We start from the raw sequence: 72,089 nt of genomic DNA on the forward strand, positions 1-72,089 counted from the left end.
TGACAACAGGACCCATTTCCTCCCAGGACTAGGTCCCTGACAGTTGGAAAGCTGGTGGGCTGGTTGTTTGAGCATCAGAGGGAGGCTGGGCAGTGTTAAGGGAATATATGCACAGAACATTAGGTGCAAGAGGCTGTGTCCAGTGAGCACTCTCCATCCCAGTCAATGCCAGCACAGCAGGAGGCACTGCTAGATGAATGGAGTCCACCCTTTAAGCCAAAAGGACCTCACAAAGCATGATCTTTCCGACACAGACATGGGGTGTTCACAGAAACTGTGACCTTCCACTTTTAAGAGCATGGGCCCGCAACACTAGAGGTGGAGGAGTGGCCCTCTTCCTGGAGGGTGGGAGAAAACTGTCACACCTACTAAAGACAGAGGTGAGCCACATCCTTCTGTTCCAGAATTTGAACCCAAATCTTTGCCCACAGTCATGAGATAGAAACCAAGAGTCTTGGGTTCTACCCCTTCACCCCACCACTCGAAGGCATTTAACTCTACCCCACTCCCACATTTGGAGTCTTGGGCCACGTGTAGATGAAATGAGAGCCATGTGCGCACAATACTTTAAAGGAGTCTAAATGCTTTTGCACCGACCACTTTAATGGTGTCAGTGTTTGCATGCCTCAGCAGCATATTGCACATTACTTCCAACCTCTGTAGGAAATTTGGCGGCATTATGCGCCTTATATGACTTGGGGTGCAGCAAACTAAAACTCCTTCTAAGAGAACAAACTCCTTCTAGGAGTTTGTTTGCTGCCCCTACAGCTGTTGAGTAAAGCACCAGGCTCCGTGCAGTGCAGGGGCTCTTCAGGAAGCCCTGCAGGCAGCCTGGCAGCAGCCTGGGAAGGCAGGGTCTGCCCAAGAAAAGCAGGGATCCTGATCTTTCCCCTCTCCCCCAACTAGCCTGCCTGCCTGCCTGCCTGAGCTGCACAGGGGCCAGAGAGGCAGGTAAGTCAGTGGGGTGTGTGCATGACACAGGGCTTTAATCAGCCCTAAATTGAAGCAGTGTTTTTTAAAACCCACCACTTCAATTTCCTCTACACATGCCCTTGGCTCCAGTTCTAAACCATCCAATCTTCACTTCTCACCTTCAGTGCTCCGGAAGACCCAGGAGTCCTGATTCCCAGTGTTACACTCTATGCATGTCCTGGGTCTCTGTTCCTGTGCTCCTTAGTAGTCAGTGAGATGGCAATGGGTGTTTGCTTTCCCTTCCAGTATCCCCCCAGGACCATTGCTGTAGGAATACCAGACTCTGCACATGCAAAGGACAGTCCTTAGACATATGGCTCAACTCATCAAGCACCCGCTTCGACCTTTGCAAGTGCAATGCCTCAATATGCTGTATGGCCTACACCTTCTCAAAGAAGATTCCACTGAACTATACCAATGACTTCCAAGGACAGGCAATTATGAAGCAAGGGACATTCCATGCTCCAGAAGTCAGCAAAGGGGACCACGGTTCCTACAGGTTCTTCAATATAGATCACAACACCTGTTTGCTGAAGGTTGACATTGAACTGTCAGGTAAGTTCTTTCTGAGGTCTTCTCCCTGTCACTGAACAATTGTCAGGATGGGCTGAATTTCCACCTGCAGTTGAATATGAAAAACCTACCTCTCACACAACAAACACAGAGCTCTTAACCTAAAATGAAAAGATGCAGGGGACTGGTCATCTCACACTGCAGCTCACTCCAGCTGGGCATCCCCACCCAAAGGGCAGCCAACACCACACAGACGAGCTAGAGAAAATTTTCCTCACAATGTGGGCTGCTGCCCCAGACATTTGTACATCTCCCCAGCCTCCAGTCTGAAACAAGGGGAACAAAATCCACCCTTTGTTTAACAATGTCAGCTCTGCTGCGCAGGAAAAACCTTGGGGTGAGGGGGAGATGAAGATGGGTCCCCATGTCCAGGCACTGACTCTGAAGCATAAGGAGGACAATGTAGATTTGTGACAAGAGTTTTGTTACTCTTGGCTACTCAGAGTTATGAAGCTGAGATCTAGAGGCTCATCTATGTCTTTCCCTGGAGTGGAAGGGGCCAGTGCAGTGCGTGGAGCCTATGAGAAGCTCCATCCCTCTCCCTAATGCTGGTTTCATGTGCTTAATTCTTCCACAAGGCTAGACAGTCAGCAGTGATGGGGTGGGCAGAGCCCAAGATGGAGGCAAGGCCTGAAAAATTCTCACCTCTTTCTTCCCTTGTACCCATGGCTGACAATGCTTCATCTCCTGCACCAAGGTGGGATCAATAAGGCTAGACATATGGTCACTCTATCACTCATGCAGCTGGCCCCAGGTCTCTGCAGTGGGGACTGCTCAGTGCAGGGTTCTCCATTACAGAGTTCACAGTTTGGACCTGGGAACTTGGAGGGATGTTCTTCCAGTGAAGCCTTGAAGTCCTCTGGGTGGAGATAGGCCTGGCTCTTCCCTGCAAGGCAACTCTCACCCTCTCTCTCCCTCCACAGGAGCTGCAGCCTGGCCTTTGTGCACTATGCTACTGCTGTTGCTGGGCTTGGTGACTTCAATTGTTCTCTGATGGGAGATGGAAGGGACCTTGTGCCACCTTGAATGGCAACTGAGTGGTGCAGGCAGGGCTGGGATGGCTCTGTAGCTTGTTTCCAACCTCATAGCCAACCTTTGAAAAGTGTTATCACCAGAAATGCTGAGTACATCTTCCGTTGACGGACACCTCCCCTGTGGGTCTATCTGTGACAGTCTGAACTATTGTTTTGGAATATTTCTGCATTTAATATGTGTGTGCTGTGAGTGGAAGGGATTTACAACATCGTCTGCTTGAATTATGGTGAGTTTCTTGTATTATCTTATACCCTGGTGAAGAATCAGATACTGTCGCCCAGAGCTAGACCTGGGAGTGAAGGTGGGGCAGTGTGGGGAGTGCAAAGTCTTCCCCTGCTGCCCACAGTGGAGACAGTTAGGCACCTTGGGGGTGCTGCTGCAGATGGTGACTCAGTCACCAGGCACCTGCCAGGTAGAGACAGAAATACCCCACCCTTACTCCAGCACAGCCTGGGCACCAGAGGGAGCAGAATAGCCCATGGATTACTTTAGCTCTTTTCCTAGTGACATGGGGACAGATCTGATTCTCACTGCTCTTCACACTGGGTTCTGAATTCAACCATTTACAGTGGATTCGTACACACTGGGCTCTCTTTCTCTCTTTCTCCTTGCTAAGGCTGATCTTGGTGCTGCCCAGAGGCACAGCTGAGAATTGCACAAGTCCAGAGACAGTCCTGGGTTCACCCCAACCCCCTAAGCTGCCCCCTGTGTTATCATGAACACACTAGGCTTGATCCTGGGTCAGCAAGGCTGGAAATCCATTGTCTCCCACGCAGGCCCAATGGTATGATCATGGGGTGCTGTGAAGGCATTTACTGAGGGCACTTGGTTGGGAGGATAGAGAGAGAAACATAAGGCCCTTGCTCTGGGCTGCCCTCACAACCAGGCATGGCAGTAACCAGGTTTCCACTGGCAGGGACTAGGCTGGGGCACACAGGGGCCCACAGACCCATGGAGGAGATGCAACCTGCTGAGTTGTGCTGCATCAGGTCCAGGCAGGTGCTGTCCTCAGCTGTCAATGTGTCTCTGCTCCCAGATCTGTTGCTCTTGGGGATCTTTCCCTGACACCCTGCAGGGGCAGGCTAGAAGATGGCTGTGGCCTGGCATTCAAAGCAGAATAGGAAGAGTGGGGGTCTGAGCACATGTCTGAGAAACAGCTCCCTGGGACAACCCAAAGTGTCAGACACTCATAGTGGGGTTGACCCCTCTTGGTCCCATAGAACCTAGTAAGAAATTTGGTAAGAAACCTTGTGCCTTGTATTTGCTGTAGTGCCTTTCCTTCCATTCAGGTGCTGAATTAATCAGTGCTGTGCTGCTGAGGATCTCTCGGTTGTCTCATCAATCTCCTCCTCATTGCAGAACTCCACCTGCGCAGGGGTGAATTCAGCAAGGTCTAGGGCTCTTGTACACATGACAGGGGTTTTATTCTATGCCCCCTAAATGAAAACAGTTTGTTTTATTTTTTTGCTGTCAGTATGTACAAGTGACGGCTCTTAAATCTTATAATTCTCAGTGCACTATTCACGGTAAATTAATTCAGGGGGCGCTGCATAACAATCCACCTCATTGATCTCTCCAGTACAAATTACAGCAGGGAGCACTGTCAAACTGCTAATTCCTGCTACAGACTGCTGGTGATGTCTAGTTCACAGGTCACTTATATATACAGCTGACTGAAACTGGTGGGATTTCATTAATTTAGTAAATTGACTTAACTGTTATTTCAGCAATGTCATTTTTTTACACATATTTTTATACTGCTGCCATGCGGGGGAGGGACACCTCCCCACCCTCCCCTGCAGCTCAAGGGCTGCCCAGTCCACTGGCAGCTCGTCCCCTGGCCATGGGTGGCAGGCGGCCTGACCAGTACTGCATAGAGGGGAAACATCACTTCCCCTGGACCTGTTCATCATGCATCTATTAATGCATTATAAAGTGCAGTTAGCCTTGTTGATCACTTCGTCACATTGACAATTTATGTTCATCTTGGAGTCGACTATGACTCTAAGATCCACTTTCACTGCTGTGCTGCTAAGAAGGTCCTGCCCCAGCCTATAAGTGTGTTGGTGGTTCTTTTTTCACAGGTGCAGCACTTTGCATTTGTTTTTGTTGAACTGCATCCTATTTAGTTCTGCCAATTTTTCCAGCCTGTCCAGATCCATCTGGATTCATTCCATACCCTCTGGTGTGTTAACTTTGCCCCATAATGTGGTATAATCTGTGAACTTGGACAGGGTGCTCTCCACGCCCTCATCCAAGTCACTGATGAAGACATTGAATAGCACAGGTCCAAGGACCGAGCCTTGAGGGATTCCACTGCCCACATCTTTCCAGGTCGATGCTGACCTGTCCACCACCACTCTAGGTGAAACCCACCCAACCCACCAATTTACCACCCACCTGACGGTGTAATCATCTATATCACAGCCTGTCAGTTTATTTACGAGAACAGAATGAGATACCAATTCAGATTTCAAGTAACCGTGGGAATCCTCAGTTGCCCACAGGGAGCCCCATGTCCACCCCTAGCCCATGGCTCTGGCCCAACTGGAGAAAAGGAGGCATACACTGCCCACTCCAGATGCCATCAGGGTGCCCACTTGGGCTGTGCTGCCCCTGGTGCACCAGAGAGTTCCTGATTAGCAGGGGCTACGTCATCCCTTAATTTGCCCCTGGTTAATACAAGGAGTTAATAACCACTTGGCCACATTACGTGGGCTGCCGAGAGCAGTTTCATTTGCTGTTAAAAGCAACAAGCAGACACCTGGTCCCAGGACTGTAGGTTCTAGCCTGCAGGTATCATAATATATTTTTTTCATTGTGTAGGCACCCTCTGTCAAAGCTGACCTGCAATTTTACCAGGGTGAGCACAATCTGACAGCACAGTCAGATCCATGGGGCCTACTGGCAGTAGACAGCCCCAGGAGCTGCCTTGTGCCTTCAGCAGGCTCCTGCAGCCAGCTGCCTCTCCCCATGGGCAATGTGGAGGGTGGGAGGCATCTCATTCCCCACGCACAGCTGCCCCAGCTCTGACAGTACCCTTCACTCATGAACCACAGCCCCCCACCCACCCCACCCCACTCAGTCCCCCTCACTCTCAACTCAAAGCCCCCTGCTCCCCCAGCCCAGCCGGAGGGGCCACCAGCTGCTTCCTTGTTCCGACACGGCATCCACTTGCCCCCAGGCCCCACTGGACCATGCTTTAATCCACCTATAAGCAAAGAAAAATTTATTTCAGCCCTCTCTGGCTCCCTCCCCTCCCCGCCAACCCCCAGCAGTGTCACTACAGCTTCCCCCTCCCTACTAGAGACAATGTACTTATGAGACAGACAGAAGTGTTGTGTTGCAATAAAATTTTTAGTTTTATTTATAGAAACACTCAACAGTAACAGCTGCATGGTTTAGCACTGCTGATCCATCAGCCTACAGAGAATCATCTCCATCTGCAGCAGCCAGAATGTGTGCAGCTAGGCAATTTTGCACAATGGCCCCCTGACCAACGCTTGCATGCTGATTGTAGGGGGTGCGGCACTGCCTGCCCACATCTCTGCCCGTTGACTCCTGCAATTCTTCAGCCCAAGACATGCTGAATACCTCCCCCTGATCTCACAAATATTGTGTAGCATGCAGGCTGCCACAATTAAAGCCATTATGTTTTCTGGCTCCACCTTGAGCCTGCAGTTCAGTGATCTCCACCGTACTTTCAGACGGCCAAAGGTGCATTCAACAGTCATCCTGCAATTGCTGAGGTGGTAGTTGAATGCCATCGTTTGTGGGCAAGTAACGTGTCTTCCATATGGCTTCACGAGTCATGACCAGAGGGCATAATCCATGTCCACTATGGTAAGTGGGGGCATGGCAACACCCCAGATCACTGTATCAGGGACCCTGGGCATATATTGTCCTTTCTACATTGTGCCAGGCAGCAACAAGTTTAGAAAAAAATGTGCATCATGTGCTCTGTCTGCCCAGCCTGTATAGATGTTAGTGATCAGCTACGGCCTGGAGGATCACTAAAGCAAATCCCTTCCTGCTGGTGAATGACTGATTCACCTGCAAAGGGGATAACAGCAGGATGTGTGTGCTGTCCAATGCAGCCATGCAGTTAGGGAACCCCATGGCCTTGAAGCCTTCCACAACTTCCATGGGGTTATGGAGGCAGATGAAGTTGTTTGCCATGATGACTTGCAGCAGCTGGCATACCTCACATACCACCACCCCAGCCATGTGGGGAACTACACCAAACTAGTTCCCAATAAAGCAGAAGCTGGTGGGGGTGGCCAGTTTCATGATGGCCTTGGCCATTCTCTTGTACGATGTGAGCAGGTGACATTTAACTGTGCCCTGGTGCTTAATTTTCAGAGACAGCACCAACACTATGTGCTGAAATGTGCCCTTGCTCGTGAGGAAAATTTCGAGTCACTGTTGATCATTCCATGTTGATAGTATGATTTTCTCCAACCAGTTAGAGCTTCTCATGTGGGCCCAGACCCTGTGATCATTGCTCTGTAGGTTGATCCACAGAACCCTGTCAACCTCAGTATCCACGGCTGCCTCTCAGTTCTCCCACTCCACTGCACTGGCTATTGCCTGGTATAGCCAGGTGTGATTAGGACCTGCCCTGCATTGCCAACTTTACAGAAGGCTTATCATACCCTGCATTGTGGTCAATAGCAGCATCTCTCCATTATTGAGTGCCTCCATTCTGTGGTTGGATGTCTCCAGGGCATCCAGCAACATCTGGTTTTCCTTGCTGAATCCATCAAGATTAATCAAAGCCATTCAAGACACAACAAGGGGACTGTTTAACTCACCACACCGCTAAGGTGCACTAGGGGGGCTGGTTGAATAGATAGGGCTAATGAATAGGATCATTAGCATTATAATAGCCATGCTATTTACACTTCAATTCCTACACAGCTAAGAAAGCTATGGGCTGGGTGTCCATGCAGCAGAGCTGTTGGCCTGCAGAAAGAGAGGGAAGGGAGGGGAACAGGGCATGTCCTGCTCATTGTCCAGAAACTTGGGGTGTAGGATGACCCCAGGAAGCCATCATACACCCAGAGGTGCAGATAATAGTGCTTATAGACCAATGAATAGTACCACCATGAAATATTACCCCAACAATTTCCCTCACCCTGGACAGAATAAGCCAGGGAAGAAATGTGGGAATGAGGTGCCAGCACTATTTTTGAGTAATTCCCATTAGCACTGTCTCAGACGGCCGGAGCCAACTTGAGGAGGATCGCTGATTACTCGGCTGTCAGGCAGGCTGGTGGATGGAGAGGTAGGACACAGCGTATTGGTTGCAAAATAACTTTTACTTTAACTTTACTTACGCCGCTGGTGGCCGCGACGCAGGTGGTAAGTAGTTACAGGTAACAAGTTGCTTGAGTAGTTACAGTTAACTGGCAACAAAACAAGCCGGCGAGTTTGTAGACAGAAACGAGCATGCAGGATGAAGGATACGTTGGGAACAGATGGTGACGGGGAGATGTTGGAGGGTGATCAGTCCGCCAGCTTTTCTCTGCCACGTGGCAAAGTTCTCCATACTCTACCACGTGCTCAGAGCTCTCCAACTTGGGCGGAAGCTGCATGGATTTTTATACATTTAGAGTAGCCAATAACAGACTGCCAGGTGGGAATAGCTAATGAGGCAGAACGTACCAAATTTGAAAGTAACTGCGGTTATTCAGGGCAGTTCTATTGTGACGGGCACTCAACTCATTTGGTTATGACAAGCACATCAATAGTTATCCCAGGCATTGAGAGGCCAGCACCATCAAGTAATCTAGCAGTCACAAGGATCCAAAATCACCCTATACCCAGTTTTGGAATAGAGCAGCATTAACATCCCTGCTTCATTTCATTTCCTAAACACATCAGGTTCCTGTAACCTGTCCTCCTAAAAAAACTTAGGATTTTAGGGTTTTTGGTGATACCTCCTGAATTCTGTCAAGCACTCAATGGTAAAAAGGAGGGCACTGACCAGAACACTGAATGGATGAACCCCACTTTTCCCCTCCCTTCAGGCTAAATAGACCCCCAGAACAGTTGAGTGATTGATAGGTGGGATAGTGAGGGGAGTGGGGTTAAAGGGAGAGCTGCCAGCCAAAGATTTTTGGGTGTGATCAAGCAGAAAGCCATTAAGCTCTATCCTTCTGGACAATGGAGGAAAATTTGGGACAGGCTATGGATGTTACAGGTGTTTTGTTAGGAAAGGTCACATGAGCAGATTTCTGTGACTGCCAGTACTAAGACACAGTTCCCACCTTCATAGGGTGGATGTGGTCTGGCTTCTCTTGATGTTGCTTCAGCAGGGGTTAACCATTACTTTGTTTAGGTAGTGGTGGTGAGATCTGTGACCATGAACCCTTTTTTTTCCCATTCCTGTTACCAGCTACAATACCCTATGGAAGCCAGGGACGTGTGCCCGAAGTGCAGACACCAGCTCACAGTGGAGCTGAGCAGATGTGTGAATTCCGCTGCAGGCAGTGACGTCCAGAGAGAGCTTGATGCAGGCTTTGGTGGTGGCTGCAGAATCTTGAGGGAACAACACAGATGACTGGCAGGACAAAAACTGGGAGGTGCTTAGAAAGGCTAAAGAGAGACAGATGGAAAGCATGGCTGAAACGAGGGAATTCCAAAGGAACATCAGGACAGCACATATAAATTCCTTGAACTGGTCACACAATACCATTCCAATATTGAGGAGAGCCCCAACTGGAGGGCATCTTTAAAGAGGAGATACTTAGGTACATGACCCAGGTCCCACTTTGTAAGTGGCTCCCCCCCACCTTGGAACTAATCATGTGCGATCCAATAAGCGTGACTCTATCTATGAGCTGACCCTCGCTGAGACGCTATCCCTGATCAACTCCCGTAGTGACAACCTCAGGAACAGCTACTGTGGGTGCAAGTGAGGGGTTCCCCAACTCTAGCAGGGCCAGGACAGCACCATTATGCTTTAGGGAAGAACTGGAGAGTCAGACAGAGGGGCCACGGGTGGTAAAGAAGAGCATATGATGGGTGATGGTTTCTTAGTTGTTATTGCTGTTGCCTCTGTAGGAAATTGGCAAGCGGGCATCCTGCATTATTTAGGGTATTGTCAATAAAGTAAATACTGTGGTCAAATTAAAATGAATTGTCATCTATGTCTGCCTGCTGTCATGCTTTCCCAGAGGCATGATTTGGGAGGTGGCGGATGTAAGCCAAGCCGAAGATTCATAGATTCTAGGGTCAGAAGGGACCTCAGTGGGCCATCTAGTCCAACCCCCTGCCCCTGGCAGGAAAGAAAAGTGTCACCAAACTGGGGGTCATGTGATCCCAGCCAGGTGCCTATCCAGTCTCCTCTTGAAGACTCCCAAGGATGGGGCAAACACCACCTCCCTTGAAAGCCCATTCCAGATCCTTACAACCCTGACCGTGAAGAACTTTTTTCTAATGTCCAGTCTAAACCTTCTCTCTGGTAGCTTATGACCATTTTTCCTTGTTGTTCCAGGGGTTCCCTGGTAAACAGATTGTCGCCTACTTCATGTTGCTGTCCCTTTATGAATTTGTATGCTGCCACAAAGTCCCCTTTTAGCTTTCTCTTGGAGTGGCTGGAGACACCCTGGCTTCCTTCAGACACACTGCAGCAATGAAAGGGGACATGCCCACTTCTGGCCTGAGGGTGGGGTTGTTTGGCTGGAATATGGGTATCTTTGGATACAGCAGGAGAGAGCTTGTGGGGTGGTGACCAGCTCTTCCCCCAGCTGCCTGCATACCCCTCTGCCAGCATGGGTGGGGCAGAATGGGGCTTTCCCATTCTTTCCCAGAGGCACTACTGCTGGCGGTTGCCCACAGATGGCAGGTCATGGGACCGGGCCCACCCCTGGTACCTCCTGGCAGGAGACATCCCCGGAAAGCCACTGCCACCTACAGGGACCTCCATGCCTGCCCCAGATGGCTCCGATAAGGATGCCTGCCTGTGTGGGCTGTCCTACCCCTGCCTGATTGGCAATGGTCCTGTTGGCCCTTAATCCAGCCCTGGGGTTAATGCACAGAATTGCTAACCATTGGCTGCTTTATTTGGGCTTCTAAGAGTGGTTTCATTTCTCACTAAAAGCAATAAGCACGTGCCTGGTCCCTGGACTGCAGGTTCTAGCCAGCAGGCATCATAACCCTTTTTTTTTTTCCCAGTGTGCACATACCCCTAACCAAAGCTAACCTGCAGTTTTACCATGTTTTCCATTTTTTACCTGCCCATCCTCAGGTCCCTCTGCTAGTTGCTGTTGATTTGGCAGAGAACAAAGCCATGCAGACTGGGCTGAGTATCTGCTAATCACCCACACTGAAAGACACTTCTGCCCATCAAGCTTATGCAAGTCCTTCCCTTTGCCCCATACACAGAGGGAACATGAAGTTAAACAAATAGAAACCTTTATTTGCAAAATTAAACATAATTATATATTAAGTATAATTTACATAATTTAATGAACCACAAAACAGCATTTAGAAGGTAACAATAAGCAATAATCTATAACCTATAATAAGTGAGCAATTTAATGAAGCCAACAGAAAACATATGTTTGGCAACCTTTGAGTTGTATGGGCTATGGGCTAGCTATTTGTAAATCGGGCGCCCTTAACACTCATTTGGTCAAACAGAGCACCTCTTGCCAGGCTTCTGTAAAACTAGTGAGTGGTGTTAGGGGGACAGTTACACCACAGCCAGCTGAAAAGGGATGTTTTAAAGGTGCAGGAAATAAACTTTGGCAAGTCTTGAGCTATATGGGCTATGGGCACCATGTTCTTGATAGGTCTCTTGCCCAGCAGGTTCAGACTTCTTTACGCAAGGCATGGCCCTGCTCCACCATCCCTGAACCCCCAAAAAACCCTACCTGGGCATGGCACAACAGCAATGAGCCATGTGTCAAGACACTAAGACTGTGCAAAATTTCACCAAGTGTTTTGATTCAAAGCTGTTTTGATGCATTTCAAGCTTGAAACTGAAACAAAACAAAAAGCTTCAAAACAGCTTTGAAATGAAATGAGAGTACTCAAAACATTTTGAAAGTTTTGAAACATTTTGAGTTTTGAAGCAGTCCAGTGGTGGGAGGCAGGGGAGAGTCAGGGCTGTGCTCCAAGTGGCTCCACCAGCCCCACGGAGCTCAGCTCAGTGGTGGGAGGTGGAGAGCAGTCTTGCCTCTTTCCCCCCTCCCACCAACCGGCTGAGCTCCATGGGGCTGGCAGAGCCACTTGGAGCACAGCCCTGGCTCTCCTCCACCTCCCACTACTGGGCTGGCTCTGAGCAGCTCCACCAGCCCCACAGAGCTGAGCCTGTTGGCAGAAGGCAGGGGAGAGTCACTGGCCAGGGCTGTGCTCTGAGAGGCTCCACCACTGTCTCTGCTGCTGCCTCCCACCACCAGGCTGAGGTCTGAGGGGCTGGCAGAGCCTCTTGGAGCGCAGCCCAGTGGCAGGAGGCAGGGGAGAGCCAGGGCTCTGCTCCACCTCCCACCGCCGGGTTAAGCTCTGTGGGGCTGGTGGAGCCAGTCGGAGCATGGCCCTGTCTCTCCCCCACCTCCCACCACTGGGCTATGCTCTGAGTGGCTGCACCAGCCCCACGGAGCTCAGCCTGGGAATGGGAGGTGGGGGAGAAATACTGGCCCAGGCTGTGCTCTGAGCCGCTCTTCCACTGGCTCTTCTGCCACCTTCTGGCACTGGGCTGAGCTCCGTGGAGCTGGCGGAGCTGCTTAGAGTGCAGCCCAATGGAGGGGGGTGGGGAGAGCCAGGGCTGTGCTCCAAGTGGCTCCACCAGCCCTACAGAGCTCACCCTGACCTCCCAGCACTGCCAGACTTCTCCCAGGGGCATGGGTCCACAGATCTGCACATGGGATGACAGGAGGCTGCTGCTGCTGCTGCTGCTGCTGCTGCTGCCTGGGACCTGGGGCCTGGAGCCTGGGGCCTGGGGCCAGCAGCACACCAGCTTTCCCAGAACTGGGTGCAGGTTGTGCCCAGAGCTAATCCCAGGCTGCAGCCAGCAGCAGCCTTCTGTCATCCCGAGTGGAAATCCAGAGGCCTTCACCCCCAGGAGGAATCCAGCACAACCCTCCAGCCCTCCTGGGGGTGTAGGCCCCTAGATCTGCATGCAGAATGACAGGAGGCTGCCGCTGCTGGCAAGTGACACGAGTTTTGTTTGTCAGCAACTTGAGGTGCAGTTTCCCAGAAACCCCTGTGCCTATCTCCTTGAAACTTGGCAAGCTTCATGCCCTCAGATGGGAATAGCATCTCTGCAATTTTCTTCTGAATCAGCTGAGAAATGACAATGTCATAGGCATTTTCATGATTTCCCCATTATAGCCTATGAGCAAAATGTCAAAACAGCATCAAAACAGAAAAACAGTTTCGGCAAAACAAAATGGAATAGTGCTTTAAAATTAAACAAATTTGTGAAATGAAACCCTGTCCCACCCAAACAGCGAAACTAAAGTTGAAATGAAATGGTGCTGTTTCACTCAGTCCTACAAGGCACCACTAATAGCAATGCATGGTCTGAACTGCTGAGGAGTCTTCCCTGGTCCAGAGCACAACAGGGTGTCAACTGACAGCTCCCACTATGCCCACTGTACTAAGTATATGTGCTCAAAAAAGGAATTGACTTTTGGCCAGTTGGAAAGCCTTTTTGGGCCAACCCACACCATGCCTTTTTGCATGAGACCTTGTGGTGTTCGGGACCCAGAGCTGGACTCTCCCCTATATACAGATGTTGCCTCTGCAGAGACAAGAGACAGAAGCCTTTTCATAGATTCATAGATTCATAGATGTTAGGGTCAGAAGGGACCTCAATAGATCATCGAGTCCGACCCCTGCATAGGCAGGAAAGAGTTCTGGGTCTAGATGACCCCAGCTAGATGCATATCCAACTTCCTAGATGCATATCCAACCTCCATCTTTTGGGAGACTTTGCAACATTTCAGAGGTAAGATCCTTCAGCATGTGCCCAGGCAGCATGCTATGAGCTGTTTGTACAGACTGAGGTATGCCCGAGCCACTATGCTCTGCTGCTGATCGTCCTCCTGGTGCCCCAGGTACACCCCAGGTACACTGAAGTCTTGCTTTGGGACCCTTAACTATGTATGACTGCATGGGGGGCATACCTGGCCTGCCACACAACCTCCATTGCGAGCTGGATAGCTACCTGTCACAGTGCTACACATCCCTGCCCTCTGCTACCAAGGAGGACATCGCCGGCATCAGCACCTTCTTCATCTGAAAGGCCCATGTCCACCCAGTGGTGGTGATACATAATGCTAAATAAAGTTATGAACTTTATCATGCCTGTCTACATGCTGTGGGAAGGGAACCAGGAGCCAGGGTGATGCAGGCAGGTCAGGCAGGGAGCCCAAGGAGTATCTTGACCCATAGCGCCATCCTAATCTGATTTTCAAGTAGCACTGACATAGCCAGTGAGGAAATTAATGCTGAAAGAACTGACCCACTATTCATAAAGCAGACATGTGTAATGGTCCTGTGGGATCACAGAACACTGCTCATCAGGTTTACATAAAACCACTGAGTGAGTAAACAGCAGTGGGGGGACAATTCAGCCACAGCAAACCAAAAAGGGATGTTTTAACAGTGCAGGGTGGAGAGGAGCAGTGGTTCCTCATGGCTGGTTCCAGGCAAAGTCTGGGGAGCTATGCTCTGCAAAGCTATGTTCTGCAAGTAATGTAAGTTCTGCTGGAGCCAGTGACAAGCGTGCTCTGGATGGCTTGGTGCCCATGGTCGGGGCATTCTGGTGAGTCACAGTGAAGAAAAGTACCTTTGGAAACCTCAGCGACCCAGGCACTGTGACTCACCTACCCAGACACCGCTCCCAGGGCCCCTGCCTGAGAGACCAACCAACTCCCCAACTGTCCGGGATCCCGCCTGCCCCTTCCCTGGTGTTGGGCCAGGCACAAGCCTTGGTTCAGGTTTGTATCTGAAGCCTCAGTCACCAGGGTGAACCAGAAAAAATGTTTTCCCTAGTAAAACTAAAGGTTGGGTTGGGAGGAGGGCCTGCACACCAAAAAAAAAATGGTCTGATGCCTGCAGGATAGAACCTGCAATCCTGGAATTGGATGACTGCTTACTCCTTTAAACAGCAAATGAAACCATGCTCAGCAGTCCACTTAAAGCAGCCCAGCTATTATTAATTTCATGCCAGAGGCAGATTAACACATGAGCCCATGGGGCCCGGGCCCAGGGTCCCTGGGTCCAAGCTCCAGGGGCCCCCTGCTAATCAGGGGCCTCCTGAGGCACCAGAGGCAGCATGGCCCAGGTGGGCATGCTGGCCGCTAGCATTGATGTGGAGAGTACATGCCTCCTCCCCTTTGGCCAGTCCGGGACCAGGGCCAGGGGCTAGGGTTGGGTGCAAGCCTCTCTGCAGGTGGCGGTGGCTTCCTGTGGCTATCTGCTGTCAGCAGGACACATGGGTGACCCCGCTACCACTCTCTGCTGTCTTCAGGCAGCTACCAGAACCAGCTGCAGGTGGCTGGGCTGTGGCCAGAGCTGTCTTTATCTCAGTGGTATGAGTGCCACCTGGCCTACCCTGGCCGTGCTGAAGTAATCGCATGAATCAAACTGGCAAGCAAATTGATGGCAGCAGGGGGACTGTTAGTTGAAAATGGCCACGCTACACTTTGGGATGGGAAAGATTCTGGTTAGGGATGTCCAGGTGATTTCCCCAGTGCCACAGAGGCATGGTGTTGTGTGGATAAAAAGGATTTGCAACCATAATCCCAGCCATGTAGCCAGTTACTTATTTGAGCCATTATACATAGCACAGCCTAATTGTCCCCCCAACACTATTTATTTGCTTGCCAGTTTTATGTAAAACTGACAAGCGGTGTTCTGTGAGCCCACTGGAGTGTTAAGTGCATTTGTTTTATGAATAGTGGGTCAGTTCTGTCAGTATTCATTCCTTTACTGGCAATGTAAAAAACTGTCATCAGGGACTGGTGTCTTGACACATGGGTCACTGGGAGTTAGCCTGCTGCTGTGCCATGCCCTCAAAGGGACTCTGTGGGCGCTCACTGTGGGCCTAACTATAAGTACATGGCTCATTGAGTAGCTCCAATTTCCAGATATTTGTGGCACCAAAGCTTGCAAAAAAAAGTCCAGAACAAGTATACCCATAAGATACAAAGTTTCCAGCATGGTACTAGCATGTCTGGTATCTAAACTTTGTGCACCAAAAATAGAGCTGGAGGGAAGTGAACTTCCCTGGACTCGGTCACCTCAAGACATATAAATTGAGTGCACTGCTCCTTGGGGTACCCCTTATTGATCTGAGGTGTTTGACATTGGAGGAAGAAGGGAGCACACTGAGGTGCCTAGGATTAGGACCACTTGACCTTCACAGAAACCAAGAGCCTGGTGTGGGTGCTGAGGGACCCTGAGGTCATGAACAAGTTTGCCTGTAGTGCACAGTTCAACTGGCACATCTACCTCAATGTTGTGAAGAGAGTTTGCAAGTGGGAGTACAGCAAGATGGTGGTCCAGTGCTGGGTCAAGGTCAAGATTCTGCAGGCTGCTTTTCTCAGAGATGTAGCAAAAGCACAATGGCAGGGCACACCACTGCATGATTCAGTGCATTATAGATACCTCCAGCCACTAATGGAGGTACTCGATCGCCCTGAACTCAAGTGTCAGGGATCAAGTGAAGAAGATAGCATCAGGGTCCCAGTAATGTCATCTGCAGCTTCCTCTCTGGAGGATAGACTGCTGACGTTGACCTCCACACCCGGTATGTGAAGGTGTACCTGGGGACCTTTTAAGTCACCTGTTATCTGAACTAACAGCTGCAAACAGGCTGGGCTGTGAGGTGAAGAGAGGAGGACTGGCTTGGTGTAGGACACTGATTTAAACACCTCACTAGTTATTGGGAACTGCAGGGAAACACACAGCAGTGAGGCTGTACTGGGCAACTGTTTGCAGCCACTCATGACCTGCAATGAGGCTGTGCAGGTACTCCGGGTGTTCTAAAATATCCACTACACACAAATACCTGCAAATTGAAGCAAAATCTGATAGACAAAGAGGATCGTTGCATGTCATTTAGTGAATTACCATGGACACATAACAGATTAATAGCTGCATCATTACAATTTCCATCACTGCAAATTAAAATACATTGGGATGTGGTTTAGTTTGCAACATAACAAACTTATTTAAATTGCAAAAAACCCAAGTATGTGTTAAGTGTGATGCAATTAAGTCACACAAATGGGCAAGTCTCATCACGTGTACAAGTGCCCTAAGGTGCCATCCTGAAGCAGCACGGCTCATAAAATACCTAGTGGACAAGGACAGTATTACCAGCCCCAGGGAAAGATCCTGATCCCTTTTACTTCTCGCAAGGGTAAGCAACTTACAGCCCACAGATTGGACCTAGCCAGGCAAGGGATTTCATCCAACTCACAAGCAGTAGCAAAAAAACCAAACAAAAAACCAAACATATATGTTTTATATATATATAAAAATAATCTTCACAAAAATAAATACATATTCTACCAAAGGCCAACCTCCCCTCCCTCCCTCCACAACCTACCCTCCACCACCTCCACAGCACATACTTGAAAAAATAAAAAGGTTGATGACTTGGGGAAAAATGAAAAGCTGAGAAACTTACAACATGGAAAACAGTTCCAAAACTTAAAAAAATTAGTACCTCCCAATAGAGTACATCACTGAAACCAAAGAAACACAAAGACTTGGAGAAATGATGAAGCAAATATCACTTGGGAAATGAAGGAAGTAATGGAAACAAACTATAGCTGAAAGAAACAGGAAAAGCTCTGTAATTAGTAAAATGAAACTAAAACAGCAAACAGGTAAATAGCATTTACCTTATTTTGTACATTTCTTCTGCTGATTGCATAGTCTCTTCCAACAGAGAGATGAAGATGATCCCATATTATGGTATATAACCATGCCTTCACATGTGCAGTGGGGGGGGGGGGGGGGTGCTTTAATTAGAGCAGCTCTTGCAAGTCACTTTAATTAAAGCAACCATAGCGTCACATGTATTCAGCTTCCCAAGAATTGAAAACGTGGTGAGGGTGTTTTAACTAAAGTTCATTAAACAAACTTTATATAAAGCATCCTGTCCACCATTTTGAAAGATGGGGATGCTGAATACATGTGACTTGGAGGCTGCTGGAGCATGCTAATAAACACGCTCAAACAGACTTGATTAATCAAGTCTGTTCTGACACATACTAAGTAGCAAGTGTCCGTCAAAAATATAGGTGCCCTAAAAGTCTATACTATGAACATTATATAAGATAGTTTGGGAGCCAGAACTTCTATTGTATAAGAAAAGCCAGACTTTCAGAATTGATTTTCATTCCCAAAGAGAACAATAATCAATGTTTGAAATTTTCCACCACATGAAAAAATCAGAATAAAAAAAGTATTCGGAGCTAATGGAATCATTTTGTTTTTTAGATAAAATGGCATTTCACTTCCAGTGTTTTCATTTCTTGTTATAACTCATCCTTGTATACAATAGATAATTTCCAATGGGAAAATAGTTTTGTAATGGAAAATTGAAATAATCTTTCCCAAAAAGGCTTAAATAGAAAAGTGGTACCATAAAATTTTGGCCAGAGGGACACATTTCTTTGGAAATGCTTCAATTGGTCAAATGAGATTTCTAACTAAAAAATGCTGTGTCAGACCCCGGATGAGATAAAACTTCTCTTTCCTTTGGGAAGCCCCTGCCAAGGACTGATGTAGTGCCTGTGGTTTGTAGTTATGTCCAAATCTGGCATGTGTTTTTCCCCTTCTTCTACGCAGATGGGCTCAGTCCCCACAGTGTCACCTGATGCTCATCATGAACCTGAGTCACCCTTATTCCTTGTCCAAGCCCCAGCCCCAGCCCCAGGCTGAAACAACTTCTCAGCAAGAGAATAATAAAATCAAAGCAAATTGGAGCTGTAAGAGACCTCCAGAGGTCATCTAATTCAGGGGAGGGCAAAATACAGCCCACAGGCTAGATCTGGCCCGCCAGGCCATTCTATCTGACCTATGGGGCCTGTAAAAAAATTAGTAAATTAATATTTATTTGCTCCTGGCTGCCTGTCAAAGCTGACAGGAGACAGGGACAGTAGAACCCAGGGGGAGCCTTCATCAGGACTGAGCAGCCCAGCCCCACCCCACCCCCAGCCATTTCACTCTCTTCCTGCCCCCACCCTGCTCCAGCAACACATGGCTCCAGGCTGCATTGCCAGACCAGGGAGCATGGGGTCACACCAGTACATGTGTGTGTGTGTGTGTGTGTGTGTGTGTGTGTGTGTAGGCAGGGGCAGTGTGTGTGTGTGTGTGTGTGTGTGTGTTTGTGGGGGTGGGGGTGGGGGCAGTGTGTCTGTGTGCAGGCAGGGCAGTGTGTGTATGTTTGCAGGCAGGGGCAGAGTGTGTGTGTGTGTGTGTGTGTGTGTGTGTGTTCATCAGGTGAGTCCCACATACACACCCGACTATACACATGCACCCACACCCCCCTTGCACTGCTATACACACAGACCCCCACACCTACACATCCTCACACGACCCAGCCACCCTCCCCTCACACACAACCCCCCACAAATCCCATATCCACCCTCCCCCACATACCCACACACCCATAGCCCCGCCCACAATATACAAGAGTAAGACTTCATTGTAAGCTATTGTGCAATCAACTCTGTGTACACTACACAAACACATGTAAACCAAGACAAAAATATTTTTTGAAATTAAATTAATTAATGATGTAGATGTCTGCTTTTTAGAACACAATTTGTTATTTTTCTTGTTCCGAGGTGGCAAAACCCCTTGCTGAAAGGAGTACTTCTGGGGGCAAGGGAAGGGACTTCTGGTGGCAAAGGTTAAGGGTTAGGGGGTGGGACTTCTGGTCACAAGATGGTAACGGGGGTGGGGGGGCACCGGTCAAGGTGCAGGGCTACCCATGTGGCCCTTGACAGTTTGCCAAAACTCGGTAGGCGGCCCTCCCCCACAAATAATTGCCTGCCCCTGATTTAATCCACCCCCCCTCCCCAAAACAGAACTATTCCCAAGTAGATCATTCTATGGGGAGATCACTGCAATGAGTTTAATTTTGGATTCACAGAGGCCTGTGGGGTACAGCATTATTCCAGTTGCAGCCAGAGGGAGTTCCATTTCTTTTCCTTCATTAATACACTTAAAAGCAGCTAAATTACAAAGCTCAATAGTACTTTGCTTCCTTAGAAGAGTCTAGGACTTTTGCTCAGCATAGCTACAACTCAGTAGCACATCAACACTCTGGCTGGTTACATGAGTCACTAAACATCTCTGTCATGACCAAGATTGTGGCAGGCTGTGAAGGCACACCTTTTCTGGTCTATTAACAGCCCAAGTGTCAGCATTGTGGGTTGAAGGCGACTTGGTGAGCATTTTCCAGATCTTAGTTCCACATCAAGACTAGAACTGACTGCAAAATATGAAGCCCAATTTTCATACCATATGTTGTCTTTGCCTCCATTTCACAGGTTTCATAATGGGCCTATTAAGATGTTAGTTTTTCTTTAAGAAATATTTTAATCAATTTTTTATTCCAACTTTGGAAATGTTGTCAAATGCATCATAAGTTTGAAGTATACTATACATTTCTAAATGCATCGATACAAATACATTCATTATAAAATATTTGAGATAATATATATGACACGATGCAATACATATAATTAGATATAATAATCCATACCATATATATTAAATATAGCATATATTTGCTATAATTCTTAAATAAGATATATTAATATACTATGCTATGCCCATAATAACATCCAAGCAACATTATACAGTTCACTTTTGCTTTATATGTTTATTTCTTTAATTGAACGCTATCATTTCTATGATTTATAACTAATAAAACAATTATCATCATGTAAGTGGCAGTAAATATGCATATTGTAAATGTGGCAGGTTGGCTGGTGGGCTCCCTGGCAGCCCAGCTTTTTGCCTTGAGTCCGAATGGCTCAAGCCAATTGGTGAGGGCATTTTCCTTCCCCACCAATGAGGAAGCAAGACGCAGGCTTGCCCCACCCTGACGCAGAGGCGAGGTGAAGAAGAGAACCTGAGGAGCAACTCACCCCTCAGGCTTTCCCATTGGTCTGTTTAAAGGCTGAGGGAGGAGCCTCCAGAAGGGATAAAAGTCCGCATGCCCGGACATGAGCAGCTTTGACAATGGGGGGAGAATGAAGAAGGGCCGCAGAAAAACTGGTGGAGCTGACCAGCAGGCCAGAGCAGTTGCCCCAGAAGCACCTGGGAGATGTCTCTGCTGAGCAGGAAGCAGCAAGTAGCTGTTTCCCAGCCCTGCCATGGAGCGAGCTGTGGCATCGGTGCACAGATTGGTGCACAGAAGGTCCGGAGGAAGCATAAGGCAGTGAGGGGTCCCATACCTGCAAGATGCAGGATCCCCTCAGTGCATGGAGTGGTGCACAGGGCCTGGAAAGAGCTGAAGGGACCCTGTGACTGTACAAGGCAGCATGGGTCCCCATTCCTGCAAGGGGCAGGAGTCCATGGGGGCACAGAGTGGAGCACAGGGGCCTGAGAGGGCTGATAGGCCAGGTAGCTGCAGGAGGCAGCTCTGGTCTTCCTGCAGCAAGTGGCAGCGGGACAGAGAGGAGCTCCTCAGTACACAGAGCAGTGCACGGGGCCTGGATGGAGCTGATGGGACCCCCACGGCTGCATGAAGAAGGGTGGGTCCCCATCCCTCTGAGGGGCAGGAGCCCCTTGGTGCAGAGTGGTACAAGGGGGCCTGAGAGGGCTGACAGGGCAGGCAGCTGCACGAGGCAGTTTGGGCCTTCCCGCGGCAAGTGGCAGCAGGATGGAACGACCATTCCAGTGCCAACTTGCAGAGAGATAGAGACGAGCCAAGCCAACGAGAACTTCCAGAGTTCATGAGTTACCAGGGAAGGGGATTGCAGTCCCAAGGAGGGGAAGAAACAAGGATTTCCACAGGGGAGGAGTGTCCCTCCCCTTTAGAGGACTGAAGGGAAGCCCCACATCAGGGTGCGGGTGGAGGAATGACCTCTTTGTGAAGAGGAAGTTTAGGGCCCTGTTCATTCAGGAAGGGGGAACTTCATGGTCATTAAGCAGTCTAGTCCTGCAGACCAGGAATGGGTAACAGTATTTTCTTTATGGTAACCTGTTCTTTTTCCTGGCATTATTTCTGCCCTTTGGGTACAACTGTTGTATCATTGTTCTTGTTCTTGGTTCTTATATTGTTGGGACCTTCACTGTAACCTTGTTGGGACCGTCACTGTAACCTTTAATGTAATATTATGAGATACTTATGAACTGCCTTGTTTTGTCTGCTAGGGATTCAGTTGCTTAAGGGCATGCTAGAGCATTCCTTATTCAATATTTGCTTTTATTGTGTTTATTATCATCATGTATTGAATGTTATTAATGTAGTCTTGTTTAAGTATGTTTAGACTATTGGTTTTTTTATCCCTGCTGGGTTTTATCTGCTGACCTATTGTTTAACTTGTGCTTTATTGTCAATTGTTCCCTTGCTTGCCACCTGGAGGACCTGCTGAGGGTAAGGGCTGTACACTAACTAGAAGACCAATGAGGGTCAACGCCTAAGCTGATATAGTGCCTTCATGTACCATACCCAGCTCAGATTGTCTGGGTATACATTTAATAAGAGTTACTGTTTTTTTTGTAAACTTACACCCTTAAATTATATATACACGCACACACATATGTACATGTTTAATGTGATTTATTGCCACTGCACTGTAAATTGAAACTGTAAATAAACATCACTGGGTGTCCCTGGTCTCTGCTCTGCTTTGTACAGGACGGAGGTGAGCACACCTAAAGCTGGGCAGTCACACTCCCACAGCATCCTTACACCTTCTAACATCCCTTCAATTGAAGAGGGGGTACCAGCTGCATACCACCTGGGTGACATATAAACAAAATATATACAAATTGTACACATCTGGCATTGTTTTAGAGTGGAATATCACAATATTTGGTTCTGAAAATGTCAAATAAAAATATTTCAACCTTGTAAAAAAAACTTCAATTTGATTCTCTTAACCAAGTGTTCAATGTTGTTCATAAGGGATTATGTCAAGGCACATGCCTGTGGAAATGATTCAGTTTGGCCAAATGGTATTTTCTAACCAAAAATATGTTGTGGCACAAGATTTTTGGCCAATTCTATCATGGTAGCATTTCATGATACCAGCTGAGACCAAGGCCCTTCTGAGACCAAGGCCTCAGGAGCCCTGTCTGGGATTCCTAGCCCTCCCATGCCCTTTGGGATCTGATACCTGTCACTGAGAGACAGCATCTCACCAAACAGGCTCCAGCCACTCTCACAGCACTGCCAACTGGTTCCAGTCATGGTCACAAGTGTCAGACCCAGGACAGAGGACACTGCATGGGGGTGAATGTCAAGGCCCTTGAGGGGGTTGAGATAATTGAGCCGTGCTACATCACCAGTGCTGCCCTGGGCTCAGGAGGTAAATAGGAAAATGGTCATGGAGGACACCTGGGTTTAGCCTAGGTCCTGGGTAACCCAGGAGTCAGTGCAAGATGGTCTGAAGTCAACTCAGGTGAGACTCACAGTGATCACTGGACATGTAGGTTCCCCAAGGACAGCCCCAACAGTACAGAAGTCCTCAGACTTTTCAACATTGGTGATTCTTGTTTTAAAGTTCTTGTGCCTGCCCATGAGGCCTGGTCCCTCAGTACCAACAGGCCATGTGCTCTGGAGAGAGTGGCTGAGAGGCCAACCCTACTCCCAAGCAGATGGACTATCTGCCCAGCACCCTTTGTAGCCTCCTAAGCTACAGAGAGAAGTTACACATAAATCGGTTTAAGTCACCAAAAGCTGGTTTAAACCTGTAACAGAACAGAAGTTCAGTGCACATAAACCAGTTTCAAAATGGTTTAAACTGGTTTAAACCTGGTTGAATGTAGTATCAAACTTAACTGATTTTGGTCAAACTGATGTATGAAACTTCTGTCCCGGACCCCTTCCTGGTTCACATTAAATCAGAGCCACCAACAACCCAGCATGCTTTCCAGCCATGGGTTGGGGTAGGCTGTGCTGTCTGCTCCAGAGAGAATGCTTGGCAGTGGGGGAGAGAGACAGGGACTTCCCTGCCCCCAGCAAACCATGGCTGAGGTCTGGGGCCAGGGAAGGAGGGGGGGGGGGATTTAAACCCCACTTCCCCCAGTACAGACCTGCCCTGCCCTGATAAACTTCTTGGAAGTTAGTCCAGGCTGCAGCTGTGGACTACAGATCCCAGAGACACCTGAGGAACTGATGAGCAACCCTGCAGAGTCCTATTGTTGTGATGCTGGACCACAAATCCTAGAGACCTCAGGGGCAGCAGGAAGAAGAAGTTCCAGAGAGCCATGCTCTAGTGCCCCCAGCTTCTTACCTGAGCCACTGCAGGCATGTGGCTGAATTTCCTGAATCAAAGGTAAATGTGTGTCCAGTTGTTTCTCAGTTTAATCTTTGAAGCTTTATCTAACCTGCAAAGACTGAATCTATTCAGCCTTGGATGTGGGATGTGTGTGGAAACTTTGTAACTGAGGTGCACTGATGCTCCTGTTGGTGCTTAGCAAACTAAAAGCTCCTGGCTTGGGGTCCCACTCTTCCACTCAGTGTTAGACCCTTTGTCACACTATGGTCAGGAAGGAATTTTTGTCTCAGAACAGGTTTGCATTAACTGTGAAAGTTTCACCTTCCTCTGTCATGTGGCTCAGGGCTTCTTTCCAGGATCCATTGAATTTCTGTAAACTCCTTACTTGTTGCTGCAGGGTCAGAGTGTTACCAGGGCCTGCATGCCCCTGGCTGTTATCAATAGTACATCATACGGTGTCAGCTTTTCAGGTATTGTGCCTTGCAGCTGTGTGTGAAGGTTTGCAATGATGATTTGGGGGATTCCATGGGTTGTCTGTGACTGCAGGAGACTGGACTCAATGGCCCAGGAGATCCCATTCTGCTCTGTGCTACTAAGGGCAATGCATATCTGTTCAGAGTGTCCATGATGTAAATCTGGAGCGATCTTACTTTAGTCAACGAAGTCACATCTAGATACTGATTTTATCAAACCCTGGTGTAATTCTGGTGTAAATCAGGAACGATTCCACTTCAGTCTACAGACCCAGAGTTGAATCGTGATCTCAGAGAACCCTGATGTAAATCCTTAGTGATCCCCCCCACAACATCATTGGAGTCGGGACCAAATCTTGGTCCTAGAGCACTCACCATTTACACAAGCTGTGGATCGACCCTACATCCTGACTCCAATGTAGTAACATCGCTTTGCTGCCCTCCAGCTCAACAGCCCCTGGGGCAGGCTTTGCACTAGCTGAGGGTGTGGGCTTGATGCCTTCCCCTCAAGCTCAATAGAGCTCTATCTGATTTATGCCTGCTGGGAATCCTGTGAGGAGAGGTAAATGGAACACATGAGCTCTCTGGTGCCAAGATGCCAAGTGCACGATATGGATGGATATGGATGGAGGAGAACAGATCACTCTGTATACAGAACAGCTCTGGCTGCTCAGCTCAAGTGTGCTGCCATGTCATAAACTGACAGGCTATGGCCAGGGATTGAGATGTGCCAGATGAGATCTCCCTGCTGCTGGCAGAATGCTGAGCATTGCAGGTCTGTGAGTGTCTGCAAGAGGCATATCATTCGGTTAGCTTCCAACCTGACCACCATAACACCAAGCAGATATGCTCATTTTCTGAGGTATGAAAAGCTGAAGAGGTCTGCAGGGGGAAGTAGGAAACAGGCCTCTTATAACCTAGACTTGTTAGTCTCTTACTGTCAGGGTTAATTTCAAAGGGAGATTTTCATGTCTTACTGTGCCAAGCTTCAGGTTTTTTTTATTTTGATGCTCACCTCTTGCTCTGTAGGGTTATAGGTTTTTTCTTTCCTTCCATTTTTTTCTCAGCTTTATGGGGGGGTTTTGTTCCCATGCTTTCAATGTTTCAGGTTCATGGGTTTTTTCCTTCAAATATTTAGTTTCTCTCAAATTTTCCAGTTTCTCATGATTTTCAGTCCATTTCTTTAGATTGTGCTTTTTTCCACTTTCTAAAGTTTTTTAATTTTCTTAAAGATTTTTATGTTTTTAAGTTTTGTTTATTTCATATTTTTAACAAATGTGTGTTTTTTCCTGGTATTTCCTCTTGGCATTTTTAGCATTCGTCTTTTGTCATCTTTTTCTGGGTTTAATCCCCAACATCACCACCTTTTTGTGCTTATGGTTATTCCTTCTCTCTTTCATCCCCTCTGATGTTTTTCCCCTTCCAGAAAAGGCAGAAGATCTTTTGTCTCTTCCGTGCAGTCCTAAACATCCTCACTCTTTTAAAACTGGAGTGAAAAGCTGACTGAAATTTTTCTTTAAATAAGCTCAATAATAGATCCATTTCTGAAGCCTGTGAAATAAGAAACAAATTAAAATTAATACTGAAAATTTGGCTTTATACTTTTCAACCAGCTCTAGTCATGACAAGGTGCTAAGGTCTGGGGGAATAGTTCTACTCTGGAAAATGAAGCTCATGGAGCCTCCATCTTTCAGTCAAGGCAGGTGTTGGCACTAAGGCCTTTAACAAGTCTTGAGGACCATTCAATCTGGAGATCAAATACACACCGTAGCCTTTCTGGTAGGGCTGTGTGAGCCTTCGGACAGAACTTCGGATCTGGAGAAGCTTCAGACACTTTGGGGCCTGAAGCACCATGTCCGGGTTGAAGCGCTGGCCTTGTTAGGCTTCCCAAAGTGGTTCAGAGTCGCCTCAGAGATCCGGCCATAGGGTATAATGGGGAAACAATAAAATATCTATAAGTTTGTTGTTTTTGTCTGATTTCGATTAAATTTTCAGGGATTGTAGACTCTGCAGAGGCCACAAAGCCTGCCAAGTTTGAAGAAGATCGGTGTAGGGGTTTGGGGGGGAACTGCACTCCAAATTCTTGAAAGCCAAACTCCTGTCACATCTATGTGTTATAACACAGGGGGGTCAAAACTGCAGTGCTGGTAGCTCTTTCTGAGGCCACAAAGCCTGCCAAATTTCAAGAATATCGGTGCAGGGGTTTGGGGGGAACTACCCCTCAAGCTGTGGACAAGCAAAACTCATGCCATGGGTGACACTGTGTGTTAAGGCGCAGCGGGGTGACAGCTGCAGGGATAGTAGCCCCTGCTGTGGCCACGATGCCTGCCAGCTGTCACAGAGATCTGTGCAGGGGTGTTCTGGGGCCCTGCACCTCTAGCTGGTAACAGGCAAAACTTAGCACCTACAAAACCAAGCTAAGGAGAGGAAAGAATCAATACAGACAATCAACTACCCCAAGACAGAAAGAGTCAGTCCCACAAGCACCCATGGCACGAGTTTTGTCTGTCAGCAGCTAGGGGTGCAGATGCTTAAGAGCTAATAAACTTTTGTAGGGGAGCTCTGTAATAGTGCTTATAATATCATCAAATTCAACATTCTTGTAGTTAAGAAATGCCTACAGCTAACCTCAATGCTTTCTAAAGACACCATATTAGTGGCTCAGGGAAAGCCTATACTGCTTTTAAACACAAAGGACACCAAGCAGTCTAGTTTAAACCACTCATAGTTTAATAGCATAGTTAAGGGGACTATAAGAGGCGTTGTTCCAAAAATGAAAGGTGTGCCCAAAGGAAGGACGTGGGAAAGCACAAAAAGGCCAGTCCAAATAGAATTTGAAAAGCATCTTGAGAAAGCCACTATAGGTAATAATAAGATTCTTTTAAAAATACAACAAAAGCACGAATCCAAGCAGAGTCAGTGATTTAAGCTGGGGCTATAAGTACAACCAGATTTAGCTGATCCAGTGTTTCCTGACTGAATATTTCCCTTTTTGTAGCCAAGTGTTGGTTTGTCAAAAGTGAAACTTTTTCCAACAGAATGAATGTGTTGATGACATTTCTCTTACAAAAACCCACTGAAACAGCATAAAAATGAAATCAACCCATTCTGTACCCACATTTTTTAAGGGGTTGCTTCATGATTTTCATTTTGCAACTCTTTTTCCTTTTAAAATCAATTTGATTTCATACATAAATGATGATATACAATCTAAAATCCAAAAAATTGAAAGTATAAACAAAACTGAACTTAGACTAAAGACCTTGATGCTCCTGCATTTTTTTAATTCCTGATTTTTTTGAAATTCTGCTTTTATAAGAAACAAGATTGACTGCAGTCTTTCCCTGCGGGGATTGCTTACGTAGGCAACACAGGAAGCTGACGTATATGTTTGGCTAGTCTGTGGTTTTAGTATTATAGCTGTAATGCCAACTCTCATGAAACAATCACAAGACTCCTGACTTCCAAATCAAACGAACTCTAACTCATGATCTCGGGATACAACCCTCAAATCTCAGGTGTTTTTCTTCTGGTGCGTGTCGAGAGCACCCAGCTGGTAAGTCTGTGGATGGTAAGGGGCTAGGGAGAGAGAGAAGGGGCTCGGGGGTGCAGATTGAGACCCCCATGGTGAAGGAGTAGGGCAGTGGCTGGGATGAATGGGGCCCCAGGACCAGGACAGGTTTTGTGACAGAGCTGCCAGTACTGCATCCAGAGTGTGGTGGTGGGGTTGTGGCTCCCCACCATAGTGTGCATCCCCAAGAGAAGCATGGGGGACATGTGCCCCCCGGATTTGTGTGCAGGACAGAGGCAGGCAGCCTCTCTGTGCCTTGCTGCCTTTGCCCTGGGAGCTGCATGATGCCAATGTGCCTCTTGCCACCCACTGGACGGCCCCAGGTGCCACATTCTGGCCACACTGCACATCTCCTGCCCACCTGGTGGGCAGCAGGAGGCACAATGGCATCATGCAGCTCCCTGGTAAAAGGCAATGCTGAGCAGGGTGCAGACAGCCCCCACCAACAGTGGTAAGCCCTGCCCCTGCCCCTTCCTCTCCACTTACCTGCTGGATGCTGTCTTGTGTATGTGTGTGTTTGCCCCTTACTTCCAAGCCATAGACCCCCTCAGCCCTGCTGCTGCCCCTCACTCCTGCCAGGGTATGGAGGGACCCCCCCAAGGTTCCACCCCCACCCACACCCCCACTCACAGCCCCTCACATCTCCACAGATAATGCCCCCCCCACCACACACACACACTTCAAAAATAGCATCACATGATTTACATTCCAAATCTCTTGATTTTTAAGTTTGTCTCATGATTTTGGACATGGTGGGGTTGGCAGTACTACTGCTATACAGCTTCCAGCATATTCACAGGAGTGCTTTGCATTGTATTTTATTTTGATTTTTTACTTGTTGTGTTGTTTCTGGGATTTATTTCCAATTTCCACCCAACTTTCTGGGGTTTTCTCATTTTTGCTACCATGGTTTTGTTTTTGTTCAATTTTCTGGATTTTTATTCTTTTTCAATGTTCGGGTTTTCATTTTTTCCAGCTCTTTCAGGTGTTCATTTTTTCCCCAGATTGTAGGTTATTCTTTGTTTCAAATGTCCAAGACTTGCATTTCCTTCCTTATTTCTCATGTAGTTTCTGGCTGAATACTTTTCCTCATGTTTTTGATTATGTACATTGTGGTTTACTTTCAGCTCTCTCGTTTTCCTTCTTTTATTTTTATCTAGATTTTCTCTAGTTCTAAAACGAGGGGAAAAAAACCCACAATTTTATTTTTTTCACCAGCATTCAGAAGCCAGAGGGGAATCTCTTGCTTGGAAATCTTGTTCAAGCCAAAAGTCCACAATGACTTAAACCCTGAAAATTAAAATAACTTCATAAACAGAATGGGGTGTAGGGTAGGGTTACCATACGTCCAAGTTTTACTGGACATGCCCTCTTTTTGGGCCCTCCCATCCCTGTCCAGTCGGTTTCTAAAAATAGCAGCTAATGTCCGGGATTTTACTCTGTTTCTGCTTTCCCAGTGCTTCCTGGCTTGCTTTAACAAGGAGCTGCTTGGACTCAGCAAAGCGGGGAGAGGTAGGGGAGGTGCTTGTCCCTCCAGTGGGGGAAAGGGGTGGGGGGGATCTTCATGGGCAGCAGAGAGCTTCATGGGCAGCAGTGCTGGGGGGTAGGAGGCTGTGGGTTGGGAGTGAGGGGCACTGGCAGGGCTGGGGGGGCAGGTTGGGAGTGAGGAGAACCAGTGGGGTTGCAGGGGGGCAGTGTGGGGTAGTCAACAGGGACAGAGGGAGGGGGCTGTGGATTGGGAGTGAGGGGAAGCAGGAGGGCTGGGGGAGCTGTGGCTTGGGAGTGAGGAGCAGGGGTAAGACACAGACATATCACTGCCCCCCACAATCACATACCCCTCCCCTCCTCCCCCCCTGCCACAGGTGTCCTCTTTTTTGAAACTGGAAATATGGTAACCTTAGTGTAGGGAAGAAATATATCATTACTGTTTTGCCCCCAGCTGTAACTATCATGAGGTGCCAGCATGGTGGGCAGCTGATCCCCACAGAGCCCCATCCATAGAAGCTACCTCAGGATTTGGGGGTGTATCCACCTCCCTAGCACCAGGGGCTGCACTCTGAGTCCAGATCCTCAAAGGGCCTGGATCCTCAAAACCCAGACTGAGAAGGACCCTTTTTAGGGCTGAGCCTAAACCCAATGTGGGGATGTTAGCCTCCCACACAGAGCAAGGCCATGAGACTATCGTGCTCTCGCCTTCCTGCCCAACTGTGGGTATGTGGAGTGGAGTGCCTCCATGTCAAGCCAAGGAGCATGAGCAGCAATGAGGGAGACAGGCAGACATTGGCTGTGCTGGTGTCTCTCAGTAAAGCAGAAAGACCTCCCCTTCCACCACTCCAGCCTTGAGCCTTGTCTCCACAAAGTCACTCTAGGGGCAAAACTGTGGTTGCAGTCATGACACAGAGAAAGTCCAGCTGTGGCATGAGGAGAAATGAATGTCTGTCTGTCTGCCTGTGAGTTTTGTCACTCCATAGTTGTTCTTCCACCCATGCCCAATATATACCTTGCTCCCTGCATCCCCATGCATCATCTATCCATCCATCCCTATACAGCATCTCTCTCTCTCTCTTTATCCCTGTACACCTTATGTCACTCCACACATTTGCCCATCTATCCTCACCTCCCCTCCATCCATCCATCCATCCATCCATCCATCCATCCATCCATCCATCTGCTTTTCCCATAAACCTTACCATAAACTTCCTCAATTCATCCCTTCCTGTACATGTGTATTTATCCATCTCCATGCAATGTCCATCCATCCATCTATCCATCCTCAGATAACCTCTCTCTCTTTTCTTCCCTCCTCCCCCATGCCCATATACTCTCTATCCCTTCATCTTCACACAGAAGCCCTCTGGGGAAGGTACACCTGAGAGAGAGGCCAAGAGTCCAGCCAGTGTCTCTCATCAGAGTCTCCATGTGGCCTGGCTGACAGCTCAGAGGCAAAAGCTGCTTTGTGGTTTTCTGTAACTACAGCTTCTTTCTGTTCCCAAACCCCCACTCCCCCGCCCAAGTTTTTGCAGTTTCCTGACTCCTGTGTAACATGCTCAAGTTTGTATATATAAGTCAGCTCTCTTGTGGAAAACAGGCACAACATCTCTCACCTCTATAGGAGCTGCAGAGCTGGTGAGTGCTTGATCAGGTGCCCCCACCACACTGACCCTAGGCAATGGGCTCTACAGGGCACCAGCACCTGCTCCCTTTCTCCTACCCTTCTTCCTCCTGCAGTGCCTGAGAGGCCCTGATCTGAGCTGCCTCCAAGCTGAGATTGGCCCAAACCATCTCCCACTGTTTATGGAGAGGGGAGGGACAGCCTCACATAGGAGCAAGGAGGGGGAAGGCACTTCTCCCCTGTCCTGTTCCAGGAGTAGGGTGGGAAAGCAGATGGCCTGGAGGGTGCTCACAGCCAAGTGCTCCAAAGCAACTGGAGGTGTTGGTGTTCATGAGTGCCAGGGCCTGGGGGAGCACACCCTGTGTACCCCAAACTCTGTCTATTTGGTAAAAGGAGGTTGATGGGACATGGGGAGCTGTTTGGGAGTTGTGTGGGGCCATTTCAGGCCTTGAGTAGGTCCCCAAAGTAGGGCAGGGATCCCCCTCATGTGGAGGAAGGTCTTTAATGTAGGTTGGACATATGCCACCCAGGAGGAGTGTGGCAGGGCACTGGGGGTGCCCGCCTTAAGAGGTTAGGCAGCCTGCAAATCCAACAGCAGGTGCGAGCCAGGGCTGCTTGGGAGTCAGCTGACTCCAGGGAGCTAGCAGGTGAGGCTAAACCTGACAGAGACAGTCACCTGACTCAGGATGAAGACTGGGCTTGGACTGTGTATAAGCCCAGTCCCTGAGAGAAGCCCGGCAGTAACATCTCGGAGCCTGCTGAGAGAACATGGTTTCAGCAGGAAGGCTGCAGCTCCAAAAGGTCAACAGGGACTGCAACAGGTGAAGCAGTCTGGAGGTTTGGGTAGGAATTAAGGGTCTGTAGGATGTTCTTAGGGACCCAGACTGGGGCTCAGGTGAGCCCAGAGGGTGAAGCTCAGTGCAGAAGACCTGTTGAGAGTCCCACAAGACCAGACCCTTGAGTCAGTGTGGGCTAGCAGGCTGTGATTCCAGAGGAATCTTACTGGCCTGGCAATGGGGCCAGGGCCCAGGGAAGGGCCAAAGGCTGGAAGTAGCCACAGTGGGAGACTGCCAGAGCTGGAGAGGGGTCCAGGGTGGGGCAAGAGTCTGGAATAAGCTGTAGGTCAAGGTGGGACCACTCCTGGATAGGAAGGGGTCAGAGAAACCGAGGCTCAGAATGAGGATGGCTGGGATAGGGCCATCAGAAGGAAAAGAGGATCTGAGCCAGTGAGACCAGGGGCTTAGAAAGAGAGAGAGCTGGGGCCAAGGGAGCCCAGAAGGGTGACACTGGTAAGGGGCCAAGGAGTTTGTAACCAGGGTTACTGGACAGGTAAATCATAGCTCTGGGGATGGAGGCCAGGGCCTAAGCTGGTCCTGGGTAAGACCGAAAACTGCATCCTACTGGGGTTTGGGGTCCTGGTGGTGGGACTGCTCCTAGAGAAGCAGCCCCTAGAAAGTGGTCAAACCTCAGGAAAGGACAAGTCTGGCACACCCTAAAACTCTAGCCCCTGCTGCCTTATTGGTCACCCCTTCACAGGGAATGGCTAGGGGAGCTGGAGCAGACCAAGACCAGATGGTCCTGCAAAGCACAAGCAGGACCGGATGGTCCAGAGGCCCAGCCAGGGGCCAGAAAAGACCAGGACCAGAAGGATCCACAGGCTCAGAGTTGGGTCTAGAGACAAAGCAACACAAGAGGGATCCAGTGACCCAACAAGGGCAGGGAAAGAGTGGGACTGGAAGTTTCCTAGCAGCTCAGTGAGTGGCTGGGAATATAGAGGGACCAGTAAGGTCCAGGGGCCCAAAGTTGGGACCAGAGAGTTGGGGAGACTAAAAAGGGGTCAAGAGTAAAACTGAGGGGCTTGGCAGCCCAGAGAAGGGCTGACTGAAGGGACTCAGGAAGGGGCCAAATGAGGGACCAAGGTGTCTGGCAGCCTGCAGGACTGTTGAGCGTTGGGCCAAAGGGTCTGACAGGCCAGAGAGCAGCTGAGTGAGGGACAGAGAGGCCTGGAGACTCGAGTGGGGCTGTGAGAGTGATTGAGGTAATTGAGAGCCCAGAGGAGAGCTGCCATGAGTGTAGGTGTGTGACAAAGAGAATGTCCATGATGATGCCATCTGCGAGATTTGGGGTGTGGCGTAGGGGCAGCATGGAGCTACACAATTAATCCATAAGGCTTTGACCACAGTCATCAGGTGGTCATTAGAAAAATACCAAGTCTGGATGGAGTGTACTAAGGAATACCTCATATCCCATCCTCTGTGAGAGATGTGACCCCATAGCCGCTCGTAGGGCTGGTGCCTGATTCCTTCTTGGAGAAGGTGGCTGAGTACTGGGTCAGGCCAAGTTGCTGTCAGCCAGGTCAGACCAACAGATGGGCACCTCCTAAAGATATACTGGGAAGACTGGGCCTGCCTTAGGCACCTCAGTGGGCCCCTTCCAGCCTGACATAGCTCTGGTGTTGGTGATCCCATGGATCCAAGTGAAATTGGAACTGGGCACTGATTCCAGAATGACCCTGGAGTGACTCTGTATCCCCAGAAACAGCTGTCCCACTCTGTCACCACAGTCTCCTGACCATCTCCTTCCAGATACTCAACTCTCAGGACTTGTGCTCACAGCTGTGATCTCTCTCTTTCTCTCTCCACAGCTCCGTATCCAGCTCATACCAAGGCTGTTCCAGGGACCTGTGTGCTGCAATGCCCAATCAACGCTTTCTCCCTGCCATGGTTCACCAGCCTGTGGGTGCATATACAGGGCCTGTGTGGGTGTGTCTCCTCCTAGCCACACTGGTCTGTGGGAATCAATCCTGGAAGAAGTGTCCAGGTGAGGCATAGAGTCAGGAGAGAACCAGACCTTTCCATAAGACTTCCTAACCCATGACTAGGCAGTGTCTTATGGGTATAGGTTTGCCTCCATAAGATGGAGCATGAACCCAGGACCCTCAGTGCCACCCCTGCCTCTTTCAGGTAAAGGGCAGGCTCCACTTGCTGGGAGCAATAGAAGTTTGTTATCTTCTCTATAAGCCATACCCGCTGCATGAGTGCACATCATGTCATGCCAAAGTGGCCTCTGGATCCCATCTCCTGGCTACTCTCAGAGGTTTGTGACCCTGTGAGTACCTCAGACCTAACAGACTCATGGTTTTAGAGGTCCATGGGGAGAGTGAAATCTCCTTCCAGCAGCTGGAGCTTCTCCCAGCTCCATGTGTAGTTGGCACCAGATCTTCTCCTCTGGGGAAGCCTCATCACAATGAGACATATTTCCTCCAGGGAGTAGGTCCTTGGAGGTTGGAAACCATGGTAGGGTGGCTGTTCAAGCATGAGATGGAGACTGGGCAGTGTTCAGGGGATATATGCAGGAAACATTAGGTGCAGGGGCTGTGTCTGTTGAGCACTCTCCACCCCAGTCAATGCCTGTGTCGCAAGAGGCAGGAAAAGCTGCTGGCTGAATAGAGTCCCTCCTTCAAGCCAGATAGAGCCTAAGAGGCCTCACAAAATTGGGTCTTTACTACACAGACACCTGTAACCTGTGACCTTCCACTTTATAAAGCATAGGCCCACAGCACTAGAAACAGAGGAATGGCCCTTCCCCTGGAGGGTGGGAGAAAACTGTCAGAACTAATAAAGAGAGATGTGAGCCACATCCTCCTGCTTCAGAATTTAAACCCAAATATTTGCCTACAGCCATGGGATAGAAACCAAGAGTCTTGGATTCCACCCCTCCACTTCTGACTCTTAAGGCACTTATCTCTAATTCCCTCCTATGTTTGGAGTCTTGGATCCATCTGTAAACCATCCAATCTGCACTCCTTACTTCCAGTGCTGAGAGGAGTCCTGATTTGCAATGTTATGCTCTACGCATATCCTGGGTCTTTGTTCCTCTGCTCTGCTCCCTTACTAGCCAGTGAGATGGCAATGGATATTTGCTTTCGTTTCCAGGTCCCCCCTTAGTTAATTGCTCCAGGGCTACCAGCTGCTGTGCAAACATAGGAGAGTCCTTGGACATCTGGATCAGCTCATCAATCACCCGCTTTGACTTTTGCAAGTGCAATGCCTCAAGATGTTGGCTGGCCTACACCTTCTCAAAGGTGACTTCAGTGAACTACACAAACGACTTCCAAGGACAGGCGACTGTGAAGCAAGGGACTTTCCATGCCCCAGAAGTCAGCAAAGGGGATGTCGGTTCCTACAGGTTTTTCAATATGGATGACAATACCTGTCTGCTAAAGGTTGACATTGAACTGCCAGGTAAGTTCTTTCTGGGGTTTACTCCCTGTCACTGATCAGTGGTCAGGGTAGGGCTGCAAGTCCACCTGAACATGAAAGATCTACCTCCTGCACAACAAACACAGAACTTTTAATCTGAAATGAAGAGATGCAGGGGGCGGATCCTGTCACTTCCAATCTCACTCCAGCTGGGTATCCCCAACCAAAGGGCAGCCAACACGCCAGAGGGCAGGGAACAGCTGCAAGCAGACCTGGACAGGTTGGACAAGTGGGTAGAAAACAACAAAATGCAGTTCAACAAGGAGAAATGCAAAGTGCTGCACCTAGGGAGGAAAAATGTCCAGTATACCTACAGCCTAGGGAATGACCTGCTGGGTGGCACGGAAGTGGAAAGGGATCTTGGAGTCCTAGTGGACTCCAAGATGAACATGAGTCAGCAGTGTGACGAAGCCATCAGAAAAGCCAATGGCACTTTATCGTGCATCAGCAGATGCATGACGAATAGGTCCAAGGAGGTGATACTTCCCCTCTATCGGGCGCTGGTCAGACCGCAGTTGGAGTACTGCGTGCAATTCTGGGCACCGCATTTTAAGAGGGATGCGGATAACCTGGAGAGGGTCCAGAGAAGGGCCACTCGTATGGTTAAGGGCCTACAGACCAAGCCCTACGAGGAGAGACTAGAGAAACTGGACCTTTTCAGCCTCCGCAAGAGAAGGTTGAGAGGCGACCTTGTGGCTGCCTATAAGTTCATCACGGGGGCACAGAAGGGAATTGGTGAGTTTTTATTCACCAAGGCGCCCCCAGGGGTTACAAGAAATAATGGCCACAAGCTAGCAGAGAGCAGATTTAGATTGGACATTAGGAAGAACTTCTTCACAGTTCGAGTGGCCAAGGTCTGGAACGGGCTCCCAAGGGAGGTGGTGCTCTCCCCTACCCTGGGGGTCTTCAAGAGGAGGTTAGATAAGCATCTAGCTGGGGTCATCTAGACCCAGCACTCTTTTCTGCCTATGCAGGGGGTCAGACTCGATGATCTATTGAGGTCCCTTCTGAACCTAACATCTATGAATCTATGAAACATCATACAGTAGAGCTAGGGAAAATGTTCCCCACAATGTGGGGTGCTGCCCTAGGCACTTCCACATGTCCCCAGCCCTACGTTTCCCCACTCTGAAACAAGGGGATCAAAATCCTCTTGTGGTTTTGTTTCTGAAGCACAAGGATAACAATGTAGATTTTTGATGGAATGTTTCTTGGCTGCTCAAAGCCATGAAGCTGAGGTCTAGGGAATCATCTGTGTCCTACACTGCTTACCTGGACTGGAAGGAGACAGCATTGTGGGTGAAGTCTGTGAGAAGCTCCACCCCTCACCCAAACACTAATGTCATGAGCTTAATTCTTCCACAAGGGACAGCCAGCAGTGAGGGGGTGGGCAGAACACAAGAAGGAGGTATGGCCTACAAAATCCCCACCTCTCTCCTTGTACCCATAGCTGACTATGCTTCATCTCCTGCACCCAGTGTCAAACATGTCCTGGTTCAGGTGGCCTCAGTGAAGCTGGACATGCGGTCACTCTATCATTCATACAGCTGGCCTCGAGTCTCCGCAGTGGGGACTGCTCAACACAGGATTCCCAGTTGTATAGATCAGAGTTTGTACCTGGAAACTTGGAGCAGGGTCCTCCCAATAAAGCTCTGAAGTTCTCTGGCAGGAATGGGTCTGGCTCTTCCATGCAGAGCAACTCTCACCCCCTCTCTCTCTCCACAGGAGCTGCAGTCTGGCCTTCCTGCACAATTCTACTGCTGTTGTTGAGCCTGGTGACTTCAGTTGTTTTCTGACAGGAAATGAAAGGGACCTTGAGCCATCTTGGATGACAAACTCATGGTGCAGGCAAGGCAGGTTTGTCTTTGTACCTTCAACCCAACCTCGTGGCCAAGCCTAGAAGTGTCATTACTACAAATACTGAATCCGTCTTCCTTATACATACAGATCTCCCCTGTGGGTCCATCTGTGACAGTCTGGAGTGCTGTTTTGGAATAGTTCTGTATTTAATATGTGTGTGGGGTGGGTAGAAGGGGTTACAACACTGCTGCCTGAATTATGGTGAGTTTCTTGTATTATCTTATACCCTGGTAAATAATCAGATACTGTTGTCCAGAGCTAGGCGTGGGAATGAAGGTGGGGCAGTCTGGGGAGCGCAAGATCCTCTCCTGCAGCCCCCAGTAGAGAAGGTTAGGCACCTCAAGAGTGCTGATGCAGATGGTGACTCACCAGGGGACATGCCCAGGTAGAAACAGGGTTACCCCACCACTACTACAACGCAGCCTGTGGGTGCCCTGGCACCAGAGGGAGCAGCGCAGCCCCTAGATCACTTTGGCTCCATCCTTGGTGACATGAGGATGGATCTGATCCTCACTGCTTTTCAAACTGGGTTCTGGTTTCAATCTTTACACTAGATTCGCATACAATGGGCTCGCTCTCCTTGCTAAGGCTGATCTTGGTGCCACCTAGAGGCACAGATGAGAATCGCACATGTCCAGACAGTCCAGGGCTCACCCGAAACCGGTGAGCTGCCGGCTCTGTGCTATCATGAACACACTCGGCTTGATCCTGGGTCGGCAAGGCTGGAAATCCATTGTCTCCCACACAGATTCAATGGCACAATCATGGGCTGCTGTGGAGGCATTTACTGAGGGCACTAGGTTGCAGGGATGGAGAGAGAGACATAGGGCCCTTGTTCTGTGCTGCTCTCACAACCAAGCGTAGCAGTAACCAGGTTCTCAGTGGTGGGGACTAGGCTGGGGCACATAGGAGCCCACAGACCCACTGAGGAGATGCGACCTGCTGAGCTGTGCTGTGAGGCGGGAGGAGGAGGTGCCACAAAACTACCCTAGTGCAGACAGAGTTAAGGAGAGACTGTGTACCACAGCAGGGAGGAGGCAGGCAGAAAGCCCAGTGCAACTATGGAGGCTGTAACAGATGCTCTGCTAGACAACTGTAGTGGTGGTAATGCATGCATCTGGCCTTGCTGAATCAGAAGGTTTGAGTGGTTCCAGATGTTTTCCAGCTTGCCAGGAAAAATACAGTAATAACCAGGCATTGTCTCATCTTGGCCATGGCAGAGGCTGCGGAAGGTGTTCTATGTGCCCTCCCCCTCCACAAAGAAGAAAATAAATACTAAAAAAAGGTGAAGGGTGCTTTTGAGGCCCTTCTTTTAGGGAAAAGAGATGTGATATATAAAAAGGCCACATTTAATGTGAGATACCAGGAACAAAGGGGAACAGCTGAATCTTTTATTACTGCAGTTCACACATTTGCTGAGCATTGTGATTATGGAGGTTTGAAAGAAGAACTCGTAAGAGACAGGATTGCTGTAGGCATCATAGATGCCACTTTATCAGCACAACTACAGTTAACACAAGAACACACATTAACAAAAGCCACAACAAAAGGTAAGATGAAAGGAACATTAAAAAAAAAGCATTATGACCTACAGGGTAAAGTAAACTTTAGCAAAGACTAAAACTTCATCAGATAACATTGATATAGTAAAGTGACAAGATCTAAGAAAAGAAGGGACCTAGGCTATAATATAAAAATAGAGCAAAAAACAGGCAAAAACAATCAAGAAACTTTAATGGTGAAAGCAGTGAAAGGTGTGGCATATGTGGCAAAACACCAAAGCTACTGCTGACGACAATGTCCAGCAATATGTACAAGAATGCAGGAGATGCCAAAAGAAACAATATTTTGCAAAGGAGTGAATATTATCCAGGCCAGTGGAAATAATTCCGGAGGAATAAGTGGCATCTGATGACAATGAGCCTATGCTATTAGGAATTATACACTCAATAGAACAGGGGTGTCCAACCTCTGGCCCACAGGCCAAATGTAGTGCACAGAGCCATGGTATGCAGCATGTGTGGCTCTCCACAGGTCAGGAAATTTGGTAGCAGGGGACTGGTAATAATTAATACTGCTACCACTCCCTACTGCCAAATTTGCAAACCCCAAATCCTATACCATTGGTTGGGTCTGGGCCATGCTCCCTCCCCACTACAGGGGTCAGGCATCAAGCTCCCTACCCCTGAGTGGGGCTGGCTTGAAATTGGCCTGCTCCCTTCCTTCTGCCTGGCTGGGTAGTGTCCCACCACAACTACCCCAGGTGGTAGATTGGGACCACAAGCTGGATCTGGCCCATCGACTGGCTAGCCACTGCCCATCCAGTCCACCAGCAAAACAGTTTTAGCACCATTGGAATAGAAGAATCAACACCTTTGTACACTAATGCAGATCTCAATGGTCAAATCATTACATTCAAAATATACACTGAAGCTGCTGTTACTGTAATTCCCACAAAGGAGTATGAGCCATCCTCAGATGGAGGTCTGCAAAGGTCACATAAAATTTTCAGAGGAGCAAATAATACAGAATTAGAAGTATGTGACCAATTTAAGGGGACTTTGGAAAACGGAGGGAAAATTTATCACAATCTATGTGGTACAAGGGTTAACAGTTCCCTTACTGGAATTTCCAGCAATACAAGGACTAAACTAAATAAAGAAACTGGACTCATTTAATAGCCAAATGTAAACCATACAAGAGATGTATCCTCGGATCTTCAAAGGGTTGGAGAAGCTGTCAGGAGAAGATAAATGTAAATTGATGCTATCACCAACTCCATTTGCCTTGACAGCCCCTTGGCACAACATCCTCATTCCTCTGCAATAGAAAGTCAAGGAAGTATTAAAAGGGATGGAAACAATGGGGGTTATTTCCCAAATAAATGAACCCACAGAGCAGTGTGCAGGAATAATTGTAGTACCAAAGATGAATAGAAACATTAGCATTTGTGTGGACCTTACTCAAAAAACCCCCAAAACCTATATACAGAGGAAGACACATGCTTCCTGCAGTAGAACAGACATTGGCTTAGATGTCAGAGGCTAAAATGGTCTCAGAATTGGATGCTACTGCAGGGTATAGGGAAATCCTTCTTGCTAAGGAGTCTAGACTATTAACTACATTCATTATCTGGTTTGGGAGATATTGTTTCAACTGCTTTCTTCTGGCATATCATCAGCACTAGAGCATTTCCAGTAACGAACCTTGCAGATTGTGACAGGGTTGCCATGCAAACCATGCGTTGGGGATGGAGGAGAATAAAACAGTGCTGTTGTACACCATGTCCTGGGATGGCTAGACAACGGCAGGGCTTTGAGAAGCTGCTGGTTTCCTGAGGAAGCCAAGTGTTTAGTTCTCTTACAATGTACAGGGAGACAGCAGATTTTGCAGCCATGAGATCCCCTGGGGCCAAAGGCTTGGAAAGGATGGAAGGAAAAAAGAGTTGATCATTGATGGGGGACAAGTGCTTCGTAGGAAATCCTTCTGGCTTCAGAGTGGATGAGTGCTCTGTTGACAAGGCTGAGCTTGCAGAAGGGAGGTCAGGTCATCACTGGGTGACTCACACTCCTGTTAGCTGAGTGGGTGAGGAGATGGGGAGGGTGCGGGACTGGTGGATAGACTGGATGTTGTGGCATGGATAGAAAGACTTGTGCGGGGGGGGGGTCTGAACACCAGGGATCCTGGTTTACTTTGATTTTTAAAAAATCCCCAATTTTTGGTTTTAAAAAAGTAACATAAAATCCACATTTTTCCATGATTAAAATGAAACATCCCTAATATATATATCTATATCTATATCTATCTATATATGAAATAGGAAAAGCTAAATCAGTCCTAGGGCTAATCAACTAAATGAAATTGAAACAGCAAACAGGTCAACTGCATTTACCTTATTTGGTCTATTTTTTTCCTGCCCATTGCATAGTCCCTTTCCACAGAGAGATGAAGATCCCATGATATGGTATGTAAGAGTCCATATTAGGATTATTATATATAAGTCTGTCTAGGAGCCAGAACTTCTCTTGCATTAGAAATGCCAGACATTTGAATTGGTTTTGATTCCCAAAGGGCACAAACATCAATGTTTGAAATTTCCCACAACATGAAAAAATCAGAATAAAAAAAATATTTTGGCTAATGGAATCATTTTGTTTTTAGATAAAATGGTGTTTCAGTTCCAATCTTTTCATTCCTTGCTGTTACTCATCATTATATAAAATAGGTCCATGTCCAAATGAAAAATAGTTTTGAAATTGAAAATTGAAACCATCTTTCCCAAAGAGGTTGAGATAGAAGTGTTTGACTTTCTCAAATGTTTCTCTGCTATTTCCATAGAATTTTGTCCCGTGGGACCTATTTCTGTAGAAATGCTTCAAATTGCCTAAATTTAATCATATAACCAAAAAATCTTGTGTCACAAGACACCGGATGAAATCAGGATTCCCTTTTCTTTGTCAAGTACCAACCAAGGGCTGACAGTGCCTGTGGTTTGTGGTTATGTCCAAAGCTGGCATGTGATTTCCCCGCTCTTCTACACTGACGGGTTCAGTCCCCACAGTGTCACCTGATGCACATCACGAGCCTGACTGAGTCACCCTGTTCCTAGTCCCAGCCCCAGACTCGGGGGCTAAAACAACTTCTCAGCAAAAGAATCATAGAATCATAGCAAATTAGGGTTGGAAGGGACCTAAGGAGGTCACCTAGTCTAACGCCTGCTCAAAGTAAGACCACCCCCAACTAGATCATCCCAGCCAGGGCTTTATCTGGCTGAGCCTTAAAAACCTCCAGGGATGGAGTTTCCATCACCTCTCTGGGTAACCCATTCCAGTGCTTCGCCACCCTCCTAGTAAGAACATTTTTCCTAATATCCAACCTAAACTTACCTTGCTGCAACTTAAGACCTTTGCTCCTTCTTGTATTATCTGCCACCACTAAGAACAGTCCAGCTCCATCCTCTTTGGAACCACCCTTCAGATAGTTCAAATCCCTCCTCAAATCTTGCTGCTATCAAATCCCTCCTCAAATCTTGTCTTCTGTAGACTAAATAAGCCCAATTTCCTCAGCCTCTGCTTAGAATTTGTGTGCCCTAGCCCCCTCACCATTTTTGTTGCCCTCTGCTGGACTCTCTCCAACTTGTCCACATCCTTTCTGCAGTAGGGGTAGTAGGGGAAGGCAAAACTGGACACAGTACCCCAGATGTGGCCTCACTAGTGCAGAATAGAGGGGAAGAATTATTTCCCTTGATCTGGTGGCAAGGCTCCTACTAATGCAGCCCAGTATGCTGTTAGCTTGCTTGGCAACAAGGGCAGGCTGTTGGCTCATATCCAGCTTATTGTCCACTGTAACTCTAAAGTCCTTTTCTGCAGAGCTGTTTGTTAGCCAGTTGGTCCCCAGCCTATACTGCTTCATGGGATTGTTTTGTCCTAAGTGCAGAACTTTGCACTTGGCTTTGCTGAATCGCATAAGATTTGTTTTGGCCCAATCCTCCAATTTTTCTAGGTTGCTCTGGCTATAGCTATATAAGACACTTTACTGCACAGTAGAATATTCTACTGCACAGTAAAGTATCACTGTCTACATATGTGCACCATTTACTGTGCAGTCAATTAGTCTACTGTACAGTTAGTTACTACCTGTAAATACAGATAGCTTTTTGCCCCGCCCTGTCCCAGTGCATATCACCTTCCAGCTCCCCACATGAGATGGGAACTGAGCAGCGCCAGGACTGTGGGGAGCTGGGAGCTGGCTGGGAGCTGTTCCACTTCTGAGGCAGGTCCCAGCCAGTCACTGGCTGGGTGGGAATCTCCCCAAGCAGCTGAGGGCTGACAAGGAGCTGTCTCACTTCTGGAGCAGCTCCAAATAAGTCTCCAGATCCTCAGAGATTTCCTCACCAAGCTGGGCACTGGCTGGGAGCTGCCCCAACAGTGGAACAGCTCCCGCCCCGCCCCCACACAGCTTATCCCCATGTGCATGGGTCTGGGAGAGCTCTGCAGTGGCAGCTGTCTCCAGACCCATGTACATGAGGACTCCTGTGTATGGGCAAGAAGACAGCTGCCACTCAGCCAGGAGAGCTCTCCTAGGCCTACGCACATCAGAACTGTCCCATGTTCCCTGATAGCTCCTGGGCTAGCAACCTGGGGGAACCTGGAGCTTTCCCTATCTGCTTCAGGGGGCCAGAGCAGGGCAGAAGCAGCACTGTACTGGGCTGCTCCTATTTGGAGCATATTTTCTTCCAACAGAGAACACATGTAGATGAGCTTCCATGGAAGGCTTACTGCACAGTAAGACTTTATAGCATTAATAGCACATGTAGACATGCCCTCCAAATCCTAGCCCTATCCTCCAGCATATCTACTACTCCCCACAGCTTGGTGTCATCCACAAACTTGCTGATCCATCCCATCTTCCAGGTCATTAATGAAGGCATTGAACAAAATCAACCCCAGGACCAACCCACATGGCACTCCGCTTGATGCCAGCTGCTAACTAGACAGCCATTGATCACTATCCATTGAGCCCAAAGATCCAGCCAGTTTTCTATCCACCTTACAATCCATTCATCCAACCAACCCATGCTTCCTCACTTTGCTTGCAAGAATGCTGTGGGAGACTATATCAAAAGGCTTGCTAAAGTTAAGGTATATCATGTCCACTGCTTTCTCTGGATCCACAGAGCCAGTCATCTCATCATAGAAGCAATCAGTTTGGTAAGGCACGACTTGCCATTGGCAAATCTGTACTGACTGTTAACTGTCTTCTCCTGTAAGTGCTTATAAATGGATTACTTGAGGACCTGCTCCATGTTTTAAAAGACTGCAAGATCTGGTCTAAACCAACCCATCATCTATATCACCCTCCTCCTCCACCAAGAGCTGCCCAAGGGCTAGAGAAAGGATGTGGGGGCACATCCTACCCCCAGTTCTACAGGGACAACACTGCAATGTGCCACAGTTTGGAGTCAGGGAGGCCTGTGGGGTACAGCTTCATTAGAGTTGCGGCAAAGGAGGTTTCACTTCTTCTCCTTCATTGATACACTTAACAGCAGCCTAATTACAACAATCATTAGCACTTTGTTTCCTTACAGGAGTCTGGGACTTCTGCTCAGGAAAGCTATAGTTCAATTGCACATCAACGCTCTAGCTGGTTACATGAGTAACTAAATATCTCTGTCAGGATCAAGATTGTGGCAGGCTGTGAATGCGGACCTTTTCTGGTCTGTTAACAGCCCAGGTGTCAGCACTGTGGGGTGGAGGCTCTTTAGGGATAATTTTCCAGATCTTGGTACCACATCAAAACTAGAGCTGACTGCAAAATATAAAACTTTATTTCATCCCAAGTTTTCTCTTTGCCTCCACTTCACAGGTGTCATAGTGAGCCTATTATGGTGTTCATTTTTCATTAATATTTTTATCAACTTTTCTCTCTTTTTCTTAATGTGGATCCTGGAAATATCAGGAAGAAGAATTGTGATATTTCAGCCTGTTTGAAATAAAAAGAAGGAAGAAGCTATAAAGACAAGAAGGAAAGAGGGCAGCAACAAAAAGGAAAACATCAAAATAAAAGCCAGGGAAAAGAAGATGATGAAAGGTGTAAATGCCAATAACGTTCACTAAAACATATACCCAAAAACTGAGAATAAAATAACAACAAAAACAAAAATAGAGGGGAAAATCCAAAAACTTTAGTCCAGAAAAAATAATGTCAAAGCTGAAATACTGGAAAATGTGAAAAATTAAAATGAAAACTTGAGGAAATTAAATATAAAAGCTTGATGAAAAAGCAAAAACCTAGAAAAGAAGTTAAAAAGAGGTGGCAGCTGGGGGGCAGGGAGACAACTCTGTCATACCAACATTGAAAAATGGAACAAATGTCCAAACCCAACCATATGAAGAAAGAAAGAAATCTACTTTGAAAAGATTCAAGAGTGTCACTATGAAACTGAAACTATGACCGGATTACAAAATTCTGCCTGAGAAATAAGAGATATTACTTGTGTAATAGTAGTCAAGCTCTATGAATACCAAATTGCTCACCGGATATTACTGTATTTTGACATGTATTTACATTTCAAAATAGACTTGAACTTCCCCAGGGGGCAGGTTTCTGAGAAAATATTCACTATAATTCCATCAAAACATTGACCAGTGTTTTTGATTCCAACTTTTGAAATGTTGTCAAATGCATCATAAGTTATAATTATAGCATACATTTCTCAATACATAGGTACATACATATTAATTATGACAAATATGATGCAATATACATGATGTGATGTAATATATATAATTAATATATAAAATATATTCATATACTATTCTATATACATTATATTATCATAGTATTATATATTTCAAAATTGCTTTATATAATTGTTTCTATAATTTAACTCTATCATTTTTATGATTTATCATAACTAATAGAATAATTATAATCATGTGTGGGGCAGTAAATCTGCATATTGTATAAATATAAGCATAATGTGTACACATTGTAAAAATCTGGTATTGATTCAGAATGGAAAATCAAAATATTTGATTCTGAAAATGTCAAAACAAAATGTTTCAACCTTGCAAAAATAACTGCTTACATTTGATTGTCTTAACCAAGTTTTCAGTGTTGATTGTATGGGATTTTGTCAAGAGACACATTTCTGTGGAAATTATTCGGCTAGGCCAAACGGCAATTTTTGATCAAAAGCATGTTGTGGCACAAGATTTTTGACCAGCTCTATAATGGTATGTGAAGGAGTGAGACAAAACTCACAGCATGGAGAGCCGGCAGGGCTGCAGCTGGAGACCGGAAGGGAAGGAAAATACCCACCCCACCTCCAGAGCATTATCTCACTCAGGCTTAGAGGAGGGAGGCTGCCCAAAGGTATTTCTGGCCCCAGAGAGGGGCAGAGAGGGGTCAGTTCCCTGCAGGTCGCAAGGAGAGAGGACCAGGTGAGTGTCCAGCAGGCAAGGGCTACAGAAGGGAACAAGGGGGGAGTGACCCTAAGCAGAAGGCAGGCAGAGGCCCGCACACACATGGCTGGTGATAATCTCTGGAGCGGAACTGCAGTTGAGGATCCAGAGCGACGGAGTCTACAACAGTCACAGGTAGAGCTGTCCTGCACATGGGGGAGACCCCAAGGAGATTGTGAATGCTCTTAGGGGTGCAGGGCAAGCTGGCACATAACAAAGACTGGACTAAGGCATTTTCTTGATCATTGCAATTGGGATTTTGAGAACCTGATCCTGGGTAAAGGGGACATGGACAGAGCCCAACAAGGGTTTTTTTTTTTGCCTTTTCTTTTGACATTTGAGCACAGGCTAAGACCAGCCCTGGAAGGGTACATCTAATAGAGACCAAGGGACACCCTGGGGTAGAGGGCCAAACAAGACCACAACAGGCAGCACTGTGACCTGGCTGAAGAATAATTTTGTGAGTACCATCTGGAGAGGCTAGGCTGGGGTAAAGGGGAGGTTTGGAGCCCCACAGGAGAAACAGGGACCAAGACCAGGCAGGATCCCTGTGGGCAGTGCCTCCTGGGAATATATTTCATCAAAGTCGTGGCAGGCAAGAAAACATAAGACCAACTTCCTAGCAGACAAGGTGATCCAAAGCTGAGGTGTCCACCTTGTCGCCGCCTGTAGGCAGATGAGCTAAGGGCAGTGGTAGCAAGCCCCACAACACATACAGCCATCACATGGTACCACAACATGATAATAGCTGAGATCAAGGCCCTTCTCTGCCAGGCTCTGAACAGAGCTCTGGGGAGAATGGATGGGGGAGGACAGATCACTCCCTCCACAAAAGCAAGCTGTCTTCTCAGCCCAAGTGTGCTATATGGCATAGACTGACAGTCTGGGGCCAAGGATTGAGGTTTGCCAGATGAGATCTCCCTGCCACTGGCATGATGCTGAGCATTGCAGGGGGTGTGTGTGTGTGTGTGTGTGTGTGTGTGTGTGTGGGTGTGTGGGGGTGTGGGGGTGTGTGTGTGTGTGTGTGAGGTTAGCTTCCAACCTGACCCCCAACCATAAAACCAAGGAGACATGCTTATTGCCAGAGATGTGAAAAGGTGATGAGATCTGCAAGGGGAAGTGGTTATGAGGCCTCATACGACCTAGACTGGTTACTCTTTTACTTTCAGGGTTAATTTTAAAGAATGGTTTTCATGTCATACTGTACCAAGCTTCATCAGTTTTGATATTGATGTTCTCCTCTTGGTCTGTAGGGTTGTAGGGACTTTCTTTCTTCCCTTCCTTTCTTTTTTCAGCTTTCTGAAATTTCTTCCTCCCCATTTTTTTCAGTGTTTCAGGTTTATGGCGGGGTTTATTTCAGATTTTTAGTTTTTCTATTTTTTTTCCAGTTTCTCAGAATCTTCAGTCCTTTTTTCTTAGGTTTTTCATTTCTTCATGTTTTTAGTTCTTGCTTTTATCCACTTTTCTTTTTTATTAGTTCTCTAATTTTCTTAAACCTTCTATGTTTTTAAGGGCTTTTTGTTACATTTTTGACAACATGTGTTTTTCCTGATATTTCCTCTTGACATTTTTAATATTAAAATTTTTGTCATCTTTTCCTGGGTTTAATCTTGGCATTTTATTGGGCCATTCCTTACCTCACCCCTACTTCACCACCTTTTTGTGCTTATTGCTTTTCCTTCTCTCTTTCATTTCCTCTGATATTTTTTTTCCCTTTGCAGAAACTCTTTTTCTCTTTCCTCACATTCCCAGATATCCTCTCTCTTTTAAGAACTGGAGTGAAAATCTGACTGAAATATTTATTTAAAAGAGCTCAATTATAGCCACATGTCTGAAGCCTGGGATGTAAGAAAAAAAAAAAAATTAAAACTCAAAATTTGGCTTTATATTTTTCACCTAGTTCTAGTCATGATGAGGTGCTAAGTTCTGGGGGAATGGTTCTACTCTGGAAAATGCATCCCATAGGGTGCATCTATATGTCACCCTATGGCAATGTAGGGATGTACTACATCGCCATATGGCATGCTATGATGATGTAGTGATCACAGGGGTCTACATGCGATTGCCAGCTGCATCGCCATAGCATGCTCCCTGGTTACAGTGCTCTACTATGGCAACGTAGTGGCAAAATCTGTGCGCCACATGCACAGCACAGTAACCACCTGCACTGTGCCATGCTTTAGTAATTCCAAAAAGAAGTAAAAAAAGCACAGTGTTGTAGCAAGGTCGCCATATGGCAATGTGTAAATGCACCCACAGAGCCTCCATCAGACAGGCAAGGCAGGTGATGACACTAAGGCCTTTAACAGATTGTAAGAACCATTAAATCTTGATATAAAATACAAACCATAGCCTTTGTGGTAATGTTACTGGTAATAAGTACATTCCACAGCTAACTATATTTAATGTGTTGTTTTGTGATAATCCTGCCCAAATTTCCCAGGATCCCCTGGGACAGGTACGTAAGCGCTAATGAACTTTTGTAGGGGAGTTCTGTAGGGGAGTGCTTATAATCAAAGTCAACATTCTTGTATTCAATAAATGCCTACAGGCAACCTAAATGCTGTTTAAAGACACCATGTTCGTGGCTCAGGGAAAGTCTATACTGCTTTCAAACAAAAAGAACACCAAGCAGTCTAGTTAAAAACATTCATGGTTTAATAACATAGTTAAGGAGGCTATAAGAGGCGTTGTTCAAAGGAGAAAAATGGAAAAAGCAGAAAAAGGCAGGTCCAAATAGAATTTGAGGAGCATCTTGAGAAAGTCACTATAGATAATAAGATTTTTTTTTTTTTTAAGTCAACAAAACTGGGAAGCCAGCCAGATACTCACTTGGGTGGGAGACAGGGTGTTTGAATTAGAGCGGTTCTTGGACAGCTGCCCTAATTAAACCACCTCACCATCACATGTGTTAAGCCCCCACATGTTTTATAATGGCTGTGGGATGCTCCATCTAAAGTGCATTCAACAAGGTTTAGATAAAGTACCCCCGCAGACATTTTGAAGCACGCAGGGGTTTAATACATGTAACAGTGAGGTGAGGCTGGAGTGCTCTAATTAAAACACAGAGCAAATTTGATTAATCTAGTCTGCTCTGACGCATTCTAGTTAGAACACAAATGAGCACATCTACAGGCAGCCAGGGATTTCAGCTGTGGCTAAATGTACAATAAGATGTAGCTAACCCCGTCTTTCCTGATGGAATTTTTTTTTTTTCTGTTTTGGTCGGCAAATGCCATTTTATCAAAGTAAAACTTTTGCAAAAGGAATTATTGTGTTGGTGAAATTTCTCTTGAAAAAAACAACCAAAAAACAAAATGAATATGAAGTCAACCCATTGTATATCCACATTTTTTGAAGGGGTTGTTTCATGATTTTCATTTTGCAACTCTTTCTTTTTTAAATCAATTTGATTTCATACATCTATTATGATGTGTAATGTAAAATTCAAAACTTGAAAATAGAAACAAAATGGAACTTTCTGGGGTTTTCTGGTTTTTGGTTCTGTGTTTTTATTTTTGTTCAACTTTCTGGATTTCGATTATTTTCAAGTTCTGGGGTTTTCATTTTTTCCAGCTCTTTCAGGTATTCATTTTTTTTCTAGATTGTAGATTTGTCTTTGTTTCAAATGTCCAAGTTTTGCATTTCCTTCCTTATTTCTCACTTATTTTCTGGCAAAATACTTTTCTTCATGTTTTTGATTATATTTATATTTGTCATTTACTTTCAATGTTCTTACTTTCTTTTTATTTTTTTTTCTAGATTTTGTCTAGTTCTGAAATTTCAGGGGGAAAAAACAGTTTTTCTTTCACCAGAATTCAAAATGGGGACAGGAATCTCTTTCATGAAAATCCTTTCATGCCAAAAGTCCACAGTGATTTTAACCCTGAAACAGGGTGGGCTGTAGGGAAGAAACAAGCTGTTGCTGTTTTGCCTCCAGCTATAACCATCATGAGGTGCCAGCATGGTGAACAGCTGATCCCCATGGAGCCCCATCCATAGAAGCTACCTTGTATCCATCTCCCTAGCACTAAGGGCTGCACTCTGAGCCCAGATCCTCAAAGGGGATTTGTCCCCCATAACCAAGACTGAGAGGAACCCTCTGCAGAGCTAGGCCTAAACCCAAAGTGGGGTGCCAGCCCCGCACACAGAGCCAGACCTTAAGACTACCATGCGCCCCTCACCCCCTTTCTGCCCAACTGTGGCAGAAGGAGAAGGGTGGGTGAAGAACATTGCTCCCAAGTCAAGCCCAGGAGTATGAACAACAATGACGGAGGAGGAGGAGGACATTGGCTGTGCTGGTGACTCTCAGTAAAGCTGAAAGACCTCCCCTTCCACCATGCCAGCCTTGAGTCAGGTCTCCCCAATGTCACTCTGGGGACAGAAGTTCAGTGGCAGCCATGACATAGAGAAGGGCTGGTTGTGGCATGAGGAGAAATGATTGTCTGTCTTTCTGTCTATCTGTCTGCCTATGATTTATCTCGCTCACTCCATAGCTGTCCTCCTACCCATTCCCCATATACATCTTGCTGTCTGCAACCCCATCTCTTCCTGTACATGTGTATCCATCCATCCCCATGCAACGTCCATCCATCCATCTATCCATCCTCATATACCCTCTCTTTCTTTCCCTTTTCCATCATGCTCATATACCCTCTACCCCTCCATCTTCAGACAGAGGCCATCTGGGGAAGGTACATCTGAGAGAGGGGCCAAAAGTCTAGCCCATGTCTCTTATCAGCCCCTTCATGTGGCCTGGCAGACAGCTCAGAAGTGGAATCTGCCTTGTGGTTTTCTAGAGCTACATCATCTTCATCCCTCCCTCACTCTTTGCCCCGGTTTTTTGCAGTGTCACAGGGCTTTGGCTTTCAGGCCAGTTTTCTCATGACTCTTTCATAACACACTTGAGTTCATACATATAAGTCGGCTCTTTCGTGGAGATCAGGCACATCATCTTTCTTCTCTTCAGACAAGGGTGAGGACACACAACCTCCTGCAGGATCTGCGGAATTGGTGAGTCCTTGATCAGGTGCCCCCACCTCATTGACTCCAGGCAATGGGCTCTATTGGGCACCAGCACACAGCCCCTTCCTCCAGCCCCACTTCCTCCCCCAGTGCCTGAGGGGCCCTAATCTGAGCTGCCGCCAAGCTGAGATTTACTGGCCCCAACCCCACTACTTATGGTGGAGGAAGGAGAGGGACAGGCTCACACAGGAGCAGGGGGAAGGCACTTCTCCCCCTGCCCCATTCCAGGAGTGGGGTGAGAAGGCAGATGGCCTGGGTGGCTCTCAGCCAAGCACTCCATGGCACCTGGGGATGTTGGTGTTCAGGAGTGCAGGACCTAGGGGAGCACACTGTGTATCCCAAACTTTGTCCACTTGGTAATAGGGGTGGAGGGGACCAAAGGAACTGGTTGGTGGGATATGTGGGGCCATCTTGGGGCTGGAGTAGATGTCCAAAGAAGAGCAGGGCCCTCCCTCATCAGGGGAAGTCTTTAGCATAGGTTAGACAAATGCCCATCTGAGCTCAGTTGGACAGGGACAGCCATACCTCATGCCTGGGTTGAATGGAGTGAACTGAGAAACCCCTTGTGTCCCATCCTCCAGGAGTGTTGTGACCCAATAGAGCTGTTGCCTAATTTCTCATTGCAAAGGGTGGCTGAGTACTGGAATGTATGAGGTTGCTTGGGGCCAGGTCAGACATACAGATGGACACCTCCTGAAGACACTCTGGGAAGACTGGGCCCTGCCTTAGGGACCTCAGGGAATCCCTTCCAGCCTGACACAGCACTGGTGCTGATAATCTCATGGATCCAAGTGAAATTGGGGCTGGGCACTGATTCCAGAATGACCCTGGAGTGACTCTGTGTCCCTAGAAGCATCTGTCTCTCTTAACGCTGCCTGTTCACCCTGGTCTCTGTCACCACAGTCTCCCCACCATCTACTACCAAATATCCAGCTCTCAGGATTTATGCTTACAGCTGTGTTCTCTCTCTCTCTCTTTCTTCACAGCTCTGTGTCCAGTTTACACCAGGATTGTCCCAGGGACCTGTGTGCTGCAATATTCAGTCAATTTTCCCTCCCTGCCATGGCTCCCCAGCCCGTGGATGTATACACAGGGGCTATCTGGGTAGGTCTCCTCCTACCCATGCTAGTCTATGGGGATTGCTCCTCCAACAGGTATCAAGGTAAGGCATAGGTTCAGGAGGGAACCAGACCTTTCCCTAAGACTTTCTACCCCATGAATGTTCAGTGTCTTATGGGTATAACTCTGCCTCTCTAACATGGAGCATGAACCCCGGACCATCAGTGCCACTCTTCTGGAAGGGCTAGACATTTTTAAATGTGCAGGTCCAGATGCCCTCCACCCAAGGGTGTTGAGGGAGCTGGCAGGGTTCATTGTGGAGCCCTTGGCCCAGCTGTATGAGCATTTATGGTCATCTGTCCAGGTGCCGGGGGATTGGAAAATGGCTAATGTGGTCCCAATTTTCAAGAAGGGGAGGAAGGAGGACCCAAGTAACTATAGGCCTGTAAGCCTCACCTCGGTGCTCGGGAAGATCTTGGAGAGAATCATCAAGGAGAGTATCTGTGGGGGGCCTGCAGGGGAGATCATGCTCAAGGGCAATCAGCATGGGTTCATCAGGGGCAGGTCCTGCCAGACCAACCTGATTGCCTTTTATGAACAAGTAACTAAATTCTTGGATGATGGTGTCGCTGTGGATGTAGTCTTTCTAGACTTTAAGAAGGCCTTTGACACTGTCTCTCATCCCATCCTCATCAATAAAATTAAGTGACTGTGGCATTGATGCCTGCACAGTTGGATGGGTAAAAAATTGGCTGACGGAGCGCACCCAGAGAGTAGTCGTGGACGGGTTGGTCTCAACCTGGAGAGATGTGAGCAGTGGGGTACCCAAGGGCTCGGTCCTTGGGCCCGCACTGTTTAACATCTTCATCAGTGACTTGGTCGAGGGGGTGGAAAGCACGCGATCCAAGTTTGTTGATGATAGCGGGGCAAGGTGGACACACTTGAAGGGAGAGAGAGGCTGCAACTAGACAGACTACAAAAGTGGGCAGATGAAAATAGGATGGGGTTCAACGTAGACAAATGCAGGATGCTGCATCTTGGGAGAAGGAATCCACAGCATACATACAGGCTGGGGAGTTCCCTTCTTGAAAGCACAGAGGTGGAAAGGGATCTTGGAGTCATTATTGACTCCAAGATGAACATGAGCCGCCAATGCCAGACTGCAGCCAGCAAGACCAGCCATACCTTGTCATGCATCCAAAGGTGCATCTCAAGCTGATCCAGAGAGGTGATCCTCCCCCTCTATGTGACTTTGGTCAGGCCACAGTTGGAGTACTGCATCCAGTACTGGGCGCTGCACTTCAAAAGGGATGTGGCCAGCTTGGAGAGGGTTCAGAGGAGGGCAACCCACTTGGTGAGAGGGCAGCAGGACAGGCCCTATGAGGAGAGATTGAGGGACCTGAACCTGTTCAGCCTCAGGAAGAGGAGGTTGAGTGGGGACCTGGTGGCTGCTTACAAACTTATCAGGGGAGATCAACAGCAAATAGGTAGAGCCCTTTTCTCCCCAGCACCACCTGGGGTGACAAGGAACAATGGTAAAAAGCTGATGGAGAAAAGGTTTAGGTTAGAGATCAGAAGGCAATATTTTACAGTTAGGGTGGCCAAAATCTGGAACCAACTTCCCAGGGAAGTGGTCCTCGCCCCTACCTTGGGCAAATTCAAGAGGAGGTTGGATGATCACCTGTCTGGGGACTTGTGAACCCAGCATTCATTCAGGCTAGATGATCTGATCTCCTGACCCTAGCTACTATGAAACTCTTTGCCCCCTAACCTAAGGAGCCAGCACCACTTGCTGGGAGCAGTAGTAGTTTGTTATTTTCTCTAAGCAAACATCCACTGCATGAGTGCACATAATTCCATGGCCAGGTGGCTCTTGGATCCCCTCTCCTGTCTTCTCTTTACAGAGGTTTGTGATCCTGTGAGTACCTTGGAGCAGGGTCTTTACCTCAGACCCAAAGAACTCATGGTTTTAGAGCCCCATGGGGTGAGTGCAATCTCCTCCAAGTAGCTGGAGGTTCTCCCTGCTCCATGTATAGTTGGCATCAGAACTTCTCTTCTGGGGGGAAGGAGGCTTATCACAATGGGACCCATTTCCTCGCATGACTAGGTCCCTGCAGCTTGGAAAGCATGGTGGGATGGTTGTTCAAGCATCAGAGGGAGGCTGGGCAGTATTAAGGCGATATATGCACAGCACATTAGGTGCAAGAGGCTGTGTCCAGGGAGCACTTTCCACCCCAGACAATGCCAGCTCCACAGGAGGGTCTAGTGGATAAATGGAGTCCACCCTTTAAGGCAGATAGAGCCTAAGGGGCCTCACAAAGAAGGGTGTTAACTACACAAACACAGGAAGAAGGGTAGGGGGGTTGAAACATAGAACCTGTGAACTTCCACTTTAAATAACATAGGCCTGAAGTTCTAGAGGTGGAGGAGTGGCCCTTTCTCCTGGAGTGTGAGAGAAAACTGTTAGACCTACTAAGAGAGATGTGAGTCACATCCTGCTGCTCGGGCATGTAAACTCAAGTTTTTCTTCACAATCATGTGATAGAACCCAAGGGTGTCTATACATGTGGTTCAAGCTGGGGGGGACGTGCTTTACTTAGAGTGGCTCTGACAGCTGCTCTAATTAAAGCGCCCGCAGCGTCACATGTATTTAGCATCCTGCACTTCAAAATGCAGGGGGGGTGCTCGAACTAAAGCTTATTCGATGAGCTCTAGTTAAACCCCCCAGCTACCATTTTTAAGCATGGGGATGCTGAACAGACGTGGCACAGAGGCTGCTGGAGCACACTAATTAACATGTTCCAGCAGCCTCGATTTAATCGAGTCTGCTTTGATGCATCCTAATTAGCATGTGATGGAGCAGACATCCGGCATGTGTATAGGTGCCTCGAAATTCCACCCCTCTACCCCCTAATCTAAGGCACCTAATTCTACTTCCCACCCACATTTGTAGTCTTGGCTCCAACTCTAAACCATGCAATCTTCACTCCTCACCCAGTGCTGGGAGAAGACCCAGGAGTCCTGATTCCCAGTGTTATGCTCTACACATATCCTGGATGTCTGTTCCTATGCTTTGCTCCAGTGAGATGGATGTTTGCTTTCCCTTCCAGGTTCCCCCTCGGACCATTGTTCCAGGTACATCACCTGCTGGATAGATGAAGGGAAGTCCTTAGACATCTCACTCAACTCATCAAGTACCCGCTTTGACTTTTCTAAGTGCAATGGCTCGACATGCTATCTAGCCTACAGCTTCCAAAAGGGGCCTCCACAGAACTTTACCAATGACTTCCAAGGGCAGGCGCACATGGAGAAAGGGATCTTCCATGCTCCAGCAGTCAGCAAAGGGGATGGCGGTTCCTACAAGTTCATCGATATGAATGACAACACCTGTTTGCTAAAGATCGACCTGAAAGTGAGGGGTAAGTTCTGCTTAGGGGCCTCTCCCTATCACTGAACAAGAGCCAGGATGGGGCTGAATTTCCATCTGCACCTGAACAGGAAAGAGCTGCCTCTCATGTAACTAACAGAGAGCTTTTAACTTGAAATGCAGAGATGTAGGGGACTGATCCTATCACACCTCAACTCACTGCAGCTGGGCATTCCCCACCAAAGGGCAGCCAACACCACAGATGGGAGCTAGGGAAATATATTCCCTGCAATGTGGGCTGCTGCCCCAGGCACTTCTGAGTCTCTCCAGCCCTACATTTCCCCACTCTGAAACAAAAGGATCAAAATCCTCCTTTTGTTTAACATTGTCAGCTCTGTGGGGCAGGAATGACCTTGTGCTGGACTCACTGCCCTCACTGCTGTGAGCAAATGCACCAGAAGATTGAGATGAAGGGGAGATTTGAAAGCAAGATGGGTCCCCACATCCAGGCTTTGACTCTGAAGCATAAGGGTAATCATATAGATTTGTGATGGAATTTGGCTGTTCTTGGCTGCTCAAAGCCATGAAGCTGAGAGCTAGGAGCTCATCCATGTCCTTTACTGTTTCCCTGGAATAAAAGGGGCCAGTGCAGCTGGTGGAGCCTGTGAGCAACTCCATCCCTCTCCCTAATGCTGGTTCCATGTGCTTAATTCCTCCACAAGACTGGACAGTCAGCAATGAGGGCCCACGAAATCCCCACCTCTCTCCTTGTACCCATGGCTGACAATGCTTCATCTCCTGCACCCAGAGTGCCAAACATGTCCTGGTCCAGGTGGGCTCAGTGAGGCTGGACACGCGGTCACTCTATCACTCATGCAGCTGGCCTCAAGCCTCTGCAGTGGGGACTGCTCAGTACAGGATTCCCAGTTGCATAGTTCAGAGTTTGGACCTGGAAACTTAGAGCAGGGTCCTCCCAATGAAGCTTTGAAGTCCTCTGGGGGAAATGGGCCTGGCTCTTCCCTTCAGGGCAACTCTCACCCCCTCTCTCCCTCCACAGGAGCTGCAGCCTGGCCTTCCTGCACAATCTTACTGCTGTTGTTGGGCCTGGTGACTTCAGCTGTTCTCTGATGGGAGATGAAAAGGACCTTATGCCACCTTGAATGGCAGCTGCATGGTGCAGGCAGGGCTGGGGTGGTGCTGTAGCTTATACCCAACCTTTTAGGTAAGCCTTGAAAAGTGCCATCACCAGAAATGCTAAGACCACTTTCTTTAGATGGACACCTCCCCTGTAGGTCCATCTGTGACAGACTGGACTATTGTTTTGGAATATTTATGCATTAAATATATGTGTGAGGTAGGTGGAAGGGATTTACAACAATGTTTCCTGCCTGAATTCTGCTGAATTTTTGCACAATTGCACATTGGTGAAGAATCACATACTGTTGTTCAGAGCTAGGCTTGAGAGGGAAGGTGGGAATTAGCACCCAATGTCTCAAGCACGAGAGAACAGCCATCAATTATACCAGCTCCCAGCCAGCGGTTAGATTCCCCTCCCTCCTAGATCCAACAGTGAACTTCTGTTTGGTTCGAGAAATCATTGTAACTCAGAAAGCTATCTGCAAAGCATTCTCAGTTACAACGGGGAGCTGAAATTCTGTCTGTGCCCACTGAGTTCTTTCTGAGTTACATCATTATTACCCTAGATTCACACACACTGGGCTCCTTGCTGAGGCTGATCTTGGTGCCACCTAGACCATGGACTGCTGTGGAGACATTTTCTGAGGGCACTAGGTTGGGGGAATCAAGAGAGAGACTTAAAGACCTTGCTCTGCACTGCCCTCACCTCACAACCAAGGGTGGCAGTAACCAAGTTCACCCCCACAGCGACTAGGCTGGGGTACAGAGGGGCCCATAGACCCATAGAGGAGATGCAACCTACTGATGATCTGTGCTGCATGAGGTCCAGGCAGGTGCTGTCCTCCATTGTCAATGTGTTTCTTCTCCCAGCTCTGTTGCTCTTGGGGACCTTTCCCTGACACCTTGAAGATGGCTGTAGCCTGGCATTCAGAGCAGAACAGGAAGAATGGGGGTGTGAGCGCATCTCTAAAAAACAGCTCTCTGGGACAACCTAACGTGTCAGACACTCTTGATGGGGTGACCCCTTTGGGCCCCATAAGACATGACCTAGCGGGCAAGGACAGTATCACCTGCCCCAGGGAAAGATCCTGATCCCTGTTACTTCTGGCAGGGGTCAGCAACCTACAGCCCACAGGCTGGAACCAGCCAGGCAAGGGATTTCATCTAGGCCACAAGGCTTGGATTCTGGCAGCAATAGAGCGATGATGGAGTTTCGAGTCACAAGTCAGCTGCCAAGTCACTATTGCATCAACAGAAATTCGGTGACCTAGCCAATGGTTGTGCCCTCCTTAGACAAAGCTGTTTTAGTTTGGCCCGCTACTCCTGAAACTTTATTGACCCCTTACTTAGTGTGTGGACACAACATGTTTAACATGAAGTAAATGGACTTTACTTCATGGAAAAAGTGGAGCAAGAACATGGAGCATTTTTACATGTGCCCTGGGGTAGAGGGAGTGAGGTATGCTTTAATTAAAGCGGCTCTCAGGAATCACTCTAATTAAAGCACCCACGGCATCTCATGTATTCAGCTTCCTCTACCTCATAATAGCAGTCGGGGTGCTTTAACTAAAACTTGTTCAACAAGTTTTAGTTAAAGTGCTGCCACTGCCGTTTTGAAGCATGAGGGTGCTGAATAATTGAGACGCTCAGTGCTGGAGTATACTGATTAGCATGCTCCAAGAGACTCGATGAATTGAGTCTGTTCCAACGTGTGCTAATTAGCACGTGTCAGAGTAGGTATTGGGCACATGTGTAGGTGCCACTGATGTACAGGCTTACTACAGAGAAACTTCCTTTTGAATTCCTGGATAGAGTTACTTTGGGTAGGGGGATAAAAAGCATAGTAATGTTGCCTAGGAGTAGGTGTTATGTGTCTGCTTTTTTCCTGCGGAGTAGAGGAACAGTTAGCTTGGAGGCATCCATTCATACCTGTCAGTGAAGGCCAGGGGGATGGGGGACCAGATACTTCAGAAGACAGGACTCATGTGAGGCTCAGGGAGGTCATTCACCCCTTCCACTAGGCGCTACCAAGGGCCCAGGTGGGGGAAGAGGGTGTTGAACTGCACCATATCACCATGTCGTGGAAACACACACAGCATACTTTTGGGTCAGGTCAGCAGAAGCTTTTATTCAAAAGAAACTACAGCTGTAGGGGGAGTTCCAAAGTGACATGGATTTCCCAAGCACTTGGAAGGGGTCCCCCCCCAAGAGCAAAATCAGGAGGCTTATATACTTTTTAACAGTTGCTTACAACTCACGTGATCATATAGTGAAATTAGCATGAAAAGCGGCTATAATATTACTTCATTATTTCTTTGCTGTAATCAGGATGGGAACTAATGGGGGAGGCGAGGTTAGTTCACAAACCTCCTTTTTGCACCTGGAAATCAACTTTGTACATACTTTTTTGCTACCTTCAAGGCCGCGGTGAGCGAAGCAGTTGCAGAGGAGTTACAAACAACAAACACTTGCCCTTATCTGTTCTACTGTACAGAGCCAGCAATTCTCCACAAAGCGGTTATGTCATCTTATAACTAAAATAATCAAAGTTTAAGGCATATATTTTTTCTGATTCCACAGCCAACTCCAGCTGAATTTTGGTGGACCCAGAAGACACCAGCCAGAGTTCACTTGTGAAAGTGTCCCTACTAATGAACTCCGAGTTTTACTGCTCTGTAGCCCAAAGGGCTGAACCAGAAGGCTGCCTTGGTGGCAACAGATCTGGGCTTAGGCCTAGGAAGCTTGACTGGCATTCCTGCCCCTCCCTGTCACTCCTCGTTGGGCCTGTGGCCTGTCACAGAGGGCCAGTGTCTCACTGTGCTGGCTCCAGCCACTCCCACAGGCTGCCAGATGGTTCTCGTGGCTGCTGCAGGTGCCAGGGCAGAGGACACTGTGCAGAAGTGAGCGAGGCAGCAGGTCCTGGCTGGAATTTGCTTGAAGGAGCATTCTGTGTCTCCAGCAAGCCTTCTGAGAAGCTGCACTGCAACACACAGCCCCTCACCCTCACCCCTCCCTGGAGAGGCTTTCTGGGAGAAGGCATCTCCCCAACCCTACTGATTCAGTCAGCTATTACATAAAAGCACCAAAAAGTCCCACTAAAGCACCCAACCTCTACAGATATTGGGAAAGCTAGGTTCAACTAATGCACTGCCTCTTCTGGGCACATGGGGGCTGGGCATGGGAGCATACCAAATTTAATGTAAAGTGCCATTTTTTTCCACATCTTCAAGCAGTAAGAGTGGCTGCCTCAGCTCGGCCCTCCCCCGCCATGAAGAAGAAAATAAAGACTATAAAAAAGTGAAAGGCACTTTTGAGACCCATTTTATAGGGGAAAAAAATGTGATATATGAAAGGACCTAATTTAATGTGAGATACTAGGAACCAAAGAAAGCAGTTAAATCTTTTATTACTGCAGTTCATGTTCTTGCTGAACATGGCAATTATGGAGGTGTGAAAGAAGAACTGGATTGTTATAGGCATCAGACATGCCACTTTATCAGAACAACTGCAGTTAGCTTCAGAATGCATGCAGAAGCAAAAGCTATAACAAAAGTTAAGATGAAAGAAACAATAAAGAAACCGTAGTATGAACTATAGGCTAATGGTGTACCTAAATCTTCATCAGATAACAATGATACAGTTAAGTGACAAGACCTAAGATTGGAAGACTCTTTCACCTAAGATGCAATATAAACAATAAAGCAAAAATTAGGCAAAACCAAACAAAAAACGTTAATGGTGAAAGCAGTGAAAAGTATGGCAAATGTGGCAAAACACCAAAGCCACTGTTGGCAAGAGTCTCCAGAAATATACAGGAGATACCACAAGAAACAACATTTTGCAAAGGAGTAAAGATTATCCAGGCTATTGGAAATAATTCAAGAGGGGTAAGTTACCTCTGATGACAATGAGCCAATGCTATTAGGAACTATATACTTAATAGTACAGGGGTGTTCATCCTCTGACTTGCAGGCCAAATGCAGCCTATGGAGTCACAGTATTCAGCCCGCAGGGCTCCCCACAGCTCAAGAAATTTGGTTACAGGGGAACAGTGACAATCAATACTTCCACCATCCCCTGCTGTCAAATTCCCAAACCCCAAGCCCCACTGGTTAGGGCTGGGCCCAACACCCTACCCCCCACTGCAGCTGGATGGAGGCTGCGCCATGCTCCCTCCCTGTTGTGGGAGCTGAGTTAGGATGGTGTCAAGCCTCAATACAGCCCGCGGAATGATTAGCCACTGGCCATCTGGCCCACCAGCCAGAAACTTGAGAAAGCATTGCAATTGTAGAATCAACAGCTTGGTACACTAATGCGGACAGATCTCAATAGGCAAATCACTAAATTCAAGTTATACACTAGAGCTGCTGTTATTGCAATTCTTGCAAAAGATTATGATCTATCCTGGGATGGAGATCTGCAAAGGTCAGATAATTTTCTCAGAAGGGCAAGTAATACTGCATTAGATGTATGTGGCCAATTCAAGGGGAAACTGGAAAAAAGAGGAAAAATTTTATCACAACCTATCTATGTTAACAGTTCCATCACTGGGATTCCCAGCAATACAAGGACTATACTAGTGGAGCAGCACATGTGTAGATGCTGATGTGGTTGGCTGGGGACATGAGGGTGATTCAGTGCAGGGGCTGCCTTCCAGCTAGCAGCACACTGCAGCATCCTTGTGCCCCAGCCAGCCCCTCTGCAGCATGTTGAGTCAGGTCGGACCAGCCCTAGGCTGGCAAGCTGGGCCCCGTGACAGCTGAGGTTGCTCCAACCCCGCTCAACATACTGCAGTCCTGAGTGCACATTCAAATGGTGTTCTCCGGGAGCAATAAGCTCTGGCCCGAACTGTACCAGACTTTATTGCTTCACATTAATTGCACATATAGACATGCCCAGACAGTACTAACCTAGGCAGAGTTAATTAGTTTACTCTGCCGTAATAGCTCTGCACCTTTTTTCGGAGATATTTTACTATGGAGCTAATTAGTATACGCAGAAGTACAGGTCTCATGTAGATGCACCCTATTTCACTCACACCAATTATAGCATGCCTGATTTAAAATTTATGCTCTACTGCCATCCAATGGTATTCAAAAATCATTGCATCCTGTGCCTTCTTTAAAGCAGGGGTTCTCAATCAACTGTTTCTTCCTGAGGCACCCCCTACCTAGCAAGAATGCTATAAAAACTCCACAGCCCACCTGTGCCACAACAACTGTTTTTCAGCATATCCAGTATATGGGATAAGATGTGGGGGTGGGGGGTGGGGGCGAGGGGCACATGCCCCCTCCCCCAGATTTGTGTGCCCACAGTGGGCACAGGATGCAGCCTGGCTGGACTGGCACAGACAGGAATCTCTACTGTAGTCCAGCAGGAGGGATCCGATGCAGGAGGGTGGAGCAGGGCAGCAAGACTTGTTGCCGTCACTTCCAGGACCCCCACACCAGCTGTGCCACAAGCAGTGCAATGAGTAGAATGGGAGGGGGTCCTGCTGCCCTCACCTGCTCTTACTGCCAGCTGTTCACATGCCGGGCTACAGCTCTACCCCACCACCAAGGCCCAGCTGCTGCTGCCACTCCTCTCAGGTCATTTCTCTACCCCAGAGGAGAGGTGGGGTGGGGGACAGCATGAACCCCCTGAAACCTGTTTGCAGCCCCGGACAGGGCTGCCAACCCCAGTTGATAACCAGTGCTCTAAAGCATCATGGTTACTCTAGAAATGTCAGTTGAATACTATTTCAATAACATGGTATTAGTTAACTTTCATTTTTTAATATATTAATTTAATCCAATTCTGTCAGGCGGGGCCTCTCTTGGTTTGCTATCTGGTACCATGTAAACCAGTACAGCCTGTTCCATGGTCAGGATGTCAGCAACTAAACTGATACCCCACCAGGGCTTGCCTGGGTGAGGAGGGTGTGTGGTTACCCAGTAGGACTAAAAACAAGAACTGCCAAAGGGCAGCTGAGCTCCCTGTGAGCCAACGGCCATCCATACCTGGAGAGGAGGCAGGCACCACCAGGTCACTCTACCCGAAGAATCACCAATGATGCAAAGCAACTCAATCCAGAGGCTGGTGGTTGACAGAAGTCAATCGTTATGGTGCCCTGTGACCAGTGGGGTCCCTCATGGCTCTGTCCTTGGACCTATATTGTGCAACATCTTCATTAATGATGTGGACATTGGAGTCAGAAGCGGACTGGCCAAGTTTGCCGATGATACCAAACTTTGGGGTAAAGCATCCACACCTGAGGACAGGAGGGCGATCCAGACTGACCTTGACAGGCTCACGAAATGGGTGGATGAGAACCTGATGGTGTTTAACACCGAAAAATGCAAGAAAGGTTTTTCTTGGGAAGACAAACCTGCAGCATCCTTATAGGCTTGGCAGTGCTACGCTGGCTAGCACTGTGGATGAAAGGGACTTGGGGGTCATGATTGACCACAAGATGAACATGAGCCTTCAATATGATGCTGCGGCTAGTAAAGCGAGCAAAACGCTGGCTTGCATCCATAGATGCTTCTCAGGCAAATCCCAGGATGTCATTCTCCCATTGTATTCGGCCTTGGTGAGGCTGCAGCTGGAGTACTGCGTCCAGTTTTGGGGTCCACAATTCAAAAAGGATGCGGAGGAGCTTGAGAGACTCCAGAGAAGAGCCACACGCTTGATCAGAGGTCAGGAAAACAGACCTTATGATGAGAGGCTGAGAGCTATGGGACTCTTCAGCCTGGAAAAGCGTAGGCTCAGAGGTGATCTGGTGGGCACCTATAAGTTTATAAGGGGTGTTCACCAGGATCGGGGGAACATTTGTTCACCAGAGCACCCCAAGGGATGACAAGGTCGAACAGTTATAAACTCCTGCAAGACCGTTTCAGGCTGGACATAAGGAAGAACTTCTTTACTGTCCGAGCCCCCAAGGTCTGGAATAGCCTGCCATCGGAGGTGGTTCAAGCACCTACTGTGAATGCCTTTAAGAGAAACCTGGATGCTTATCTTGCTGGGATCCTATGACCCCAGCTGACATCCTGCCCCTGGGGCAGGGGGCTGGACTCGATGATTTTCTGACGTCCCTTCCAACCCTAATGTCTATGAAATTTATGAAACTAAATCGGATTGGACGAGGGTTGGTACAGCATCTTAGGTGCCCCAATGGTCGCAACAGCCTCAGGACTGATTTGACTTTAATTTAATCCAAGATCAGTTTATTTTGCTATAATTACCCAGCCTCTATAGGTTTTTGAGTGCTAACCAGCCAATATATCATTTAATCATTTAATGAATTGTATCAAATCTCATGAACTAATTTATTTAATACATTTTCATTTTTCTTTTTTTCCCCCCTTGGAATTAAGCCACTTCTAATGCCTGCCATGGCTGTCACCTGTCACATGCTTTTTTCAAACCAGTCTGTGGGAAAATCATTGTCAACAACAGTATTATGCTTATTTATGTTATAATTTATATAGATGCTATTATCTTACAGGCAATTTATAGAAGCTGTAAGAGATGAAGGGTCAAATTTAGGTTCACTGACACCAAAAGGAGTTATATCATTAACTTGAAGAGGTCCCTAATACAACCCCAAATCTCCTCCTGAAGAACTTTCAGTCTGACCAATAAGTACAAAAAACAACACTGAGACTGTTAGGAGAAAGGTAATAGACAGGCCAGCAGAGAGCATAAAGATGATTAAAAATGTTTTTCACACCTGCAGTTTTGACGGGGGGAGGCGGTGGGGGTTGGTAGGGATATATATTTTAGTTCAGGGTTTGTATTTTTTTTCTATCGAAATATTGCACAGTAATAAAGTGATTCCTGTGTGCAGTTTAAATGGCAGTTTCTTAGCTCTGGTAGTTGCATTTCTGATACTTATATATAGTTTGCATAAGTTGCTGCATAGGCATATCCTTGCTGTAAATTCTCTTGCTGCATAAACATATCCTGAGCTCATGCAATAGGCTGTGAACCTTTTATGTAAAGCATGAGCAGGAAGCTATGTGCTGACTGTGCAAGCACATGGCTACATATGTAAATACCTGAGTGTAAATCCCATAAGTGTGGGATTTACACCCCTCTCATGATTTATTTTCAATACCCGAGTGGTTACAGTATTCACATAGGAAGCAGCAGACCTCAGCTGTAGCCTCTGGATCTGGGCCACAGCCCCATGCATTTAATAGTCATTTGACTAAATGAAGGAAGTGCAGTACCAAGACATGCCTCAATGAAAAGAAGGGTCCAGGCTTGGAACTCAGGCCCAGCTCTCTTTTAAACCATCCTACTTCTCATTGAACCACAGCCCTTCTTGCCTCTTGCTTCCTCCTGACCCATATAACCCTCTCTTTGTTACCTTTAAAAGGAGAGATGAAGAAGGGACAAGTTAATACCTAACCCATGGCAAGGTGGGTATTTTGCTCAGAAATATGAGAAACACTGCTTCAAATCCTCTCAGGGGTCTAGACCTCAGGACTCCTGTTTTGGGGGGTTTTTGGATAAGTGCCCTAACCACTCGGGCATTAGGGCTGAACCATGGATGGGCCCTCCTTCTCCTCCAGAATATAAACCCTGTTAATCATGGGTTTCTAACTGAGTATGCTCTCATAATTTAGATTAATTTATACATCCCAAATGGGCACATGTATGTAGATACACATCTGCCTGGCCTGTGCATAGCCAGTGCATATGTTCAGTCTATGCACACATGTCTATACCACAGAGGTAATAGAATCACAACTTGTAAATGGAAAAAACTCCATGTACACAGCAAGAAAAATACTATTTAAAAACATTAAGGGTAAAAAAATCTACCCTAAGAATTGCAATTGTATCTTTTTTTTTTCTTTGCCATTCAATCTTCCTACCACTATTGTGATTTTGCCAACAGTCATGAAGTTTTCACCTCAAGCAACATCATCCACTGCCCATTGAAAAGCCTTCCTGAATCCACCCACCTATCTACAGACTTTCATGTTTTGCAAGTGAAGGTCAAAATCTTGGAAACAGTTAGAAACATTCAGATTTATTTGGATAAGGAGTCCCTTTCCTTTGATTTTGTATTTATTAGATTTTTATGGTGGCCTTCCCCAAAGAGGCTCAGGGTAACTTAAATAAAAGATAAAATAACTTATGAAGAACACAGTAAAATATTAAACTAAAACAATATAACAAAACCAATTCCCCGCAAAATCAAGAGACAGGTCTCCTGCCTCTGACCTAGGAAAGCATCCTCCCCTGTCCCATTCAACCACACTTCTCAACACTTATTCACTATCTCCATAAAAAAAACAAACAGACAAAAATGAGATGTCTTTCCATATTCCTTCTCATCCATACCTACTCCCATTTCTTGCCTAAAACCAAGAAAGTACCACTCCCCCGCACCACAATGCCCATCCCAAACATATACCTCCTTCTCTCAGGGGGCTGTAGCTGTCCCCAGACCCACTCATTTTTCCTGCTCCCCCAAAAGAAACCATTTTTTAGTTTAAGAAATCATAACAAGCAATAAAATAAATCCCCTCTGTTCCTGTCAAAGGCTAACACCAAAGGGTGCCTCTGGCACTGCTGCCCCAGGATGGCCTGCAGTCCCTATAAAGCCCACAGCCTAGCTAGGCCCTCCCCTTTCCCAACTCATGTGCCTGCTCAGTGTCCTGACACTGCATATATACTGTAGCCTTGCTATCACAGTCTACCTGACATTATCTTGAAAAATGTTGTGGAGTTCACATTTATTTGTACTGCTTAAGCCTTCCTACCATATCATCCTGAACTATACAACCGACTAGCAAACTTGAGTTAGGGCTGAGTTCCAATTTCCATTGTAATCTCCTATTGCCCTGCACAGAAAGGTAAGCTTAAAAAATACATGTTCTTTTGAAATAAACAAACACACCCATTGTCCACAGGAGTGGCTATGGTGTGGAGAAGACTATTCCTGCTATTCTACAGCACTCATTTCTCTGAAATCACTTGGGGATATGGGGGTGGACATTGTTTGTTTAGTAGCTGTGGGGTGGGGAGCATGTTTAACTAGACAAGAGCTAAATTTGCATCTCATAGGTATAACCCTGCACAGGGAACCATCTGGAGCTGCACAAGTATGCAAGGTAGCTCTGTGTGTGGTAGCTGCAGAAGGGTGAGCTGTATAGCTGCTTTAGCACAAAGCTAATTGGCTTAGCTGAGCCAAGTTCCAGGTAGGGAGTTAGTGCATTCATAATTAGCTGGGATATCTCTGAACAGTGTTGCCTTGAATAGTGCACAATCCAGCTGGTGAGCTAGCACGTATGCAGCCAGTGGTATGTTCCTGCATTGTGGCATAAAGCCGCAAAGAGGCAAAATGCTACCTTGTTTCTGAGGAAGCATACAAGCTGGTACCCCATGAGAAGAACCAAGTGACGTAAACTGACCTCCAAAAAAAGCCTTTAAATCAAAGCAAATTTGTCATGTATTCAACTGGTCAGTCTAATAATAGCCACTATCGAGGAAGAAAGGGATTTCTGACTTCATTAAGTCATCTTCTGCTTACATGGTAATATTTTTATGACAGGCCTGAGGCCTGGGACTGACTGAATCCTAGTGCTTGTTGCCTGCCCCTGCTTCTGCCTCTGCTCCTCCCCTTTTCCCCTCCTTTTTTATTTTTGTAGTCAAATCACTCTATTTTATATACTGGTCTGTGCACATCTTTTCACAGCATCTGATGAACTGAGCTGCACTTCAAGAGAGCTTTTGTTATATATCTTTAATTTGGTCTATAAGGGCACTTGTACACATGATGATTTGTCCATGCATAAATGATGAAATGTGACGAAAATCACCATTTGGCTAGCATAATGATGTCACCATGTATATGTGAATGAGGCTTTGTCGTGTCAAACCATCCCAGAGCATGGCAACTTAGACCATCTCTCAGCATATTTTAGTTTGATCTTGGCAAATTGTCCCATCATGGACAAAAAAAATCCATCACATGTACATGTCACATAAATGCCAACTTACCAATTTATGTGTCCTGAACCCCCTTACCCATGAGGTGCTGCTGCAGTTCACTGGTACTTTCTGGTAATTTGCAGTGTAATTCATAGGTTTTCTGTGTAATGAATGTTTTAGCACACAAGGTGTAGCTACAGAGCCCAACATGGATCAATATTCTGCTGACCTCCATTTGTAAGTTCACTAATTAAATAAAATAAATATTTTAAAGAAACCTTTTTTCTATTAGTCATCTCTAAATTCACTCTACTGACAGCTATGATGTGTTGGTGTGCTTGAACTATGCCAGGCACCCAGGAGCACAGGAGCATTCTTGAAAATCATGTTACAAGCCTCCCAATTATTACAGGAGACTCCCTCAGTGGTAAAACTTTGAATAGTGCATGGAGCAATTTGAAAAATTTTGACCTGCTACCCGTAACAGAGTGACAGCATAAATTGACACCCATCATGTCACTTTAAAGACGACAGATTGAGACAATGTGGAAAAAATCCCGATCACATATACAAGCAGGTCAGGTGCAAATCTACTCTGCCTTCTGGATCTGATGGCCCCAGCCTGGTGAATGTGGGACTTGTTCTGAAGTTACAACCTGGCCAAGAGATGTAAAATCACGTATTGGCCATTCATGAAATACATTTTGCAAGAGCTAGATCTTAGTCTTGGTGCTTCTACTCAAATTCCAGGTGAGAGGTAGTTAGCCATGTTAGTCTGTAGTCAGAAGGCAGGGTAGCTATCTATGCACTGCTATAGACTAACTAAATAGAGAAAGAGTGTGTGAGTGAACACAAGCTTTTATGAACCCAAGTTCACTTTATCAAATGTTGCTGTTCTTAAAATACCTCTTTGCAACTTCACCTGGGGGATGCATTCTTTATTTCCTGCCCTAACCTGTTCTCCAGCTTTGGAGAACAGCTGGCAGGCTGCATTCCCCTCAGTAGTATTTAGGAGATAGTTTGAAGCAATTCCCTTCCTTTCACATTGACCCCTAGGGATCAAAGGACAAAAAAATGTCCTTGATCTAATGTCCTATGATCTAATTTAGTTAATAATTACTAATATCCATCAGCCTATCCAGAGACAGAATCTTTCAGTGTCATACTCCAGCTTCACAGGATTGTCTGGCTTGTCTAAATGTCTCTTCTTTATTGGTTTTCAGTGAAAATGAGTGAGGAGGGGCTATGGGCTGTGAAAACTGCTGACACAGTGACAGATGTCGGACCCAGCCCAAGCAGCTCCCCTCTGCTGCAAACAATGAACTGAATCAGACACAATTTTCTGTCTACTTCCCAGCCTTCTTTCTAGACCTTGCATCATTTCCCTGCTGAGTCCACTGGTACCAGGAAAGCAAAGAGGTAGTGAGCATCCAGATGCCACCAGATGGACTGCTTTGTCTATACACCAATCACCTCTTCAGGGATTCTCCTAGCCTGGCACAAAATGTAGCAGTATGAAACGGTTAATGATAGAGCAAGCAAAAGGCTGGAGAAAAGGCTGAATAGAAGGTGGCCTCGTGTATATATTACCTGCAAGCCCTGGTGATGTGCAACCACATACCACTACAATGAGACTTTGTCCAGCTAATATCAGCTCTGAACAAGGAGGAAAGAGATTTCTTCTCAGCTCTGTGGAGAACTGTGGATCTGATAGGAAGAAAAGAAGAATTCCAGTCTGATCCCTCTGAAATCCTTCTTGGTATTATGAGGGCAAAATAATCCAATGAACCAGATCTATCCTGGGGAAAATCTCTTATCTTGCTCTTTTCACTACAGAGTTCCTGGAAGAGAGTGCTACCTTAACCAGCTATCTTGAAAAGAAGAGAAAAAATAAGGTGGGAGAAAATAATCATGGTCTATATACCTCAGATGAAAGCAAAAATTAAAAAACAACAGTTTTGAATCCTTTTTTTTAAGCAGCATTTGATATCTTCAAACTGCTGGCAAATGTCATCAAATTTATCTGAGCAAGCTTGGGATGAAACCTTTTTAAAAAAAAATTATATTTTAGTATTTTTCAAGATATCTGTTTGAAATTTATTTTCATTTGTTTTCACCTGAGATGCCAGAAGGATGAGATCAATAATAGTTTATTTTATCTTAAATCCTGGGCTAGACTCTTGTCAATTTTCTTCAGTCATGTAAACAGGTGAGCTCTAGTCATTTAAAGCCAGTTAATTAAGTTGGCTTATTTTTTATTGTAATTAAATCTGATCATTATTAAATATGTTACTAGCTATTCGTCAGATGGGAAAGAAATGCACCATTACCGCTAATGCCCATGCATGGTAGAAAAACTGAACCATACATGTTTAATCTGATCAAAAAAAAAGACAAAACTGTTAAAAACTCAAGGGAGAAAAGGTTGTCTTAAACTGTAATTTAAAATATGGAGAACCTTTTATTTTGTAAGTTAATTCCAATAGGTGAGATAGGATGACATTTTTAATCTGGTACTGAGAGAAGTGGTGGATAATATTATATATTACATCTGTGCAACCCTGCTAAGCTCAGTGAGGGTCTGGGGACCTGACTGAGAGCAGAATCCTGCTCTTATTTGGCAGCGGATAGCTGATATGTGCTGTCACACAGATCGGACCCAAAGCTCTCCATTCATTTCAGAGGAAGCAGAACCAAGAGCCACATAGCTTCTTTGCAGTGAAAAATCCTTTCTATGGCCTTCCTCTTCCCCTCAAAACCCCTTTCTATATCTTTCCCTCAAGGGAGAGTATTAGCATTTGATTACATTGTCTAAAGTAAACCATGCTGCCAGTACACCTTAATGAAATGGCAAGGAGCTGCTGCCTGTCAGACAGAAGGGACTACAGAGAGGGGAGGAGATTTGTAAAAAACAAGCCAAGGCAGGAGAGAAGCCACAAACAAATAGCTCCTTTGTCCTTTTGAAAAAACAAAGTCTAGTTCTGGAAGTGATGAAGGCAGGAGGGGATGGATGAATGACACTGCATTTGGGGAATGGGATCTTTTAATCACTGTATTTAACAAAATCAGGACCAGAGCTTTCATGCGTGCCCAACAGATGTCAATACACATGCACATACCTGCACTGGGAAGGGAAAGGGTTAATCCTTTTTGACAATCATAAGAGAAAAAGTGAATTGATGAAGGCAAGAGGGTAAATCCAGTATTTGTCTGTAGAGCGTGGCTCAGAGCACCAGTACTAGAACTGTGCCATGTACCAGTGATAATGCCAACTGGCCACAAATTCTGATACACAGTGAGCCAGCATGAAACCAAGTATGTGCAGCACTGGCCAAGAAGAGGCCTGTGCAAGGGGTAGAATCATAGAGGAGTAGGGCTGGAAGGGACCGCCAGAGGTTACCTAGTCCAACCCCTGCCTGAGGCAGGATCATCCCTGTCTGAACCTCCCGGTGCAAATCCATTGTCTAACCCAGCATTTCCCAACCTTTTTTACCCTGTGGCACACATACATGGCCTCCCCCACCCCACAGCACACCATCTGAGCAGGGGGCGGGGGGTAGCAAGCAGCCGAATGCTGCAGACAGGGGGAAGGAGGAGGGAGTGACCGGCTGAACGCCGCAGACTGGGGAGGGAGTAGCAAGCTTCCAAGCAGCAGGAAGCAGGTGGCACGGTGTTTGAATCACTGGCTGGAGCCTTGCCCCCCATCCATCTGGTTGCCTGCAGCACTAGCAGGCGGGGGGCATGGCTCCAGCCCAAAATGCCACGGCACACCCGTGTGCCACAGCACATCAGTTGGGAAATGCTGGTCTAACCTCTTAGGAAAACAACAGCCAACCCTGACACAACACAAGACATAACACCCCTATCCTGTCATGGGTAAAGTATGGGACTATGACAGCCAGTATCTTGCTGCTGTAAAGGGTAAGAAGATGCAATTCAGATTGTACCCTGACAGGGCTTTTATTCTGTACAATGAAGTTGTCTCCTGCTTTCCAGGGCAGACCCCAAGTGGGGATGATTTTACTTACACCTTAGTTGTGAAAACTACTTTGGATGCAAAAGCATAAGTAATGGACATCTTTCTGAAATAACATCACATATTTCAGCTTAGCAAGGGACTTTGTATTTTGGTTCTTCATTTTATAACTGAGATTGGCTTGGAGCTTAAAGAATCCAGTCAGCATTATCTTCTGGTATCTTGAATCGAAACTCCAGTCCTGAGCACACAGGTAGAAACAATGGGCGTTAAAGTTGCAAGGTGAAGAAAGAAACCGGTTCATGACTTCCAGCCCAGAGACATCAGCATGATCC

At 47.1% G+C, this 72,089-nt stretch overlaps 1 long non-coding RNA gene across 3 annotated transcripts; it reads left to right on the forward strand.

Annotated features, from left to right (window-relative positions):
• The first annotated feature begins 27,914 nt into the window (after positions 1–27,914).
• On the forward strand, positions 27,915–45,900 carry LOC132250245 (uncharacterized). 3 transcript variants are annotated; one of them, XR_009461901.1, is made up of 6 exons: positions 27,915–28,046; positions 29,519–29,573; positions 33,818–33,993; positions 35,109–35,417; positions 37,161–37,292; positions 44,758–45,900. It is a non-coding gene; the product is annotated as an uncharacterized LOC132250245 (long non-coding RNA). The 3 variants fall into 3 exon arrangements; XR_009461902.1 differs by lacking the exon at positions 29,519–29,573 and having other exon boundaries at positions 44,754–45,900; XR_009461900.1 differs by lacking the exon at positions 29,519–29,573.
• The last annotated feature ends 26,189 nt before the right edge of the window (positions 45,901–72,089 follow it).

The sequence above is a fragment of the Alligator mississippiensis genome, chromosome 4 (assembly GCF_030867095.1).
Source record: "Alligator mississippiensis isolate rAllMis1 chromosome 4, rAllMis1, whole genome shotgun sequence".
Taxonomy (NCBI): Eukaryota; Metazoa; Chordata; order Crocodylia; family Alligatoridae; genus Alligator; species Alligator mississippiensis.